The following is a 72,089-nucleotide window of genomic DNA, read 5'->3' as shown; positions in this document are numbered from 1 at the left end:
TGTTGAAAGATCCCAGCACAGGCGCTCACAGTAATTTTAACATTTTTCATTACTGAGGTAATTAAAAAATTCCTTAGGGCTGAATTATAGTAAAATTTTATGTATCTTTCTACTAAGCATAAACTAATTTTCTTTCCCACTGGACAGCCTTAATTTAAGTAGGAAATATTTTTAATCCTATCTCATTTATTCATATTATGAAAAATTACAAACCTTACTAATTTTATTCAACATTATTTCTTTCTAAATATTCTTAGATTCAGTAACTGATATGCATTTAGTATTAAAGTTTAAGCAGAAATGAAAGATGAAATTTTTGTCTCACCAGTGACCTTTCCTAGTTCGTTTCTAATTCTTGGGTATTCTCAGAAAAGTCATAGGCTTTAACACTGTGTTTAAGTCCCTGAAAGTCATGAAAATATTTCCATACATTTTTGTTTTAACTTTGTAATTGAGGAATATATGAAATTCTGTGTGATCTTGGACAAGTCCTTAACTTATCTAAAAAATTTAATGAACTATATTCTCTTCCTTACTTAACTCCTGAAGCAGCAAGTGAAATGCTGGGTCAAGCCCTTTGACTCTTTCAAGCCACAAGGTGCCATTTTGTATCTTATGGTTCTAGTGGTATGAATTTTAGGGTTCACTTTTCTCATACTTACGGAAACAGAGAAGTGAATGTAGCATACAAGAATTGGTGCAGAATCTGATTAAAAGCTGTTATGTCTGGCTCAGGTGGTAGAAAATCTGCCTGCAATGCAAGAGACCCGGGTTCAATCCGTTTTCAGGAAGATCCCCTGGAGAAGGGAATGGCAACATACTCCAGTATTCTAGCCTGGAAAAACCCATGGACAGAGGAGGTTGGCAGGGTACAGTCCATGGGGTCGCAAAGAGTCAGACACGACTGAGTGACTAATACAATAACAATATGTCTAGAAATGACAAGAAGGAACGGAAGATATTCACTCATGGAGCAATAATATTCCATAATGGCTTATCCATTTGAAATTTATGCCCAAGAGGAGTGCAATGACAGAGGTAGGGAAGAGGGAGGTTGAAGAGAAAACTCTATTCTCAGTGCTTGGGCTGAATCTTTGTGGAAACTTGAGACCTGGGAGAAGCTTTGAATTTCTGAGATGGCTTGGGCAGCAGGGAATGTAACATCCATTACCAGCTTAGGAGGAGAAGGAAGAGCTGCCATTTCTTCCAAGCCTCCCCACTGCAAGGTGCTGGCCATTATGGGATGGGGGGGTGGTGGTGTTTCACAAGCATTACCTCCTGTGACCTTTACAACTGCTTGTGCTACAACAGATAAGGAGATAGAGTGTTCTGACTAGGTTGCATGGTTCAGTTCCTATTGCTCATAAGATGTAAAGTGTGGTTATAAATGAAAGACCCTTTCTCTTGCTTTTTCCACTATATATCATTGCTGTCCTTAGAGATTTGCTGTGGGTATGCATGTGGTGTCCATTCCACCCTTCTCACCCCATAACTATACCAGGGGTTTTCAAAACTAGCTCTGCAGGAGAATCTAATAAGCAGATGATGGGGTCTTTGCTTATACCTGTTCAGTTGGAAACTTCTCTGGTGGGAACACATGGGTAATGTCTGGTTTCTACAAGGGGTTATTTGTATTTTATTAAGGGGCCGAAGTCAATCAGTATATATGGAGGATTATTATGGGCTCACTCTGAATCCTTGAGATTAAAAACACATTCTGTCGTTAAGGCTCATGGTCACTGAAACAAGCCTTGGGGATAGGAACAAACACAGATAATGAAGTTTACAATTGCACAACCAGCAAGTGAAAGAGACAATTTAAAGCAGAGATCTTGCTTGAACCTTTCTGATTTCTATTTGGTGAATCTCTCCTTCCTGTCCTCCAGTACCGTAGACTGTGTTCTGCTTAAATCAAATTCGAAAATCCCAGAATCCCAAAAGTTCCACACCAAAGCATATTCCTTTTCCCCATTAGAGGTCTTTCTTTTTGCTTACCTTTATGCATACCTGATGTGCTAATGAGCTGAAAAAGAAAGCATCATAACACTACTTCTGGAGGCACTGGGAAATTTTGTAGAGACTACACAGTCCTTCCAGCCTTAGCTAGCCCAGAGAAATGGGAGGTGTTTCTGCTTCAGTTTTACTGATCTGTGAAGAGCAGGTGCTTCCTAATCTTTAGGAAGTGATTGGCAATTAGCCTTCCTGGAATATATTTTTTAAAACCATACCTAGCTTAAGTGTTTGGCAATAACTATCATTTAGGAATGAGATTCATTAACTAGGAATTCTGCTTGTGTCTCTGGCACTTACTCTGCTCAACACCCTTTGCTGTGTGGGCCCCTGTAACCCTAAGGTTGGTCCCAAGCTTCTTAAGCTGAGGTGAGGCTATAATTACCCTGATATTATGGTGCTATCAGTTTAATCATTACAATCTAGACTGTGTTGTCCAAGAATTTATACTTTCTGTCATTTTTTTTTTCTGGGTTGGGGGGACAGCTTATCTGATTTTAGTTCCCTGACCAGGAATGGAACCTGGACCCTTAGCCATGAGAGTGTGGAGTCCTAAACACTGGACCACCATGGAATTCCCTGTATCTTTTTCAAGTGATAGTCTCTAGGTGCAAGTGACAAGAGTACCCTGGATCCTATTGCCATACTGATCTTCTCAAATAGAACCACTTTAAGAAAGCAGAGCTGACTCTGACTCTCTGCTGTTTATCCACCTGCACTATTTAACTCCAACTGAGTTTTTCTGCTTCTCACCTCAGCTTACTTTTGCAGGCAGTCTGTTCCTCCTTTCTTCAAAAGTGCCATTCAGACAGCTGTGGAAAAGTGTCTTCCAGTTTATCTGTTTGCATGTCTGGGTGCTAGACTATGAAATCCCCAGCAGCAAGGGATTTGCTGAGCAGTGGTCTCACTCACTTTTGTGCCACACCTGGCACAGAGTAGGTCTTTTGTAAATTAATAAAAACAAAAATGTGTGAGTGGGTACAGTAGCTAGTTGTTTCTTTAATCAGACTTTTAATTTCCTTCTCTTGTCTTTTCTAACTCTTAGGTTGAACCTGTATGACTTAGTAATAAGAAAAAAAATATTTAAATTAAAATATGGGTGTTTATGTTTAATTCTATGAAAGTGTCAGGGGAAGCACACTGATGGAAACCACCCACCCTGGCCAGGCACCATAGTAACCATTTGCATGAGGATTTTTACAACAGGAGGTCCTGGTAAGGAACATGGAACTAATAAGCCTCCACCAACTGGAAGAGTTCAGGAAAGGTCAAAATGAGACACCACATGTCTGACCACCTCCCAGAATTCTCCTATCTGGCATCCATCTTGGCTGAACAAGGCGTGCACCACGAGGAAGGACTCTGAGTCAGAATGATTGGCTAACGACAACCCAGAAACTAATCCCATCACCATAAAACCCGAGACTGCAAGCCACATGGCAGAGCTGTTCTCCTGGGTTCCCTCACCCTACTGCTCTCCACCCAGGTTCCCTTTCCCAATAAAATCTCTTGCTTTGTCAGCACATGTGTCTCCTCTGACAATTCATTTCCGATAGACAAGAGCCCAGTTTCGGGCCCTGGAACGGGGTCCTCCTTCCTACAAGAAAAGCATTTCCACTGCTATATTAAACTACCAACTTTTTAAAAAGCAGTCTAGACAAAGCATAAAGCAGCCTTGTGGGCATGTTTTACAGATGTTTATATTATTTGTTGAAATACATTTGACTGTGCACAAGCACATGGGCCTGTTTGAAAGAAGAAATAGTCTCTCTGTGCTCGCCCAAAGATTTCAACCTGTTACCCATTCCTTTTTGATTTTTCTTTCCAACTTTCCTATCCCATCACTTAAAACTGTTTGGTGTAGCCCTAAACCCTTAAACAGAAATTATTGAATGCTAATAATTTCTGGTAAGAAATTTAGAAGACGTTTAAGTCACTAATATATATGTGATTCCCCTTTTTATTGCAATTTCCAGGGCAAGTGCTACAGAGTGATATGTGGCAATAACAAATTCAGAAGGAAGGGAATATGAAATTCAGCGAGCAGCGTGAATGATTTGCTGTTAGCATGGGGCCCAATAACACTACAAAGCTATAAACTCTGTCGATCTAGATTGCCCAGTTAGGTGGCAGAGATGCAATTTGTCTTTTCTGAAGCCGCCTGCTGTTTGCTAGCTCCATCTCCTGTCACAGCCTATTAGCTCCCCAAGAAAATTGGTGGGAAATTGCCTGCAGATTGTAGGAAATTGCATCTCCAGGCCCTGGAAAAAATGTAGGATAGCACAACACTGACCCTCCCAGAGCAGCTATTAATACAGCAAAGAGTGACCTTTGACTCGCCGGGAAACGACTTTGCTATTTGCTGAATAAAGTCTGTATTATGTGTGGCTGAAGGAAGGTGCAAATGATTATCCTGGGGAGGCTTGCAACCAACCTGCTTTTAAAAGTCTAACTATTAGTTAGAAGATTTGTTTTTTGTTTGTTTATTTGTTTGTTTTAGGTGCGGAGGGTTTGAGTGCTGTGGCTCTGCGGGGAGAAAACGGTCTAGTTGGCTTGTTTTTGAAAGCACCTTTTCCCTGAGTTAAAAAGAAGTAAATCATCTCAAGGAAATGCTCATGAAGCTCTCAGGCAAGAATCCAGGAAGTGAATCTTTCAAAGATAAGATTAAAAGATAAAGATGAGCCCATCAGGGCCCTGGTTTGTTTTCCTCTTGGTGCTGCTGCACATACACCTGGGACTTCCCTGCCCCTCTTCCTAATTGCGTTTTACAGTTCCGTCTATTTCCACTCACTTCTGAATTATTTTCTTTATAGACCATCCCCAGAAGTTCAGACATCAAGATAATTCAGTGTTCCACAGGGGTACATATTGTGCATATTTTAAGCATCATTAACTTTATGTTACAAAAAAAAAAAAAATCAAGATCCTGACATGGTATTTACAGGCTTGCAGTTCTACCTAGAAGGATCTGAGCTCCCATTTACAAGCCATAGTTTTGGAGAGGAAGAACAGCAGGTTAGCTGCTCGGAGTGAGTCAGATCCCCTCACTACCTCCGAATCCTAAACATTGTCCCCTATTCCCACCCTCTCCCTCATCGCTGGGTTGGTCACATTTAGTGCCCTTGGGAGCAAAATGAGATGGCAGGACACAGCTCATCATCGTTATAAAGATCTAAGCCATATTGACAAAGAGAAACCCCATACAGGGAGAAAGAACACCAATGATAGCTCCAAACTTTTACATGACATAATGCATTGCCCATTCACTCATGTGCTTTTAATTTAAGATCAAAATTGCTGTTTGACACCTTAGCTTCTCTTTCTTTGTAAACTGCATTGTTACTCCCTTTATGATTTGTGCAGATTAAAAAAAAAAAAAGAGTCTCCTCTCATCTCTTTGCAGGGTTGAAAGGTATTTTTTAGATCTGCTGCCTTTTTACATTTGGTTCTTACTTTTAGAGAGAAAAGTATTGAACACTAGGTCGTATCAGAGTGCACTGAATTTAGACTGAAAATTTCTGAGCATTTGAATGGGCTCTGATGCTCTACCTGTATGGGCTTGGGTGATTTTTTTTTAAGCCTCTTGGGCCTGAGTTTCATGATCTAAAAAACAATGGATGTTCTTTAAGAACCCTTTGAGGGTTCTTTAATTTAAATTTGAGATTTAAATTCTGTGATAAAGGGTAAAGACCTGGAGATTGAAAACTGAGCTGCTGCTCTTCTTTCTGCCTACTTGTGGGCTTTTCTTTGACTGATTGTTCTTGAAGAAGGGGTTCTGCTTGGTCAAAGGATATATTTTGGAGTCTACTACTACTACTACTAAGTCACTTCAGTCATGTCCGACTCTGTGCGACCCCATAGACGGCAGCCCACCAGGCTCTCCCGTCCCGGGGATTCTCCAGGCAAGAACACTGGAGTGGGTTGCCATTTCCTTTTCCAATGCAAGAAAGTGAAACGTGAAAGTGAAGTTGTTCAGTCGTGTCCAACCCTCAGCGACCCCATGGACTGCAGCCTTCCAGGCTCCTCCGTCCATGGGATTTTCCAGGCAAGAGCACTGGAGTGGGGTGCCATTACCTTCTCCGATTTTGGAGTCTACAAGCACCTAATATGCAACTGGCTAGCTTATCAAACATTGCATGTCAAGTGAATACTTGCTACGACTATTAGAAGAGCCTGAAGAAATTCTTAAGACATGATCCCTGGAGGTATACTGACTACCAGGGTGAGTGGATATTACGTGGCAGAAGGCCCATCACAGGACAGCTGCTAGACAGTGCAACTTAGGTATAGAGTCCATATGTATGTAGCCCCACATTATAGGATATGGGAAAGAATATCAACTGAAGTCCTGTTAACTTGAAAATATTACATTAAGTGAAAAAAAGAAAAGTTACATACTATATAATACCATTTGTATGATGTATTTCATACATTCATAAAGACAAAAGCAGATTAGTGGTTGCCAGACACTTGATGATATGCAGGATGGGATAACAGGGAGTGGCTGTGTAATGGTTTTGGGTTTTCACTTTAGGGAGATGAGCATGTTTTAGAACTAGAGGTGATGGTTGAACAACTTTGTGAATGTACTTGGTGACACTGAATTGTGCATTTTTAAATGGTTGATTTTACGTTGTGTGAATTTTACCTCAATCAAAGAAAAAAGTCTATCTAAATTGAGAAATAAAGGAACAAATGCAAGAGTATATAATTATTTAAAATGTAAAAGAGAGATTTTAGCCCAGACAATATCTTGCCACAACACAAATCACCCCATAACCCTTCTTATTGGCCTTTTCCCACTCTAATCTTTGATCATAATGATGATATGAGAAATGACTGGAAGTTCTGATGTACCAGAACTCTAAATAACCCCACAGCTTCAAAAGCCAATGGTAGGACTGATTGTGCAATATTTCCACTCAGATAATTTGTGAACATCATTTTTCCTACATATTCTGTCAAACGAAATCCAATTCAGGTGCCATGTCTTTTTTAAAAGGTTTCCATTTTGAGCTGAAAGAGATCTCTGCCTCCTCTGATGAATGGCATCTGCCAACCTTTTTAGGGCTTTACTCACTTCCTAGCTTGGATTATGGTTGCTTATTTTTCCAACATGCTTTACCTCCCTTACTGGAGGCCAGAATCACAGCTCCCTCACCTTTATGTCCTCCCAGACAGCAGGGCAGTACGTACTCAGCAAACATTTGGACTCTGGCTCTTATTTTCTTCTCTACCTGGAATGTGCTTTGTAGAATTCCACAGCAGTCTCTTCCTTCCTTCTACTTAGCTGCTGGGTTTTTTAAGGGAGGCTCCCATTCCCTATTCTCAGTTGAGATTCAGAGTGGGTGAAATGCCTTCTGGTATGATGCCACCCCTCCAGCCAGCTTCATGGGTGGTCCTATCTGCATATTCCATATCTGAGAATCCTTCTACAGAGATGGCAGATTTGGGCCCATGTAAACCTGAAGCCAAGGGCTTCCCAGGTGGTTCAGTGGTAAAGAATCTGCCTGCCAAGCAGGAGATGTGGGTTTAATCCCTGGGTAGGGAAGATCCCCTGGAGAAGGAAATGGCAACACCCACTCCAGTATTTTTGCCTGAAAAAATCCCATGGACAGAGAGAGGAGCCTGGAAGGGTAAAGCCCATGGGGTTGCAAAGAGTCGGACGTGACTGAGTGACTAAACAACAACAAGACCTGAAGCTGAAGGTGACCATTTGCCATGATGTGGGAAGAGCTTGCCTGGGAATAAAACTAACAAGAAGAAAAGCAGGCCGGGCAGTGGAGAGAGACTGATTCTGGGAATGTTGTTTGGATACCAGGATTCCAGCAATGGGGAGCCAATTTTGCCCCTGGACTTTTCAGTTCAATTAGCCAACTTTCCCCTCTTTTTTTGCTGAGACCATTAGAGTTGGGTTTCTTTCTCTTGTCTTTGAAAGACTCTTGTCTGATACATTCTTGGTATCTCTTCACTGTGTTCAAACCATCTTGCAAGGCTTGGGTAAAATCAGATGTTCTCTGGGAAGCCCTCACATCTCTTCTTCTATTTTTATTTATTAACCCTGCTATTTATCATACTACTTTGAACAGAGATTTATTGAACATTAGAACAAAAGTAGATATGTAAAAGAATAAGATTGTTTTTGCTTTTAGGGAGTGATATTTAAAGAAAATCTTATATTTAGGCAATTTTATATAGTTTATATCTCCCTTAACTCTTATATTAGTCTTTGGAGGTGTATACTGCCACCTGTATTTTATAGATGGTAAAACTGGGAATCAGAGGTTACACAATTACTTAGTTGCATAAGCCCATGGTTTGAACATTTGGACTCCAACTTGAAATTCTGTTTCCTTTGTCCTTCCAATGCAATTTGTCTTAAATTATGTATTTTTTGTCTTCTCCACTAGACTCTGGGTCCTGTAAGGGCAGGGACTGTGGCTTCCTTATTTTTCACCCATAAATTTTAGCAGAGTCTCTTGATGATAGAATTCAGGTTTTTTTTTTTTTTTTTTTTTGGTGTCTTGATGGATAGCTGAGTGAATAATGTGTGTTCTCTGAAACCCAAACCAGAATTCACATCTCCAGTTTCAAAGGAGCTGGAAATGCCATACTGCTGTTTCTAAGCTCAGAATACTGTACAACCATCTATTTCCTCTGAGCGGTCACCCCCACAACACAACCATCTGTGGAGCCACTAGGACTCACAATCAATGAAGATTTACCATTTTAACTTCAGGGCCATTCACTTGCAAAGTCATAGCTATAAAATTTTCAAAATGAAATATTTTAAACATATTGTTTGAGATTATGGTCCATTTCCATGCAAACATTCTTTCCACTGTTCTTTGTCTTGCATAGGGTCACATTGGAAAGGTCATAAGTGTTGTGGATCCAGCTAAGAGGAAGTTGAGTTGGGGGTAGAATTTAGTGAGATATATTTATTTGTTTCACAGTCACTTCCAGAAGTGTATAGTGGGTGTTTATTTAGAAGGAGAATTAGCCTAGGTGTTCAGCTGTGGGAAGCCTTCCAGGAACTCTCCTATTGCCAGTTGGCTACTTAGTGTTGTGCTGTTAAGGTGTGTTGAAGGAGTTACCTTGCAATAAGAATGCATTTCATAGCCCAGCACTGTAAGAATATGAGAAGTGGAGGAAAAACAAAATCAGAAGCATATGGAGTCAGAAATTGGTATGGAAAATGTGTCTCATCATCAGCTCTTAATAGAAAATTTTATTCTCATCAGAGTCTAGTAATTTTTATGCAGGTCAAGAAGCAACAGTTAGAACTGGACATAGAACAATGGACTGGTTCCAAATTGGGAAAGGAATACATCAAGGCTGTATATTGTCACCCTGCTTATTTAACTTCTATGCAGAGTACATCATGTGAAATGCCAAGCTGGATGAAGCACAAGCTGGAATCAAGACTGCTGGGAGGTATATCATTAACCTCAGATATGCAGATGACACCACCCTTATGGCAGAAAGCGAAGAGGAACTAAAGAGCCTCTTGATGAAAGTGAAAGAGAAGAGTGAAAAAGCTGGCTTAAAACTCAACATTCAGAAAACTAAGATCATGGCATCTGGTCCCATCATTTCATGGCACATAGATGGGGAAACAATGGAAACAGTGATAGATTTTATTTTCTTGGGCTCCAAAATCACTGCAGATGGTTACTGCAGTCATGAAATTAAAAGATGCTTGCTCCTTGGAACAAAAGCTATGACCAACCTCAGTTCAGTCCAGTTCAATCGCTCAGTCATGTCTGACTTTTTGTGACCCCATGGACTGCAGCATGCCAGGCCTCCTTATCCATCACCAACTCCCAGAGTTTACCCAAACTCATGTCCAGTGAGTCGGTGATACCATCCAACCACCTCTGTGGTCCCCTTCTCCTCCTGCCATCAATCTTTCCCAGGATCAAGGTCTTTTCAAACGAGCCAGCTCTTCGCATCAGGTGGCCAAAGTATTGGAGTTTCACTTTCAATATCAGTCCTTCCAATGAACACTCAGGACTGATCTCCTTAAGGATAGATTGGTTGGATCTCCTTGCAGTCCAAGGGGCTCTCAAGAGTCTTCTCCAACACCACAGTTCAAAAGCATCAATTCTTCAGTGCTCAGCTGTCTTCATTGTCCAACTTTTGCATCCATACATGACTACTGGAAAAATGACAAACCTAGGCACCATATTAAAAAGCAGAGACATTACTTTGCCAACAAAGGTCTGTAGAGTCAAAGCTATGGTTTTTCCAGTAGTCGTGTATGGATGTGAGAGTTGGACTATAAAGAAAGCTGAGTATTGAAGAATTGATGCTTTTGAACTGTGGTGTTGGGGAAGATTCTCAAGAGTCCCTTGGACTGCATGGAGATCAAACTAGTCAATCCTAAAGGAGATCAGTCCTGAATATTCATTGGAAGGACTGATACTGAAGCTGAACTCCAATACTTTGGCCACCTGATGTGAAGAGCTGACTCATTGGAAAAGACCCTGATGCTGGGAAAAATTGAAGGCAGGAGAAGAAGGGGACAACAGAGGATGAGATGGTTGAATAGCATTACCAACTCAATGGACATGAGTTTGAGCAAGCTCCGGGAGTTGGTGAAGGACAGGGAAGCCTGGCATGCTGCAGTCCATGGGGTCACAAAGAGTCAGACACAACTGAGCGACTGAACTGACTGAAATCCTAGTAAATGGAAGTTCTTTCCTCTCAGGAATAACGGGATAATATAACATGCACAGTTACAAAGACATGGTAATTTTTTTGCTTTGTGAAGGGAACTGAGGAGAACACAAAATTGGTATAGGCCCTTGAAAGGGACCCATGGGAGTGAGGGACCTAAAGCTAAAGCTTCATTCCTTTCATGGTAAATCTGCCTCAGAAAATGCCTCTCAATATTGTTGTTGTGTGAACAGATGGTCAAGGGTGCAGACAAAAAATGTGGGAAAAAATATTATGGAAGTGTGGCATATAGGTTAAAATGTCAGTATTTTACGTGTTTTGTGACTTTGTGATGTTTTCCATTAAAAAATTAGCAATGTGTTGTGACTTTTTTTCATTCTAAAGAAATATGAAGTATGCCTTTTATTAAAGAGCACCTTCTTCTCCCTGACAAAAATATTTTAAAATCTCCTTAGCTCCCCCAAATCCGAATTAGCCACTTCTGAGATTAACTATCCCAGTTTCTTTGGGTCATCACATTTCCCTTGACAGTCATGAAATTCACCTCAGTGTTTCACATCGTTCTGGAGAGGCATTCACGTTTGGTTTTCTTCAGGGACAGGGGATGTGGTCTGTTTGTGATTTCCGTGTTTGTAAATTCTAAAGCAATAAGATCCTCTTGCTTTCCAATTGTGCAGCAGTCATTTTGGGCTCTGTAGTAACCTAAGCTTCTGGATCTGGGAGAACATCGTTTCTTGTCAATAAGTAGTACACAAGGCAAGACGTTTTGGCTTAGCATAGAATAGGGTTGAAATTGCATATGGTGGTAGAGTACTGTTAACTACCATTTATGTGCAAACAGGCCAAAGCCTAGGGGGAAAAAATGTTCTACCCAAGTTCATGGAATAATGAATATCAGAGCTGCAATTATAATTTTCCAACTCCCCAACTGTACATGCAATTTGCAGGTTTACAATCCCGCACAAAAAACTGACAGAGAACACAGATGGGCTTCTAACCCCTGCTAATGAGAGCATCACTCTTCATTGCTGGGATATTTAAGCAAATATTTAGTGGTCAGAAACCCACCCAGACTTTAAGTAAAATCAATCAAACCCCAACCCCTTGGGAGGTGTTGATTTTGGATTTTTTTTTTAACATTGAAATGTAACTCCGTGTGTGTTTGTGTGTGTGTGTATGTGTGGTTCTTATTTTCATAATTTAAAGCAGAGGAGAGTTAATCCAATTGCATTATGCCTATTGAAGAGCCACATTCCCCAGAAAGGCCCTGCTCTGACATTCAAAAGGCACCAGGTCAGAAGAGTGTTTTGTCCTTGGTAATTGCTCTTTTCATCCTCAGAATTTTCCTTCTTTCTTATGGAATTAGGCGCTTTAAGTAAATTGCAAACAGTTTTCCCTGTGTGAGGCAATGTCTAGCCCACCATACTACATAACACAATCATTGACATTTCTTGTGTAAATAACAGCAGTTGGATTCAGCACTTTCAAGGATGGGAGCCGAAAAAAAATAATGGACGGTTTTTTCCAAGATAAAATATACTGTATGTTCCAGAAATTCGAAGGGTCTGAGGAATGGAAGGAACAAATTAATACATAATTCCTGTGTTATTTTTGTTACAACTCATCCACTCCACCTATCTCTCCTAATTCTCTTTACTCAGCTATACTTTTCTTTTTTTTCTGTAGAATTTATCACTCTTGAACAAACTGCAGACTTTTATTTATTTATTTTGACTATAGTTTATTATCTGTCTCTGCCTGCTAGAATGTAAGATCTAAGGGGACAAGAATTTGTATCTGGGTGTATCCCAGGCACCTAAAATAGCACCTGGCATACAATAGGAGCTCAAGAAATAGTTGCTGGATGACCATGGGCTGTGTCAGCACTTGGAGAGTAAAAAGTGAATATGATATTATACTTTCCTTTGAGGCACTTAATTGCTTTCTCTGTGGATTGAATTCTAGAATTTTGGCATTAAATATTTATACCATTCTTTCTTATCCTTCCTAGTAGAACCCTGATTTGTTTGAGGTGGCAACATGTCTAGTAAAAACAGCTTATTATGTAGCCTGTCTTGCAGCTTTTCTTTTAATTCTGGCCAATGTGACACAAATCAAATTCTGTTAGGAATGCCTTGGAAAGTTTTGCTTTCCCGATGTAGACATTTTCTTTTCCTCTTTGACACTTGTTTCTTCTTGTCTGGAATGTGGATGTGATGCCTGGAGGTATAGAGGCCATAATGAGGCCAGGAGGATGAAAGTAAAATGCTGAAGATGGCATAGTGATAAGATAGAAAAGGATATCTGGTTAAGCTTTTTTTTTTTTTATGTGAATCTATATTACATTGAATCAAAGACAATCCTACAAAATATACCCATTTCAAATTGTGACTTAGCTAAATATCTTTCATAGTTTTCATGATCCCAGTCTTTCAGAGAGTTAAGCTTTTTGGATAAATTCTACATTTTGGTGCCTTTACTATCATGGACCCAGAGAGTCTCAGAAATAGAGAGGAAGGAAGATGACAGGAGGGCAGAAGATTCCTACTACAAGGAATACACTTACCAAATAAACTGAGTCATTTAAAATGCTAGAGGGCAAAATATCTCTACTGTAACTGCTCTTCAGAAAGTAACCACTTTTTAGCAGAGGCTTTATGGTTTTTTCCTCCCCTCTTGGGTCACTAGATTACAGTAAATTTATTGCTGTCCATGTACAGGGACTAAGTAGAGATCTTGAAAATAGGATATTGGGTAGGACTGCTGAATCATCTGGAAAACCTTTGTACTAACATAGGTTACTGTGACTCACACACAACTGGATGCGTATAGGTATGTGAACATGCGTAATGTGTAAGGATGTCCTCCTTGCATCCCCAAACCAGTCCATAGTTTAGTTCTCTCTTTAGTTCTTTTAGCCAGAATAGCCATTCTTACCAGTTGTTGCCATTTTGATACTTGCACAACAATAAATTTTATTTCATTTTTGGTAGATTAGCTGGCAGCACCATACAAAAAATAAAATATCTCCCTTATTTCTGGGACCTTTCACATGCCTCTATTATGGATTTTCAGATTTGTTGCTGTGATTTTTATTTAATTTTTATGTAAAGCTAATCCTATAAAGGGAAACTTTCAATTCTCTTCTGCAATGAACATTTAGAAACATTAGCTGTGGCTTTTTTTTAAAAAAGATGCTATCTTATTATAGAAAATATATCTTTTTAAACCTTTTAAAGATGCTGCTGCTGCTAAGTCGCTTCAGTCGTGTCCGACTCTGTGTGACCCCATAGATGGCAGCCCACCAGGCTCCTCCATCCCTGGGATTCTCCAGGCAAGAACACTGGAGTGGGTCGCCATTGCCTTCTCCTTTTAAAGATGAAAAAACCTAAAACAAACAAAAAGCCTTAAGTAAAACATTCTACCAAAAGGAAACCATCTATTCCCCTTTTTCTAGCTCTCCAGGAGGGCTTTGCTTCTATGCTATTTTGAGGAAATTTGCATTATGAGGAGCAAAATGAAAGCAAATAGGTATGAAATAAGTCCACTTCAGTTCTGAGCAGTTTTGTCTATCCTAGGAACTTCAATCTCCCTGAGAAAAAGAACTTTAATTGCAGTTTATATGATTTCATGCTCTTGGATTCTTCTTCCCTTTATTATTTAAGAAATTGATTTCCAATTTCAAATATATTTTTTTACCTAGTTATCTTTTTTTTAATGAAAATTTGAAGACAAGCAAAACCAATTTATTCTACAGTGAGACTGAAAAAACTCCATCTATTACTAACCAGTAAGTCCAAGGATCATGTATTACCTTAATTGTCTCTTGGGAGTTGTCTCAATATTTGAAGATAGAGGCAGGGCTCCCTACCTCCAGTATTTATTCTTTCATTTCTCTCCATCAGTAGAAACTTGAAACCCAGAATAAAGACACCATATACAGCTCGGTGTCATCATATGAGTAAGCTGTGGCCAGAATTGGTGTGTACAGCTTCTGGGAAATGGAGGTGGCTTTGTTTCTCTTTTCTTCTTAGCATGTGGATATGATGTGGCTTGACCATTTAAAGAAATATTTTTTCTGTATGTATTTTTCTGGGAGTCACACAGTCAGAGGGAATTCTTACATCCCACCCACACAAATGGGACTTGGGATTAGAAATTCTCAAGGCTTAATTTTCTTTTGACTTTTTCCAAATCCAAGGCCAAAGCCCAGTGAGGCATATATGCCCAATATCTCCCTCTGTAAATGGTAAGGAATGTTTTTCCCCCTATTCTCTGAGACTATATATATTTGGGTTTAGGAGGGCACTTTATGTCAGAGCTTTTTAATCTGACCCGCTTGCTTGCTGGAGCCCCAAGTTTCACTGGGTGCAGCCAAGTAAAAAATGAACTATGGGCCTCTTGAGGATTTTTAGATAGTCCTAAGATAAGTGCTTTCTCTACTGCTTGCTTAGTTCTGAGATTCACATTCTTCATTTCTGGCCTCCGATCCATCCCTATATTTCCCTGCCAGCCACGCCATGCATTCAAATGACATTTTAAATATTTTATTCAGCATTTTAGCTATGCCTGAAGGGATTAGTCTGCCATGTTTCTGGAAATAGAATTCTAAATTCTGTTTTGTTTCATCTTTGAAAAATAGTGCTTACTTGATCACTTTACATTCATCAGCATTACTTCTTTTATTAGCCTGTCCTTCCTTATGTTAGACTCAGAGTTATGGGTTTTCCTTCATTTTTTCCTTTCTTTTTTTCTTCTGCTCCTTGTTTTTTATCTTTGATTTTATTTTCTTTCCTTCTCTCTCATTCCTTCCTTTTCCTCCTCCTCCCCTCTTCTCTCTCCTCCTTCTTCATCTTCTCTCTCTCATTTTTAAAAGGAATCTAGGATCCTAGAGTCCAAGATATCAGTGGGTTCTAAGGAAGAAGTAACAGAATCACTGTCCACTTCCACATTTATTGAGTACCTACTGTGTGTCAAGCACTGTGCTGGGCACTGGTGCTCTATGTATGCACTAAGATCTATAGATGAATCTATGGATCCTTTCCTCAGATAACCAGCTGTGTGGATGATTGTACAATGTTGAATACTATGACAAGGGGAAGTATAAGATGCTAAGTTGATACAGGAGAGGGCAGATAGAAAGTTTTCTGTGGGAGCCTATCATAAAAAGTGATCTATATATGGGAATTCCCTCTTAAGAGATCCACATGAGTAAATCAGGAGTGAGTGACTAATGTAGTACAGCCCCTGGAATTAGAATTTTATCCAGGAAACAAATACTATATTATTATTGCTTATATGACACAGGTATGAGTGTTTTTAGCCTCAGAAAAATCACAAACAATTTTTTCCATGGCAATGTAGTTAAACTTTCACACCCAGGAAGCACAGGAGGAGTCCTTTGCTCTTGAAAGGGTAGATAAAACAATCCAAGCTCCAAGTTCAAGAAACAGACCCTCATTAGTCAGACTGCAGATGTCAATCTCATAGGCTAACAGAACTGCCCATGGTTTCTCTCCAACCACAGCATGGTGGCCTGAGATAATCCTTTGCAAAGAGTTGGCACAAACCATTACAAAAAGCATTATATTGCATGTCAATATTTGAAACTCCTAACTGAGATGGGTGAAATAATGACCTGCAGATAGGATTGTTTCCACAGGCTCATTTTCCAATTTCCATAATGTAAAGTGGAAATAATCACTTTGTTAAAATCCAGTTTATTAAGGTCATGTTTTACACCAGAATCCCCAGACATGTGGTTTTTATTAGTACAAAAGTGCAAAGTGAGAAAACAGACAATTCAAGGAACTGTAGGCTGCTGGGCATTTCTTTGTATGTAGTACCACCTGTTTTCTTGGTTACACCCGTTGGCTAGAGTGGGGCCCAGTGGATGACAGACTGCATGTACTCTTGGTTGTAGATCACAGCTGAACAAATTGCTCTGGAGTGTGAAAGGTCAGCGCAGTGTAAACAGAAATCAGCAGTGACCTATAGAGTCGTCGCGAGACATAATAAATACCGTCTTCGTGCCCCCTCCCGCCTTCTGCTGATTCAGGTCTTCTCCAGCGTCATGGGGCTTGACTCCAGAACAGTATTTCAAAGCCAGCAGATCATTGTATTTGGAGCAGATTTTCTAACTGTGCTTTAAACTTGGGGAAAATAGCTTTTAGCTCCTTCTGAAAATGTCATCATACACGTGGAACTTCATTGAGAAAGAGTAAAATACTTTTTAGAACACTCCATTAGCTTTAGCTACCATTAATTTTGCTATTCTGAAAGAATTTCTCCTAGGTTTAAGGGCTAAAAATAGGGTTCTTTTTTCAACCCAGAATATAATATTGTGGCAGAATCATTAAATTTTGGATCCTTAAAATCCTCCAGTGACCATTTAGTCCTTCTGTATGTCTTTATGAGGGCTATCCAGGCCAGTGCAACCTCTTGCCAAAGTAGGGATGGGCCTATACTCATCCTGTTCCTTTCCCTGGGACAACTGCGAATTAGTCAGGAGGGCCTATTCTAGTCTCGCTGCCCATGTTGGGCAAAAAGACCCTCTCAGATTCTGCTTTGCTATCAGCTGGCTCATACTCTCCTATGGAGGTGTTTTAAGACAATATTACTCACCTGTGATTGGATCTGGTGAGAGTGGATCTTACAGTGTGTTCCCTGTGCACTCCAGGGAGGAAGAGAAATAACTTCAGGAGGCTGTATGAACATCCAGGAGAATGCTTTCCAATTTCCATCCTGTGCAAGATTCACATAGACTTGTTTGTCCAATGGGGTAGCCTTGCAGAAAACCTAAAGCCACTCATAGAATAATATCTGACTCTGTGTTGCTCGGCAAAAGTGTAAAAGAGTGATAGGAGGGAAACTTTCCCACACTAAGCCAAACCAAACAGAAAGCTCAGTCTATAACTTAACCCAGATGGTCCTGTTTTCTTTAGACTGCAAACTACTTCCAGTGAATTCACTAGTTTAGTGTTTCTTGTTTTCTATTCTTACAGTTAACGTTTGACTTGCCAAGTTCTAGCCATCCAAGTAGAGGAGAGATGAGATGCTTAAGATTAAGCAGTTCAAAGTTAATGATATTTGGTTAAAATAAACAAATGGAATGAAACAGACTGCAGACTCACTGGTTCAAAAGTTAAAACTTGTTGATTCAGACTATGCTATGAGATGGTGGGTTTTATCTGAAAAGGAGGTGCTCATGAAAGATACATTTAATAACTGTGTCACCAAAGAGAAAAGAGGAGTATTATGTTGAAGAAATGGTCCAGGCCCACCTGCTGTGTGGCCCCATTTTAAGTCCCAGCAAAATTTCCCAGTGAAATAAAACGACAAAAACAACAAGAAACTGAAATAGTGGGCTAGAATATTTTGGTCATTATCCTCTTCAACTTGGAGGCCTAGGATGACTCAGGGTGGGAAATCTGATGAGAAGAAACACAATTAAAAGTTCAAAAGAACAAGAACCCAGAGAAATTTGACTTAGAGAATTATGTGCATGCATTTTTATTTTAGCATTTCTTCATCTTGTGTTGGATGCACTTAAAAATTAAAAGCAAGGGCTTATGACTGGCTAAAAATAACTTCAAGGCCTTTCATCAGTCATTTTTACCCATCATCTCTTGGTTTCCAAACATACAGCTTTGCTTGGCAAATAAATATGTTCTTAGTCTATTTTGAGTACTATTTCTTTTGTGGCCTTTGTGTCCACAATGTATATGTGAAATTTTCCATGCTCAATCTCCTCTTTCTTCTTCATAGCACTGCTGAAGTCTGGCACCTGCCTAAAATTTTGCAAGGGCAAGATCCAGGTCTTTTGAAAGTTTGCATGGTTCCTACTCGTGTGTCATGACCCATATGGGCATTCAATAAATGTTGAATTGAAGTGAATAGCTTCCCAGTGCATTTATTGGCACATGTACTTTGGTAGGTCAAGATCCATCTCTTTTTGCAGTGCTCAGTGGTTTTCTTTTTGAATGCATTCCCAACCAGGCCAGAGTTGTTGGATGTCTCTGAACACTGTTCACAGCTTCCTATACAAGGAAGCAGCATGACTGCATTGTTGTATTGTAGCTATGGCCCAGGTTTACAAATCAATTATATTGTACAAATGGTTGTGCTTTTCTCTCTTGTTCTTTACTTTTCTCCCTGCCTCCCTTCTTTCCTTCCCTTCTTCCTTCATCCCTCCCTCTTTCCTCCCCTCTCTTTTACTTTCCATCTATCAAAGCTCTCTTGTGAAGCTCAAACACTGATAACAGGATCAACAGCCTTGAAGGGCTGTCTTTTTCAGCCTAGCCAAGCTAGACAAATGCAATTCCAGAAGCCTGGCCTCATACCTCCATTGAGGAAGGTGTCAGCAAGAACGAGCTGAATCAAGTCTGGCCCTGCTCTCTGCCTGGGGATGGCACTGGCCTCACCAGCGGGAACACTGAGTTTCTAGCTTCAAGCATTGAGTTCTCTCTATAGCTTAATGGCTCACAACCCTTTTATGAGACAGCTGGATAACAATGTGCCTTTATGACCGGCTGACTCTTTTTTCCCCTTTCAAATCTTAAACTGTACTGTATAAAACATTCTGTCTCCTATCGTTCCATCAATGAGACCTGAATAGCCCAGCCAACAGCACTCATTTATTCCCTTGGATTTTTTTTTTTTTTTTAACAATAAAAGACTGAAGGGAAAAGAAGGCCCAAGATGTAAGAAGTGGCTGGTAAAGGCCTCTGTGTGAGGTCCTTGGTGAGATAATCTCATTCTAAAGATCTGGGTGACTGGAATTTCCCTTCCTCCCATCCCCCACAGAAATCCCCTCCCCAACATCTTTCTAATACAAATCCTTAAGCATTAAGTCAGGCGGAAAATGAGTCTACTCTACATTTATCTTCCTGAATGACAGTCAACTCCCGCTTAATCTTTCAACATATATTTGTTCAATGGATCAACAGATTGTGTAAGCAGCATGACGGTTGGGTTTAGAAATGTGTCTGCTCATGTTTGGTTTGTTCTGAACCATTGACCATTTTGTTTGTGAATCCATCATAAATTATATCTGTGAGTTACCCGGCACTAGGGATTGGGGACAGAGGAGAGAGCACATATAGGCTGAAAGACTTTTTTAGGCATTGTCATTTTCCGGCCTCAAGAATGCTGACTTGTTTTGGAGTGCTTTTTAATCTTTCAAACTAGGAAACTTCAAAGTTAATTCCTTCCTCATTTCCCCAAGATGTCTCCTACATATTCTTCTGCAATCCTTTCCCCATGAAAACAAAGTGGGCTCTGAAGATACCGAGGAAGTAATAAAATAGTACAATGTATCAATAATAAAGAATATAAAATCTTTTAACTCTCCAATGTCTTATATGAACATATTGGTTCAAATCACCACTCCTTAAAAAAGAGGAAAGTTCGTTTGGGTATTAGAATATTAGGATCAGTCAACTCATGACAAAACTGATTTGATTTAAAAAAAAATTAAATTGTCAGTTTGTTTCACTCAATTTTCAAGTTATCATTCAACCAGTCAACCAACATTTATTGAGCATCTACCTCATTGAAGGCAATGGAGAGAATACAAAAAGGGAAAGACAAATTTCCTGAATTCAATAACAAATCAAGTTGGAAGAGTGAAAGTGTTTTGAGAATTTCTGAGTATAAGTGAAGGGAAGAGAGAATTTGGATTATCATAGTATAGTTTGTGCATAAGAAGGGATAGGTTTTGAAGAAATTTTATTCATTTATTTGAAAACTGTTCAACAGTGTTTAGTGAACACCTAGTATGTTTTGAGCACTAAGCATATAATGCAAAGTGAGATGGATTTATTTGATATCTTTATGATGCTTAAGTTAGAAATAGGGAGAGTGGAAGTAGGGTGCAGATGAGGACGGAAAGTTGATGTCAGCTATGATGTCCAGGGCATGCCCAACTCATGTCCAAGTCAGGCCAAGGTCAGGAACTGCAGGAAGACTTCATGAGCTGGTTCTCCTAAGTAGATTTTGGACATCATAGTGGAGATTTGTTAGATAAAAGGACATTTACTTGTTAGATATTTTGAATATCATATTCTTCCATTTCAAAATAGAAATATAATGATTACTTTGAAATTATCAAGGCAAAATTTTACAACATACTATTTAATAATATATTGATAGATAATATTTTTAATAGTATGTATTGTTTTTTAAAACCTACTGTTGATGTAGCATTCTAGCTATTCCATCACCTCTGTGCGTATGTTGCCTTATTGACTCCCAGTAACAACTCTGTCAGCTTGCGAAAGTGTTGTTGTCATCTTTAAAACGATAAGAAAACTTCAAGTTCTCATGGATAAATACTGTATGATATCACTTTATATGTGGAATCTAAAAATAACAACACACTAGTGAATATAATAAAAAGGAAGCAGCCCAAATATAGGGAATAAACTAGTGGTTACCAGTGGAGGAGAAAGAAGAGAGGAGAGGCAATATAGAGATGAGGGAGTAAGAGGTATAAACTATTGGGTATGAAATAAGCCACAGGGATACATTGTACAACAGGGAATATAGCTAATATTTTATAATAACTCTCAATGGAGTATAACTTTTAAAAATTATAAATCACTATATTGTACACCTGCAATTTACATAATATTATACAGCAGCTATACTTCAATAATGGAGAAGGCGATGGCACCCCACTCCAATACTCTTGCCTGGAAAATCCCATGGATGGAGGAGCCTGGTAGGCTGCAGTCCATGGGGTCGCTAAGAGTCGGACAAGACTGAGCAACTTCACTTTCACTTTTCACTTTCATGCATTGGAGAAGGAAATGGCAAGCCACTCCAGTGTTCTTGCCTGGAGAATCCCAGGGATGGGGGAGCCTGGTGGGCTGCCGTCTCTGGGGTCACACAGAGTTGGACATGACTGAAGTGACTTAGCAGCATACTTCAATAAAAACTAAAACAAATGAAACAAAAAAGTTATGGTGGACAAGTGCCCAAGGTTATAGAACTAGTTATTGGGAGATTTTGACATCAGTGTCTAGGGCTCTTGAGTCCTAGCTCTGGGAATTTAAAACTCATCTATTGATTTTTTTTTCCTGCTGAGAAACATTAACCAATGTTTTGTTGCTTTTGTTTTGCCTTTTTTTTTTTTTTTTTTGCTCAAGATATGTTTTAATATTTATAGATGAATTTGTCTTTAGTTCCCAAGACAAATTCTTTGTAAATGGTGATATCCTAGTATGGTGATTCAATACCAACTGACTCATATCTCCACACACGTTGAATATGGAGTAACAGTAATAGAATAAGGACACATAACATCTAATAAGCAAAATACCAACAAAAAGTCCTTTAGGAGCTGTTAGATGAAGAGACATTCAGGCTTTGGAGGGTTTTCTAGATTTAGGGGCATTGAAAGGCATAGAAAAGCTGGAATCTTAGATCCAAAATCAGTAGTGATGGTTCCCTTGATTGCAGAAGAGAAGCTCACCCAAGACAGCCCATGAAAGGAGAACGGTTTCTTATAAGGTTTCAGGAGGTTTATTAGGAAATAGAGCTAAAAGATGGGCTTTAAGGGCCCTGTTGCTGGGAAGGCATGGAAACCATGGCCTTTCCTTAACTAATACAGGTTTAGGCAATGTTGGGTTCAGTGTCCACCCTGGGTCCAGTGACCTGATCCCAGGGTGTTGCACACCACTGTGTCCATTCCAGAGACGCTATGGGCAGAGCTAGCAATGGTCTGTGTCTTTCATTAGGAATATTCTATTTATTCTGTTTATCTTACACCACAGCTAATGGATTCAGTAGACTCTAAATGTTCCTCCAATTTGATTAGGGTTGATCTGGTTATTTATAATTGCTGAGAAGCATAACATAGTTTTGTTTGGACTGTAGTTTATTATGCAATATTTGATTTCCTCTAAAAATAGAGGGAAATTTTAATATTTAAAATGACCATATCAGTCAATGGCAGGGACAGAAATTAGAATTCTGCATATTCTGGTCATATGGACAATGGTTATTCCAATGTTTCCTAATACAAGAGAAGAATAAAATTATACATTATTTGATTATCTCTTATAAATATAGAATCTTTGCAAATAAGGGCCTGAGAAAATATAAAAGCTCAGTTTTCTTTTTCACAGAGATATTCCTGAAATAATGCTGCCTTGATTTGCCTTCTTTTTCTCCTGTCACCTTCTTTGTACATTTCAGTGCAGGAACTTCCATCATGGAGTATGAAAACTCTGCAAAGCCTTGAAATTTTTCAAGGGAGGGGTTCCAGGGGACTGGATTTGTTGATGTGTTGAATCGCTAAACCTCAATGTGACCTTGTAGAGACAGGGCCTTTAAGAAGGTAATTAAGGTTAAGTGAGGTCCTAAGGGTAGAGCTTATAATGATGAGGCTCGTGTCCTTATAAGAAGAGAAGACACAGGAGAACTCTCTAAAGTTCACACAGAGGAAAGGCCACATGAAGACAATATCAATAAAGCAACCATCTCCAAGTCAGGAAGTGAGGGCTCAACAAAATCAAACCTGCCAGCATCTTGATTGTGGACTTCTGGCCAACAGAACTGTGAGAAAATAATTTTTTTTTGTTTATCCTACCCAGTCTGTATTCTGTTACAGCAGCCTGAGGTGACTAATGAGATACTTTCATATATGAGGAAGCTGAAATGCTCTAGAGGTGAAGTAACATAAGGCATGAAATAGGAGAAACCAGAATTTGAAAACTGGGTGTTCTAAATTCCATGATGATGGTCTGTCTCCTACCTGGTCTGCCTGCTTATTTCTCCCAAAGTCTTAGTGTTGAAAAGCCTTACTGTTGTCAAATTTACAGGTGGGTCCAAAAGTTTGCTAAGTTGTGAAATTCTGAACAATCCCCTCTACTAATTAAATAGCAGGTTGGCTGTGATGGGGAGCAAAGCAAAAGCCCTGGAGATGTGCTCCAGGTCGATACAAGATGCTGAGTCACACTAAGGAAGTCCGTTCTTCCAAGGGAAGCAGAGCAACGGGTCTATTGTAATTATCAGCTGGAAAGGGAATTGGGGAAGATGGGAGGACACTGGCCAATCTGTAGGCTACCTCTTTGGATTAAGGCTGGGTGGAACTGAGACCACTTGAACAGTCCAGGAAAGCAGATCTCACATAGAGGGGGTTTGATCTGTATAGAACTGGCAGCAACATTCATTGCTAAGGGATTTCGAAATGCTGCCAGTTAATTTAACAACAGTCTGCCTCAAAAAAAAAAAAAAAAAAATCACATGGATTTACATAGCCTTCATTTGTATTTGCCATGCAAAGCTTATCATCATACTTTCCTCTTAATTTTTTATCTTCCTCATACAATGTTCAATGTTGAATATCATCAGTATTTTCTTTTTATCTTTGGATGACGGAAACCCCTGATTTTTTCCCCTTTCCTCTTTACTTTAGAGAGAAGAGGCACACTTAAAATTTGCCCTGGAGATACAATGTCTTCCAAATATTAGCTCAGGGAATAGAAAGGCTCTGAGTTGCTGTGTGCTGTTGTTTGCTGGAATAAATAATCATACAAAGGCCTTGCTCTTTCTGCTCCTATCTCTTTCAGCAGAGTTCAAACCTGGGTTATTTGCAGGTATCCTTTTGAATCCAATTGAAACACTCTGAATATCTTGGCTTTTCAATTTTGCTTTTGCTTTTCCATCCCTCATTCCTTTTTATTTCTTTATAGGTTCTTGACATTATTTCTTTGTCTCAAACAATAGAAGCTCTTCTGTGTATGAGTGTACATGTGTGTGTTTTGTGTGTATGCCTTTGTGTCTGTGTGTAGATGTTTATGTATGTGCATGTAGATGTGTGCTATCTATGTGACTGTGGGTGTCTGTGTGTGGGGGGATGGATATATGGTGTTTCTTTCCTCTAAGAGGAACGCTGATTGAACCATTGTTGAATTCCCAAGGCTCTGCCATCCATAATTATAATTGCTAAGTATTGATAGACTAAAAGTCACATAAATGGATGAACTATCACATGTGTATCTAATACAAATAAAGATCTTAAATGTCCACTTGCCACATCTATTGCTATTTAGAAAGTTAAACATACAAAATGACTTGAGGAATAAGGGTTATGATGACACTCTGGGCTCAGTTTTCGCCAATGTTCTCTGGTGCACCTGCTTTTAAAAACAGGTGTTTCCTTTCTGTTTTGAAAGAGTAAACACAAGCTGAAAGTATTCAAAATTCTACCTTTCCCTATTCATCATACATTACACTTGCCAAGTACAGATAAAGGCAGATTATTAACCTACTCAATTACAGTGGAACTCCTATGGAAATGTCTATTACAACTGCATTAATATCTCATTAGTTCATCATGTTAATGTTATTACAATGGTTACCAAAGGAATTGGCACTGACTGTTACCTAATTTTGAAGGGTTTTTGCCCCGAGCATCACTAGAGAGGGAGGCTCAATAGTAAAGAGTAAAATCTGCTTTCTGTCTTCTCTGAAACAGAAAAGAAGAAAAAGAAGAACAAATGAATACTCCTGGCAAAAACATGCTATAGAGGCTGTCTGAGGCTCAAGATAAAAATCTATTTTGACAGGCGTAGTCATGATTCTTCTCATCTAGGATAGCATTATTTTTTTGTTTTAATGACAAGATAACAGGAAGACAAAATTTGCCTTCATGTGAATGCATAAAAATGTAATAACAATTAGCTAATATAATTAAATTATTACTAATAATACCATGTCTGTGTCTTCACAATGAACGTGTAGCTCTGCTTATTTACATCTTTCCCCAAAGGAGTTCAGATAGATTTACAGGAAAGTTCAACCACTCCCACTTCCCCATTCATTTGCATGCATTAAAGGAAATTTAGCATAGAAGCTGATAGTGCCATTTTATAAGGAAAATGAGCTCTCTGCAGTTTCATGTCTTTAACTGAGTTGGCAATCCTTCCTGTTTGTGCAGGAAGTTTTGTGCAGCTGTAAAGTGGGTGGAACCAAGACTGGAGCGGGGTTTCCAAGACTGGACTGGATTCCATGACTTCGGGGGAGTCTTCATCTCCATATGCCCAGGGTCCTCCGGCTGGTGGGTCCCACACAAAATCCAGAGCTAGCTTTTCAAGCAAATATAAAGAAGATAAAGTCTGTTGCTGATGTTGTCTTATTTACTAGACTTTTCCTAATCTTCTGTCAGAATCCACGGCTCTCATGGTCTTTTCAGTGCAATTCTGGGGTAGGTTGTCACAGCAGTTAACCTCTTAGTTTGTTTCTGTTTTCTTAGCAAAAAAGGAAAAAAGCCAGCTGAACATGACTAGGGAGGATCTGTTGGAGATGTGCAGAGAAAAGAGAAATTGTGCAATGGGCCTCCTAAGGAGGAGTGGGAAAGCAAATTATGTCCGAAATGTTGACTAAGACTTTCTGGCAGTGCTGAGGCCCCACTTGAAGTTTGCACAGACATTGAATGATGAGCCATCCGAGTGACTGTGAGCTTTCTCCTGCAGTGTTCAGTGGCTTGGAGGCAGGCGTTTGATCGAATTGGGATCCTGCTGGGTGTGTAGCAGGCATATGCAAGGAAAACATTATAATAATGGATTGTGAAATCTAACCAGGCTGAAGAGGCAAATAAGAATGTACAACAATGAAATGTGGTAGGGGGAGTCAATGGAAGTCCCAAAGTGGTTGAAGAATTAGTGGATCAAAACTGTTGGAGGGATGCAAGAAGAATAGGTGATGATGACCTAAATGGAAAATTTGGAGGCAGTATATTTGTTGGTAATGACAAGGTCTAGAACATTAATATGGGAGCCAGTAGAAGGTAGATTATTGCAGCAAGGGCAGGTGGCTCAGTGGTAAAGAATCTACCTGCCAATGTAGGAGACATGGCTTCCATCCCTGGGTCAGGAAGATCCCCTTGAGAAGGAAATGGCAACCCACTCCAGTATTCTTGCCTGAGAAATCCCATGGACAGAGAAGCCTGGCAGGCTACAGTCCATGGTGTTACAAAGAGTTGGACATGACCAAGTGACTAAACAACAAACAACAACAATGTGATAACCCATGTTTCCTTGTAACTGAAGGATTTCAGACATTGGGGGAAACAATAGTTTAGAAATAAAAATAAGGAGCAAGGGGGAATCCCTGCCCATTTCAAACTTTGTTGAATATTGGGTATGAGAATAAAAACAACCTCTACCTAAAAGCGCTACTCTTGAAGTGGTCTCTGAGAGCTCCAGCTGGAGCATGAAGGTGAAGGCAGCTTTCCAGAGGCAAGGTCACAGCTCAGGGGATTTCAAGTTGCAGAGGGGACAGAGCAAGATGTTAGGGAGTCAGGAGGGGTGGGAAATTGAGTCAGATTAGAGAAGGCACACACCCACATAGAGGTCAGTTTTAAGTGGTGAGAGATGATCAATATGTGGAGTGGAGGGAGAGAGAAAAGTAAATGTTGTAAGCATCTCAGAATTTGGAGTTTGTTGTCACAGCATAATCTAGCATAACTTCATCAATGCAGTTCTTTAAAAGAAATGGCACATTCTTCTGTCCACCACTTTCTTCTCTGTGCTGTTTGGAATGTGGACAAGGAGATCGATGCTTTTAACTAGCATGGACCATAAGTACATGCTGAAGGTTCCCGAAATGTAAGAGAAAAGACACTTGAGTTCTTGGTGACAGTGAAGCCACTGTATCTACTATGGGCTAGCTATCTCTGGACTTCTTTTTTTGGATAAAGAAACTTCTATTAAATTTAACACAGTGAATAAAACAATAATAGTCCTTCCTTAGACTTGTAGTCAAAGGGGAAGAGAGAGCCACCATGAGCAAAAAGATTGTTAAAAGAAGCACCCTCTTGCTGTAAATGCATGCTTTTCTTTAAATTATATTTCACCATATTAAAAAAGAACTTGTAAATGAGATTGTTGAGTAATCTTGGCAAATGAGGTACATTGGAAGATCAGATATGGGCAAATATCTTTTTGCCATTCCAGTTTTCAAAAAGAGGAAGAGAGATTCTGCAAACTATTGAATTATGAGCTTTATTTTATTTCCTGGAGTTCCAAGAAGAGGAAGTGTTTGGCTCATCATTACAGTAACCTCATTTCCTTCTTTGACAGATATATTGGACTATAGTACCAGGGAAAATGTGGCAGAGTGTACTTTTGAACTAAAGCAAGGCATCTGAAGGGGTTTCAAAATGTCTTCATAGATCAATTAGAGGAATATTGGTTGAATCAGAGATGGAAAGCGTGTATTAAGGGTAGTTCCTTTGAAACAACCTACACAGTTCCTACTTTGGCTCCACTATTATGTCAGCGACATCGTAAGGGTTGGCTCCCCCTTGTGGTTAAAGGTGGCTTCACTGATGCTTGCTATGAAAAGGGAGAGGGTTCCTTCATCTTCCTTCTGAGGAGTCAGGAAGCTTCTTTCCTGGGTTGTGACAATGAACCCATTCTTATATTTTATTGACTCCAACTGGATCAGGAGTCCATCTCTGAACTAATTACTCTGCCCAGAGAAAGGGGCACTCTGCTTGGTTTAGGGTTGACTGGGTAGGGGTGGGGTTGCCTTCCTTCAAAAGCACATTGGCTTCATGAGGCAGAAGGGTGTGATTATGTACGGATATAGGTATCTAAAGAGAACTGAATAGTTAACAAAAGAAGAGGGAGTGGATTATTTTTTAGGCAAACACAATATTTGCTATTCTTGGAAGATTTTGAGGGCACAGTTCTTCAGTTCCAAAATGTGGAAGTTTAAATTTTGATAAGAGAGGCATTCTGATAGATCTGTCAGGATTACATTAGCCACAGAATACACTCCGATTAATCAAATGAGTAAACCCAAGCAGCAGAATTGTTCATCATGATTCATCTTGTGGCAGAGACATATTGGCCAAAAATTATGAAAATGAAAGTTGTTCAGTCATGTCTAGCTCTTTGCAACCCCATGGACTATAGCCCACCAGATTCTTCTGTCCATGGACTTATCCAGGCAAGAATACTGGAGTGGGTTACCATTCCCTTCTCCAGGAGATCTTTCCAACCCAGGGATTGAACCCAGGTCTCTTGAATTGCAGGTGGATTCTTTACCAGCTGAGCCACCAGGGAAGCCCAAGAATACTGGAGTGGGTAGCCTATCCTGTCTCCAGCAGATCTTCTTGACCCAGGAATCGAATCAGGATCTCCTGCATTGCAGGCAGATCCTTTACCAACTGAGCTACTAGGGAAGCCCCCAAATTATGATTTTGGTTTAATTATAATCAAGATTAATGCTTCTACCTGATTATAATTAACTGATATTTTTACCTTCTTTAGAACATTACAGTAGAATTACTTTGGCCACCTCATGCGAAGAGTTGACTCATTGGAAACAACTCTGATGCTGGGAGGGATTGGGGGCAGGAGGAGAAGGGGATGACAGAGGATGAGATGGCTGGATGGCATCACTGACTCGATGGATGTGAGTCTCAGTGAACTCTGGGAGTTGGTGATGGACAGGGAGGCCTGGCGTGCTGCGATTCATGGGGTCGCAAAGAGTCGGACACGACTGAGAGACTGATCTGATCTGATCTGATGTTCTCTGAATGGATAAGAATAACAACCCATTCTTTGTTTTTTTTAATTGCAGGGAGCATGTATCTAAAGACTTGCATAAAATTGTTCAGGTATAAATTAAAAAGGAAGTGGCTGGAACATAGTCTTTTTTTCCCCATGCTATTTGAAATAGTGGTTTGAAATACTTAAACTTTGTTGTAATTTTAAAGGTGATATTGTAAAAAAAAAAAAAGTCACAAGATCCTTAAGTGTCTTGGGTCACTTTATTGAGAGACAGATTTTTATTTTAAAAATGTTTAGAATGTCTAATACTTGCTGCTGTTTTTAATCAGTTCCTCTGTTAAGTGAAGCAACATAAATCAAAGCTCCATGGTAAAAAGTTCATCCTGAAGCTAGTTTACTGGTTATGCTGCATAGTTAAATGAGAAATCAATGTGTGCAATGTATTGAGGGAAAAATGGACCCCAGATTTTGGGTATACATTTGGTGACATGATAGGTCTGTAATTTGGGGAGTTTAGAGGAATTCTTTTTAGTAGGAAATCATTCCATAGGGTATGTTCTGCAGGATATAAATCCAAGGTCTTTAAGAAAATTAAATAATTTTTAAAATGAGATCTTGTCATTCAAAACAATTTGATTGCCACCAGCAGACGATTGTCCCTGAAGACCATCTTCACTTGAAAAGAGTTAAATATTCTACAACTCCTTGTTACTTAAACTGTGGTCCATGGACCAGCAAGATCATTATTGTGGGGAACTTGTTAGATCTGCAGTCTCACCTCCACCTTAAACCAGCTGAATCTGAATCTGCCTTTTAATAAGATCCCCAGAGATTCATGTGCTCATTAAAATGTGATTATGGATTACTAAATCTCAATTAGGGAGATTTCCACAGTCCACAGTGTATTTGTAGGGGTTCATAGGTCAAAGAATTGATGCTTTTTTTACAAGCTCTCTCATAAAAGGCTTTCATATATATCACAGAATTTCCATTTCCATTTACTGTGATGGCTACATATGATGCGTCCTAGTATAGTCTATATTACTTTTTAAAACTGTATTTCAAATGAGCTGTCTAGTACTAAAACTTTGAAGTTGAGCAACCTAGGTTTGAAATCTGGATCTCCCACTTTCCAACCATCTGAGATTGTTACTTTAAGAGTCAAAGCCTAGTTTTCTCACCTCTAGAATCCTTTCAGTTCAGTTCAGTCACTCAGTTATGTCCGACTCTTTGCGACCCCATGAATCACAGCACGCCAGGCCTCCCTGTCCATCACCAACTCCTGGAGTTCACTCAAACTCACGTCCATCGAGTCGGTGATACCATCCAGCCATCTCATCTTCTGTCGTCCCCTTCTCCTCCTACCCCCAATCCCTCCCAGCATCAGAGTCTTTTCCAATGAGTCAACTCTTCGCATGAGGTGGCCAAAGTACTGGAGTTTCAGCTTTAGCATCATTCCCTCCAAAGAACACCCAGGGTTGATCTCCTTTAGAACGGACTGGTTGGATCTCCTTGCAGTCCAAGGGACTCTCAGGAGTCTTCTCCAACACCACAGTTCAAAAGCATCAATTCTTTGGCGCTCAGCTTTCTTCACAGTCCAACTCCCACATCCATACATGACCACTGGAAAAACCATAGCCTTGACTAGACGGACCTTTGTTGGCAAAGTAATGTCTCTGCTTTTCAATATGCTATCTAGGTTGGTCATAAATTTTCTTCCAAGGAGTAAGTGTCTTTTAATTTCATGGCTGCAGTCACCATCTGCAGTGATTTTGGAGCCCAAAAAATAAAGTCTGACACTGTTTCCACTGTTTCCCCATCTATTTCCCATGAAGTGATGGGACCAGACACCATGATCTTCGTTTTCTGAATGTTGAGCTCTCTAGAATAATCTCTACATGATACTGATGTTCTACTGTAATATACTTAAAGATACCGGCCTGGGCCATGGTACATACAAAGAACTCTGAATGTCAGTTCCTGTACTTCTTGCTGGAGCATACAGCCCATTAAAGTCGTAGAATTGTTTACTACAAATGATGCAAAGACTACAGATAAGTCTTCTTCTATGAAGCAAAACTGTAATGTGGTTCCTATACAACATTAGATTTTAAACAGTTCTACTTGCCAAGTTAAGTGATTCTCAAAATGATATTTAAATAATTAAATAGAATTGCATTGTTTAGTATGATCCATCTGGATGCCAAATTGCACTCACTAAAAGATAATTTGGATTTTAACATAATTGATACTTTGCCATTCTTCCTGAATCTGATTTATCAACAGGCTTTGCTACTTCTACGCTACTTAGTTTCTATTAATGACTGCTTCTGCCTTCCATGAAAGTTTTTCACTCCTCAAGTTTTCTTGACTTCCCTGCATTCTTTGTCTAGTGATGCTCAGAGTAGTCCATTCCCTGATACTTGGAAGTGTGGCTGGATGGTTTCTAATGGGTTATTGAATGATTGTTGCAGAAGCTGCTCCTGAAAGACAAACTGGGCTGAGAGCTGTAAGCTTTGTGGGCCACCAATAGTTCTTTACAGTGAAACTATTGCTCTGCATAAACTCCCTGATCACACCATCCCAGGATGAGTGAAACTGTGAAATGATAGCTAGATTGTAGGGCAGTGGTTGAGACGTGGAGAGAGCTAAGGACAATCTACAGGAAAATCCATGTGATTGATGGTATGGTAGCCATCATGGATTTTCTCTCCATTGTGGGCTGCAGGTCTCCACATGTCCAACCCAGAGAACTTCATGATAGGTTATCATTTATTTAAAAATGTTTTTTATTTAAAAAAATAAGCATAAAAGAGAACATAACAAACACTCCTATTCCCATCACCCAGAATTAACTGTTAATATCCCATTTAACTATCATTTTATGTCCCATTTTCTTCCCAACATTTTCAAAGGCAGCCACCATTAATAGTTTGGTGCATGTCATTATAAACCTGTGTAAAAACTCTACTTTGTATCTATATATTCATCTATCTCTCCATATCCAGTAGGCTTCCCTGCTGGCTCAGACAGTAAAGAATCCGCCTGCAATGTGGGAGACCTGGGTTTGATCCCTGGGTTGGGAAGATCTCCTGGAGAAGGGAATGGTAACCCACTCCAGTCTTCTTGCCTGGAGAATTCCATGGAGAGAGGAGCCTGGTGGGCTACAGTCCATGGTGTTGCAAAGAGTTAGACATGACTGAGCAACTAACACTTCTACTTCTCCATATCCATACCCAATGTATAGTGTTATTTTGTGAGTTACTTTTAAAATGTACATAAGGATTATTACTTTTGAACATTGCCCATCTACCTTCAACATATCTATTTTTTTAAATTTTATTTTATTTTTAAACTTTACATAATTGTATTAGTTTTGCCAAATATCAAAATGAATCCGCCTGCCATGCTGATAGACTGGTTTATTCCTTTTGTGTTTTTTTGCTTTTCTTTTTTATTTTTTAAATTATAAAAATATGATAACACATTTATAGACTTGGAAAATACAGAACAAAATTATGTATAGTTCCACTGTATATTACAATTGTTCATTTTAAGTAGATAAATAAAGATTTTTGGTTGGAGTTTCAGTGTAAAACTCTCAGAAATTAATTGAATAAATATACAGAGAAGTAGAAGAATATAGTAGACCTGAAAAGCATTATGAACCAATTTGACATAATTAAGATTTAAGCAATTTCACACAGCAGAAGGATACAAATTCTATTCAAGTTCCAGGAGACTCCTGCATTGGCAGACAGATTCTCTACCACTGAGCCACCAGGGAAGCTGGTGGCTTCCTTTTAATATAGATGTAATCAATTTATTTAACAGCAATAGAGCTTTCAGTCTTAGACCACATTTTACTATACTGTTTTCAGGATTTGTAAGTTGTAGATGATATCTAGCAACCATCAGTAGATCTGTGATTGGACTGACATTTCTGCTCCTATCCTAATGGTTTGCTTATTTAACTAATGACTGCTGTCTTCATTAGAGATTAGTACATTAATTGAAACAGTACTTATCCCTTCTGGTAAAGTGATGAGTTTGCTTTATTCCTTTGTCCTCAAGGCTGAAAGGTGATGTGTATACACTTTGGTAAGCTCAGAAACCCTGAATAAAGGACAGTGCATTAAATAATTCACTTGGTAATAATAGGAGTCTGCTCAAGTGTCCTCCTCTAATTTCTTCACTATTGTTAGACACAGACCAAAGAATAGATTCCTTCTGTGTTTAGGCAGGTCCAGGCTTACCTCAGCATGCACAACTTGCCTCTCTAATTAGTGGCCAGAGAAGGGACTTTCAGTGGCTTCTGCCTGTCAAAGAAAATGTGTTTGCCCTTATTAGCCATGTCAACAGAGTAATGACACTAAGGTCTTTGAGGTCATCCTCCTGCCACACTGAATGGAGCAGTTATTTAAGTGGGAACATTATCTTCCATAGCAACTGTATTTTCTAGTAAGCTCAAGACTCTTATTTCTGATACCCTTTATTAAGAACTTAGTCCAAATTGTGAAAAAAAAATGTAGCTCTATAAAGTTGTACACTGATATGAAATATAGTACAAAGAAGTTAAAAACCCTAGAAGCTGAGTTATGGTTTAACTCAGAGGAAATGAACCTGAAAGCAAGACTATGAGAGACACGGCGGGTGGGGGGGATTGAGTGTGCCTGCAATTGTGTGCATGCGTGCGTTATACTTTTTGGTTGGTGGTGTAAAGAAACATAAAGGATTGTATTTGGACCATCCTCACTGATCCATTCCAATCAGGTTTTCTGCCAACCACTCGACTGTAATCTGTCAGTAAACTATGCACTGTCGAATTCTGTAGTTAATTCTCAGTCTTCATCTCACACTGCTCCTAGGAGTAGGTGATTCATTTCATCACTCCCTCCTTGAATCACTTTCTTCACTTGACTGTCAGGGATCAACATTCTTCTCCCTTGATTATCCACTCTTTTTCAGTCTCTTTTGTCACATATCCTCATCTTCCAGGCGTCTACATGCCAGTGTATCCAATGGTTCTCTTTTTCCATATCTTTGTTTTTTCCTATATACTGTTAGATGTCATCACAGCACGTCACATCAGACTTTTAAGTACCATCTAGGGGCTTCCCTCATAGCTCAGTTGGTAAAGAAGCTGCCTGCAATGCAGGAGACCCCTGTTCGATTCCCGGGTTGGGAAGATCCCCTGGAGAAGGGATGGTCTACCCACTCTGGCATTCTTGGGCTTCCCTTGTAGCTCAGCTGGTAAAGAATCCACCTGCAATGCAGGAGACCTGGGTTCGATCCCTGGGTTGGGAAGATCCCCTGGAGAAGGGAAAGGCTGCCCCCTAGAGTATTCTGGCATGGAGAATTTCATGGACTGTATAGTTCATGGGATCACAAAGATGACTGAGCGACTTTCACTTTCAGAATGTAATTATTCACAAATTTATATCTCCAGTCCAGATCTCTTCCTTAATCTTTCAACTCTCCTGTCCAGTCTGCCTCCTTGGCAACTCCTCTTGGAGAATAAATTCTTAGTACTCCTTAAAATATGTAAAACAAAATCTTAATTTCATACCCCAAAACTTTGTGACCCCAATATTCCCCACTTCAATAAATGGCTCTTCTAATTATTCACTTTCCAGGCACAAACCAGGGAGCTATTCCTGACTCTTTCTCACCTTTGTACTCCACATCCATTCTTCAGCAAATCTGTTGTTTTACCTAAAAAAAAAATGTACGGATAGTGACCATTTATCACCGCTGTAGTCCAAGTTTCTATAGACTCTGGGTTGTACTATGGCAATAGCCTCAACCAGCCTCTCTTTTCCAGTCATGTCACTTTACAGACTGGTCACTTCATAGCAGCTAGAATGATTTTCTTGAAACATAAATTTGATTGTGTTATTATTTTACTTGAAACCTTCAGATGATGTCCCAATTTCACTTGGAATGAAATAGGAAGTTCTTACAGTTCCAAGCAAGCCCTTTAAGATCTGGCCTCTCTTGAAGCCTTTGCACTTGCTATTTTCTCAGCCTGGGGTATTCTTTGAAGGTGTCTTCATGGTTTATGTCCTCACTTCACTCACCTTTCTGCACAGATGCTAATTCATCAGCTGATGACTTTCCTGACCTCCATATCTAAAGAGCACGTTTCTTCTGCTATTCTCTTTCCCCTTAGTTTGCTTCATTTTCTTCCCTTTTATTTATGCAGTGCCTGTCTTCTTCCACTAGAACATAGGGTTCAAGTGCACAGGGACTCTTTAAGTGATGTATCACCAGACCTGAGAATAATGACTGGCCCATAAAGGAAATCATTCCTGAATATTCATTGGAAGGATTAATGATGAAGTTGAAGCTCCAATACTTTGGCCATCTGATGCAAAGAGCCTACTTATTGAAAAAGTTCCTGATGCTGGGAAAGATTGAGGGCAAAAGGAGAAGGAGTAAGCAGAGGATGAGATGGTTAGATAGCATTGCTGGCTCAATGGACATGAATTTGAGCCAACTCTGGGAGACAGTGAATAACAGGGGAGCCTGGCATCCTACAGTCCATGGGGTTGCAGGGTTGGATATGACTACAACTGAACAACAACAACAACATGCTTTTATAACTTTTCATTTTAAGCCCAACAATCGTCATTTTAGCAAATTACCTTAAAAATCATTGAAAAGAGGCCTCAGAGGCCTCTCTCTTATCCAGACCCATCCACTTAGAAATTTATTTCTCTCTGGTTATCTCCAATGTTATTACTGTTGTTCTTGCTTTCTCTTCTTCCTGGTTCTATTGTTAGGGTCATGGAGGGTGTAGGGGGATGGAAAACACCTTTATGGGATCTGGCTTGGCCATGAATACTGATCACAAAAGCAATCAGACATGCTGCACTCTGAAGCTTTATGTACCACTAAGATATCTAGGTTTTGTTATATTAATAGAGTGTCTGTCTCCTTCCTAGACATGGGGTTCTTGAGAACCCCATGAACAGTATGAAAAAGCAGAAAGATATGACACTGAAAGATGAACTCCCCAGGTTGGTAGGTACCCAATATACTACTGGAGAAGAGCAGAGAAATAGCTCCAGGAGGAACTGAAGAGGCTGAGCCAAAACGGAAACAACTCCCAGTTGTGGGTGTGTCTGGTGGTAAAAGTAAAGTCTGATGCTGTAAAGAACAATATTGAATAGGAATGTTAGGTCCATAAAACAAGGTAAATTGGAAGTGGTCAAACTAGGAGATGGCAAGCATGAACATAGACATTTTAGGAATCAATGAACTAAAATGGACTGGAATGGGTAAATTTAATTCAGATGAATATTTTATCTACTACTTTGGGGAGGAATCCCTTAGATGAACTGGAGTAGCCTTCATAGTCAACCAAAAAGTCTGAAATTCAGTACTTGGGTGCAATCTCAAAAATGAAAGAATGATCTCTGTTCATCTCCAATGCAAACCATTCAATATCACAGTAATCCCAAGTCTATGTCCCAACCACTAATGCTGAAGAAGCTGAAGTTGAATGGTTCTGTGAAGACCTTTAAGACCATCTAGAACTAACACCCAAAACAGATGTCCTTTCATTGTAAGGGACTGTAATGCAAAAGTAGGAAGTCAAGAGATACCTGGAGTAACAGGCAAGTTTGACCTTGGAGTACAAAATAAAGCAGGGCAAAGGCTAACAGAGTTTTCCCAAAAGAATGCATTGGTCATAACAAAAACCCTCTTTCAACATCATGAGAGATGACTCTACATGTGCACATCACGAGATGATCAATACCGAAATCAGATTGATCATATTCTTTGCAGCCGAAGATGGAGAAGCTCTATACAGTCAGCAAAAACAAGACTGGGAGCTGACTGTGGATCAGATCATGAACTACATTGCCAAATTCAGGCTTAAATTGAAGAAAGTAGGGAAAACCACTAGACCATTCAGGTATGACCTAAATTAACTCCCTTAAGATTATACAGTGGAAGTGACAAATATATTCAAGGGGTTAGATCTGATAGAGTGCCTGAAGAGCTATGGACCGAGGTTCATAACATTGTACAGGAGGCAATGATCAAAACCATGCACAAGAAAAAGAAATGCAAAAAGCCAAAATGGTTGTCTGAGGAGGACAACAAATAGCTGAGAAAAGAAGAGAAGCTAAAGGCAAAGGAGAAAAGGAAAGATATATCCATCTGAATGCAGAGTTCCAAAGAATAGCAAAGAGAGATATGAAAGACTTCCTAAGCGGTCAATGCAAAGAAATAGAGGAAAACAATAGAATAGGAAAGATGAGAGCTCTTCAAGAAAATTAGAGATACCAAGGGAACATTTCATGCAAAAATAGGCATAACAAAGGACAGAAATGGTATGGACCTAAAAGAAGCAGACGATATTAAGAAGAGGTGACAAGAATACACAGAAGAACTGTACAAAAAAGATCTTAATGACCCAGATAACCACGATGGTGTGATCACTCACCTAGAGCCAGACTTCTTGGAGTGTGTAGTCAAGTGGGCCTCAGGAAGCATCACTACAAACAAAGCTAGTGAAAGTAATGGAATTTCAGCTGAGCTATTTCATATCCTAAAAGATGGTGCTGTTAAAGTGCTGCACTCATTATGCCAGCAAATTTAGAAAACTCAGCAGTGGTCACAGGACTGGAAAAGGTCAGTTTTCATTCCAATCCCAAATAAAGACAATGCCAAAGAATGCTCACATTACCACACAATTGCACTCATCTCACACGCTAGCAAAGTAATGCTCAAAATTCTCCAAGCCAGGGTTCAACAGTACGTGAACCAAGAACTTGCAGACGTTCAAGCTGGATTTAGAAAAGCAAGAGAATTTCAGAAGAACATCTACTTCTGCTTCATTGACTACATTAAAGCCTTTGACTGTGGAACATCACAACAAATTGTAGAATATTTTTAAAAAGATGGGAATATCAGATCACTTTACCTGCCTCCTGCAAAACCTGTATGCAGGTCAAGAAGCAACAGTTAGAACTGGATATGGAACAATGGACTGTTTCCAAATTGGGAAAGGAGTACGTCAAGGCTGTATATTGTCACCCTGCTTATTTAAGTTATATGCAGAGTACATCATGAAAAATGCTGGGCTGGAATAAGCACAAGCTGGAATCAAGATTGCTGGGAGAAGTATCAATAACCTCAGATATGCAGCTGACACCACCCTTATGATAGAAAGTAAAGAGGAACTTAGGAACCTCTTGATGAAGGTGAGAAAGGAAAGTGAAAAAGCTGGTTTGAAACTCAACATTCAAAAAACAAAGATCATGCATTAAGTCCCATCACTTCATGCATGGTAAATAGATGGGGAAACAATAGAAACAGTGACTGACTTAATTTTCTTGGGCTCCAAAATTACTGCAGATGGTGACTGCAGCCATGATATTAAAAGATGCTTGCTCCTTGGAAGAAAAGCTGTGACCAACCTAGAAAGCGTATTAAAAAGCAGAGACATTCCTTTGCCAACAAAGTTCCGACTAATCAAAGCTATCGTTTTTCCAGCAGTCATGTATGGGTGTGAGAGTTGAACCATAAAGAAGGCTGAGTGCTGAAGAACTGATGCTTTTTAAACTGTATTGTTGAAGAAGACACTTGAGAGTCCCTTGGACTTCAAGGAGATCAAATTAGTCAATTCTAAAGGAAATCAATTCTGAATATTCATTGGAAGGACTGATGATGAAGCTCCAATACTTTGGCCACCTTGTATGAAGAGCTGACTCATTAGAAAAGACCCTGATGGTTGGAAAGATAGAAGGCAGGAGGAGAAGGGAATGACAGAGGATGAGAGGATGAGATTTTTGGGTGGCATCACCAACTCAATGGACGTGAGTTTGAACAAGCTCTGGGAGAGGATGAAGGACAGAGAAACCTGGGGGTGCTGCAGTCCATGGGGTCGCAAAGAACTGGACATGACTGGGCAACTGAACAACAACAGCAAACTCCTTCCTAGGAAAGAAGTTACATTCCCAGAAGGCCTCTTCTCTTATCATACACTTAGGAAATGCCTGAAACCAACAAAACGGTTAGTGGTCATAGGGTGAGGAGTACATTCAGTCCCTGAAGAGTAAAGATGGTTATTGACATTAGATCCTGTACTGCTTTAACCAAAGGGCAAAGAAGTACATGCTCAGGAGCATGAATATATAGCTAAATGCACTCAGCTGCTGAGAACAGACGTGTCCTACTTCATCAGTTGCATGATATGTCGTGGGATTCCTTTCTCATTTTGTGCACAGATTTTACCATGCTATACAGACTCTTCTGACTCTTGCTTTTAAATTCATCATATTTCGGAATTTGTTTCATAGTATTATATAAAGAACTTCTTACGTCTTTTCAATGGTGCTATAATATTTTATTGTTTTGACATACTATAATGTTTTAAAATATAATCCTCCATTATTGAGTATTTAAATTACTTCCAGTATGCAAGTGTTACTTTTTTAGGGTAATGCTCTAAATAAATCCTTGTGCGTATATCTTTGTGTGCATTTGTAAGCTTATTTGTAGCATAATTTCCAGGAAGTGGAATTGGTGAATCTAGAGTATGTGAATAATCATTAATTCGGGAGATTTTGCTCTTCTAGGTTACAGAAGGAACAAGTTCTACCTCAGATAAGTGGTGAAGGCAAAGTTACTTATAATTGACTATGGAACGTGATCTAATAGTAGGTGTGGAGGGGCCACTCCAGGTGTCTGTCACTGGAGACAGAGGTTCCCAGGCTGTGCAGCCTCATGATTCCAGAACTTCTACTGGACATAGAAGAGGCAGCTCCCCTGGTGGCTAGCCTGGTTCCTACAGCTGCATGGGCACGCTGCCTGAAACAGATGGGAACTCTGACACCCCTTGCACAAAAGAGACCTGGGAAGATGAACAGCTACCCGAGGTCTAGAGGTTGTAAGGGTGTCCCCTTGTGTCTGAACCCAGGTTCAAGGACATGGAGAATGGATTCTGAAGCAGAATATTCAAACCCACCAGCACCAACCAGGAGCTGATGTAATAGGTCACAACACCTGAGGGCAGGTGGACTTGACTCTTCCCCTGATGCAGAAACTGAGGAGTTTTGTCACCCTCTGATGACCCCAGGACAGATACCTCAGCTGCATCTGCAACAGGACCCAAATGACCCTGAGTGTGAGAAGAAGACAACCCTGGTTACGGTGCCCCTGTGATTGGTGAAGGCAATCACCTGTGATACTTTATTGAGTTGATTGAGCCACTGTGAGATTTTCAAGACTATGGTGATCATAGTGTTAATGTTGATGAAACTGATATTGTGATGCAGGTTTGAAAAAACAAAGTAATAGCTTTTAACAAAACACAGTTTCTTCTCATCAGAAAACTGGTACCTAAAGGCAGGGTTTATTGAATTGGTTCCAATGACCACATACACCTGATCTACTCAACTTATATGCTAAACATTCTAACTCCTGGGCATAAGCCAGACTAACTGAGTAGGAATTTCTAGTGATGGAGGTGATTTTAATTAACCCCAAAATCTGGAAGTCACTGGTCATAGGCATTTCTGTCATCAAAGTCTGATGACCAGGTTTTTTTTTAACTTTTTGTATTGGAGTATAGATGATTAACAGTGCTGCATTAGGTATACAGCAAAGTGATTTAGTTATACATATACAAATATCTAGTCTTTTTCAAGTTATTTTCCCATTTAGGTTATTACATAATATTGAGGAGAGTTCCCTATGCTATACAATAGGTCCCTGTTGGTTATTTATTTTATTATTTGGTCATGCAGTGCGGCTTTTAGAATCTTAGTCCTCTGACCAGCGATCCAACCTGAACCCTTGGCAGTGAAAACTCTAATTCCTAACCACACCAGGGAATTCCCTGATGACCAGATATTTTAATACCTATCTTAAGATGTTTTCCAAGGGGTCTGAGGAATGATGGAATGGGCCCAGGTAGTCTTGAATGACTGCTCCAGGGTCTCATATGAGTCAGCTGTCTGGGACAGGAAGCATTTGGGTTCTTACAGCTGCACATCTGCCCATGAGCAACAGTACATCTTATGCTTAGAGGAAGTATATATGCATATATTTATACTCCACTTTATTCCAGTGGAATTTAAGATGGTGGGTTTATCACAATAGATTGTATAAACTTCACTTAAAAACTAAAATAATTAATTTGGAAGAATATTACCAAGTTATTTTTCATTAAGAACATACAAGTTTACACTTCTGTCTACATACACAGGAATACCTGTTTCCTCATTCTTTTTGCCAACATACCAACTGGATATTACCAAATATTTTGATCTCTGCCAATAGTGGTAACTAAATCATGGAGTCTTGCATAGTTTTTTATTTTTATTTCTTATTATTAATAATATTTAACATATTTTTAAGCACTTAAAAGATTTTAATTTTCTTTTCCTTGAACTGTCTTTTCATATCTCTTGTCAGTTTGTGCTTTTTCTCTTCAAAAAAATTAGATCAGTTAGTGGTTTATCTATTTTTATTTTTTCAAAGAGCCAGATCTTGAATTTAATTATTAGTAATTTAATATTACTAACATGGTTAATTTTTTTTCTAATTTCCAAGTCACTGATTGCTGCTTTTATCTGCATTACTTCTTCCTTCTGTGTTGACTTTTTAAAAATATTAAATGAAAGAAGACTGACAAAAATGAAAATAGCAGATGCTCAGAGATAAGTACATGGGAGTTTATTATAACATCTTTCATACTTCTGTGTTTGTTAGAAACACTGTACAATAAATGAATATCCTAAACAAGTTCTGTACAAATTAATCTGAGAAGTTTGCAAACTAAATGATTTTCTTGAAAAAATTATTGCTGTTGTTTAGTTGCTAAGTTGTGTCTGACTCTTTTGTGACCCCAGGGACTGTAGCCCACCAGGCTCCTCTGTCCATGGGGTTTCCCAGGTAAGAATACTGGAGTGGGTTGTCATTTCCTTTTCCAGGGGATCTTCCTAACCCAGGGATGGAACCCGAGTCTCCTGCTTGGCAGGTGGGTTCTTTATACTACTGAGCCCCCTGGGAAGCCTCTTGAAAAACTAATTTGTGTTTTCTCCATCCAGTTTTGCCCTCTTTTTAAAAAAAGAATGTATTTACCATAAAAAAATACTTTTAATTGGAAAAAGGTACATTTAGAGAGACGTGGCAAAGATAGTACAGAGAGTTCCTATATCCCCCTTACTCAGTAGCTCCCACTGTTAACATTGTACACTACCATGGTACATTCGTCAGAACTAGGAAACCCACAGTGGCACATTACTATCCATTTAAATAGCCAAATTTATATGAATTTCATCAGTTTTTCCATGAATACCTCTTTCTGTTCCAGGACAAGTTGGGAGTACCACATGTGTATGGTTGTCAATCTCCTGATTCTCCTCTGGTCTATGACAACTTCTCAGCCTTTCCTTATTTTTCATGATCTTGACAGTCCTGTGGAGTATTGGCCAGATACCTTATAGAATATTCCCAAGCTGGGTGTATCTTATGTTTTCCCCATGATTAGACTGGAGTTATGCGATTTTGAAAAAAACAGCACAGTGATGAAATGCCCTTTTCATTGCATTTTATCAGTTCAGTTCAGGTCAGTTCAGTCGCTCAGTCATCTCCGACTCTCTGTGACTCCAAGTACTGCAGCATGAGCATACGCATCAGGGCATCCCTGATAGTTCCAAGACACTACTGGGAATGTGAGCCTTCATTAGTTAAGGTAGTGTCTACCAGGTCTCATTACTGCACTTTTGCCCTTTTGCTATTCTGTCTTCTGGAGGTAAGTCACAGTCTAGCCCCCTCTGAAGGGGGAGGGTAGGTGGGGATTAAGCCCTACTTGCTAGCACCTTGAGGCCTGACGTGCGTGGCCCTTGTGCTCCCCCATCATGCGCTTGGGAAGAACTCCTCCCAGGTTTAACTGCTCCTCCCAGATTGGTGGTGGCTGTTGTTCAGCCACTAAGTCATGTCGGACTGCATCCCCGTGGACTGCTGCACGCAAGGCTTCTCTGCACATCACTGTCTCCTGGACTTGGCTCAGATTCATGTCCATTGAGTTGGTGATGCTATCCAACCATCTCATCCTCTGCTGCCCCCTTCTCCTTCTGCCTTTAATCTTTCCCAGCATCAGCATCTTTTCCAATGAGTCAGCTCTTCACATCAGGTGGCCAAAGGATTGGAGCATCAGCTTCAGTCCTTCCAATGAGTATTCAGAATTGATTTCTTTTAGGATTGACTTGCAGTCCAAGGGATTGATCTCCTTGCAGTCCAAGGGATTCTCAAGAGTCTTCTCCAGCACCACAGTTTGAAAGCATCAATTCTTCAGCACTTTCAACTTTCTTTAAGGTCCGATTCCCACATCTGTACATGACTACTGGAAAAACCATAGCTTTGGCTGTATGGACCTTTGTTGGCAAAGTGATGTCTCTGCTTTTTAAAATGCAGTCTAGGTTTGTCATAGCTTTTCTTCCAAGGAGCAAGTGTCTTTTAATTTCATGGCATCTGCAGTGATTTTGGAGCCCAAGAAAATAAAATCTGTCACTCTTTCTACTTTTCCACCTTCTAATTGCCATGGAGTGATGGGACCAGATGCCATGATCCTAGTTTTTTGAATGTTGAGTTTTAAGTCAGCTTTTTCACTCTCCTCTTTCACCCTTATCAAGAGGCTCTTTAGTTCCTCTTCACTTTCTGCCATTAGAGTGGCATCATCTGCATATCTGAGGTTGTTGATATTTCTCCCAGCAATCTTGATTTCAGCTTGTGATTCATCCAGCCTGGCATTTCACATGATGTATTCTACATATGTTAAATAAGCAGGTGACAATATACAACCTCGACAAACTCCTTTGTCTATTTTGAACCAGTCTGTTGTTCCATGTCTGTTGCTTTTTGACCTGCATACAGGTTTCTCAGGAGACAGATAAGGTGGTCTGGTATTCCCACCTCTAAGAATTTTCCACAGTTTGTTGTGGTACACACAGTAAAAGGCTTTAGCATAGTCAATGAAGCAGAAGTAGATGTTTTTCTGTAATTCCCTTGCTCTCTCTATGAGCCAACGAATGTTGGCAATTTGATCTCTGTTTCCTCTGCCTTTTCTAAATCCAGCTTGATATCTGGAAGTTCTGGGTTCACATACTGCTGAAGCCTAACTTGAAAGATTTTGAACATGACCTTGCTAGCATGTGAAATGAGCACAATTGTACAGTAGTGTGAACATTCTTTGGCATTGCCCTTCTTTGGGATTGGAGACAGGAACAGCTTGCTTTTCAGTGAATACCTGTTGGTTCTTTGGGGATTCTTGAGTTCTTGGGTCTTTAGACACTTTTCTGTTTTGGCAGATTTCATGGCTGCTGGTGGTTTTTCCCTACCCATTTATATTTTGGCATTTGTGGTTCGTTGTAATTGTTGCCTGTGAATATTTGAGTTTATCATCTACTTCCTCTGTTTTTATGTGGAGATTGTGAGAGGTCCAAAAACTTATGGCTCCCTCTTGCTTCAGTGTTGTCTTTATGAGTTTTCTTGATGCTGTATTACTACGCATAGATACTCTGCCTGCTAAATCTTTATGGAGTGTAACCTTTGCAGCAAGAAACTTTTTAACACTATGAATACATTAAAAATATTGGGATCGCAACCTTTTGTTCTTCTTCCTCCCCTTCCTCCCTCTCTATTTTTTCTCTTTCTTTTCCTTCTTTCTCTCCGCCACCATTCTTTTTCATTTTCCAGGTTTTCTTTTATCACTTTGAAATTGCTCTATTTTTTAAATTAAGAGGTTTAATATTTTACTATTAAACTATTTCTTATTTTCTTTCATGACTCTTGCTTCACTGTATAAAAATAGCACCAGCAAACACAGTGTAGAGCAAATTTTTTAAAAAATAATTTATTTATTTATTTATTTTTCACTGTGTTGGGTGTTGCTTGCTGCATGGGCATTTCTCTAGTTGCAGAGAAGGGAGGTTACGCTCTAGTTACAGTGAGTGGGCTTCTCATTGCAGTGGCTTCTGTTGTTGCAGAGCACAGGCTCTAAGGTCTGCAGTCTTTAGTAGTTGCTGCACACGGGCTCAGTAATTAGGGTTCCCGGACTCTAGAGCACAGCTCAGTAGTTGTGGTGCAGGGTTTTACTTGCTCTGAGGCATTCAGGATCTTCCCGGATGGGGGATAGAACCCATGTCTCCTGCACTGGCAGCCATTCTTTACCACTGAGCCACCAGGGAAGCTCCTGGCAAAATTCTGATAGTATTGTTCTCTATCTAACAGCGTGTAACTAGCAAAAACTTTCCTCCACTGCCAGTTATTTCCAATGGGAAGATCATGGAGTATTTTGACTCTAATCCAGGAATGTATATAAGCACGTTACAATATTATATAAGGCTTAAGATAACAGTGTTATCCTTGAATTGAATAATTTTTATAACTGGTTTTTACCACAACTAATTTCAGGAATTCTGAGTATTACAATGGGAGCCTAGCCTAAAAATCATAAAGTACTGTGAAAAAGACTCATACTGTTTATCTGAAGTCATTAGGAATTTAAGGAGTATTTTTTTTTTTTTTTCTGGTACCATTTTGTTGCAAGTAGTTTCTTTTCACAAAAGTTGCTTTTAAAGAGACCTCTTTCCCCCACTAATTTAAGTATGCTAGATTAAGTTCTTTCAAATTAGTTTATTTCCTTTGTGTAAATAAACAGTCCTAAATAGATTTTGTGCATTTCTCACATGCTTCTTCACTTATTAGTTCTGAAGGGTTACTGAGTGCCATCTTGATCAGTCAGCCGTTTTCCTGGCAATATCTGTTGACAAATCCTGAGTTTTCTGCTAGAGCTTCATTGATTTCAGTTACATCTGATAGAGGAGAATAAAGTTCACCAGCAGCTTTCACACTTTGCAAAGCACTGAACTCCTCTTGTTCAATTTTGTCCCAAATTCAGGCAGCCTACGTTAAATGACATTTCCCAAAGCTTCCTGTGCCAAATTGCTGATTTCTATGATTTAACACCTTTTTTTGTTGATATCATTCAGGTGTGTGATTTACCCATGGAGAGCAGAGCAGGCTGGTGCTCAGCATCCAGATGTCGCCAGTCCTCAGCCCCACAGCCTGCAGGGTATGGCAGAGGCCCACATGTGCAGGCTGACACCACGACCACAGCTTGTGGGCCCTGTTGGCAGGAGTGCCTGGAATGACTGTTTCAGAGGTAGGTCTTATATCCCACTTATGGCTGGATTTTGCCTTGCTTTGAGTATCTGAGTGTATTTTGAGTATATAAGATTATAACATGTACACTTATTAATGACATTTTTGGACTTATTGCTGGTATAGCTTTGTGCTGTGTGTGTGCAAAGTCACTTCAGTCGTGTCCGACTCTTTGCGACCCCAAGGACTGTGGCCCACCAGGCTCCTCTGTCCCTGGAATTCTCCAGGCAAGAATACTGGAGTGAGTCATTCCCTTCTCCAGGGGATCTCCCTGACCCAGGGATCCAACCAGAGTCTTATGCATTGCAGGTAGCTTCTTTACTATCTGAGCCACCAGGGAAGCCCATATTATATGGTAGAAAACTTTAAAGTTTTCTTTGTTTTGTTTCTCATTTATTTTCTGTTCTGTTTGGTCTTTGCTGGTTATATATTCAATTCATATGATAATTTGATGTTTTATGTTATTTTCAATTTGTCATGATTATCCTTATAGTTATAGTCTAAAGTGATATAATTAATTTTCACTTTTATGAACAAAGAAATAAGTATTCCTGCAATTTTTATTGACCTTATCTTCTTCCTGATTACCCTGATTTTAGCTGATTGTGATATCTTTTTCTGTTTTCTTAGTGTTTACTTTGAACCTTTCCGTAGGCATATTTCTATTACTAGATTAATCAGAATTAGATGATATATTTTAATTTCTAGCAATATATTTGCACTCCATTCTCCATTTCAGCCTTTATCTCCAAGCTTTTGTTATTAAATAAAACCAGAAGAAATTGTTTCAATTTTTACAGGCTAAAATGACAGAATATTGGCAGTTTCATGATTGCTATTTTTGGATCACTACCCAAATAACTATTTCTTTAACTTTAATTACATTACTGAAGTATGTCTTGATATTTATCTCTCTGATTCATTATTTCTTGGTATATGGTATAACCTCTCAATCTGTAGTTCTAACTCTAATTTGATTTAAGATAATTATCTTAAATTATATCCTTGATTTTTTTTCTCTTCAATTGATACTCTTTGTTTCAAGAACAAAAAAATTTAAATTTAGGATCTCCTTGGTTTTATATTTTCTGTTTCCTCTCTGTTAAGCTGCTAAGTCGCTTCAGTCGTGTCCAACTCTGTGCAACCCCATAGACGGAAGCCCACGAGGCTCCCCCGTCCCTGGGATTCTCCAGGCAAGAATACTGGAGTGGGCTGCCATTTCCTTCTCCAGTGCATGTAAGTGAAAAGTGAAAGTGAAGTCACTCAGTTGTGTCCGACTCTTAGCGACCCCATGGACTGCAGCCTACCAGGCTCCTCCGTCCATGGGATTTTCCAGGCAAGAGTACTGGAGTGGGGTGCCATTGCCTTTCCTCTCTAGTCCTATAAAAATCTTTGGTATATTCATTTTATTTTGTTCTCCTTTTTCAATTCTATTTTTTCTGCAATGTGAGTTGTACTTTTTGATATTTCCATAACAGTCTTGATTTCTCTGATGTTTTTTTTTTCCTCTTTGACTTCTTTCCTGAGTCCCGGATATTTCATATGTATTTTCCTTCTGGTGTCTGATCATTTTTTTCCCTTTTGAATATTTGTATCTTTTCTTTGTGCTCTTGTTCTAAAATGACATTTTTTTCTATTTAATTCTCTGAGAGCCTAGATATGTATTTGATATTTCTGTCTGCTTCTTTGTAATATTTTTTATGATGTGATTTTTTGTTTCTCTCCTTTTGTGTTTTTAAAAAACTTTTAATTTTATATTGGAGTATTGCCAATTAACAATGTTGTGTTAGTTTCAGGTGTACAGAAAAGTGACTCAGCCACACCTGTACATGTATCCATTCTCCCCCAAATTCCCCTCCCATCAAGGCTGCCACATAATATTGAGCAGAGTTTCCTGTGCCATACAGTAGGTCCATGTTGGTTATCCAGTTTAAATTTAGCAGTGTATATTGCTGTATCTGATAACAATATATACTGCTATATATAGTGTATATATATATACACTGATCTCAAACTCCCTAACTATCCCTTACCTCAACCCTCCCCCCAGGTAATCATAAGTTCATTCAATAAGTTTGTGAGTCAGTTTCTGTTTTGTAAATCCATTCATTTATATTATTTCTTTTTAGATTCTGAATATAAGGGATACCATATGATATTTCTCTTTCTCTAACTTCATTCAGTATGGTAATCTCTAGGTCCATCTATGTTGCTGCAAACGGCGTTATTTCATGGTGGAGTATTTTTCATGGCTGAGTAATATTCCACTGCATATATGTACCACATGTTCTTTATCCATTCCTCTGCTGATGGATCAGAGAAGGCAATGGCACCCCACTCCAGTACTCTTGCCTGGAAAATCCCATGGACGGAGGAGCCTGGTAGGCTGCAGTCCATGGGGTCACCAAGAGTTGGACACGACTGAGCGACTTCATTTTCACTTTTCACTTTCCTGCATTGGAGAAGGAAATGGCAACCCACTCCAGTATTCTTGCCTGGAGAATCCCAGGGACGGGGGAGCCTCATGGGCTTCCGTCTATGGGGTCGCACAGAGTTGGACACGACTGAAGCGACTTAGCAGCAGCAGCAGCAGCTGCTGATGGATGTTTAGGTTGTCTCCATGTCTTAGCTATTGTAAACAGTGCTGCAGTGAACACTGTGATGTGTGTATCCTCTTGGACCATGTTCTTCTCTGGATATATGTCTAGGAGTGGGATTGCAGCGTTATCTGGTAGCTTTATTTTTAGTTTTTTAAGGAACCTCTATACTGCTGTCCATAGTGGATATTTTACTACAATATTTTTGACTAGATCTTTTGCAAATTCCTTTTTATTATCACTCATTTTTGAATGATGAGCCAGATATTTGGAGGTGTTTCGTGTTAGCAGTGTTCTGGGGTAGCAGGAAGCCTCACTGGTGCACAGTAAAACTTATGATTTAGGGTTTTGAGTGTCAACTAGTTGATACTTTCATCTCTGAGGCTGACCAGAGTTTAACATCTACTCAAACTTTAGAACCTCTTGTCTCTCCTATGTTAATAGCTTCAAGGAATGATGGCAAGTCCATGTGTTCCCTTTTTATCCCAGTCTTTCTTGTTATTCTTGGCTGCTAAAAAGGGTCCAGGGAAGGTCCCATCATCACTGCACATCTTGTTCTGTTGCTTCTCCCTTAGAGGGCACCACCTGGTTTGGATTCTGTGACCTCCAGGTGCAATTGTTCCCTAGCATTGTTCTGTGCTCTGGCCTACTATTCGCTAAATTTGGAAGCTCTTTTTCATACAGTTTGGTTCTCAATTACAGACTTCATTCCAGTTGAGTTCTCTCAAGACCTCTCAAATGTCTTGATTTTAGGTAATTTCAAGGAGGAATGGAAGGTGGAGATACCTTAATTTTTTTTTTAATTTTATGATTGCTTACTATTTATTCATTGCATATGTCATAATTTATACATAACTATACATTTGGGCTTCCCTGATCTGTCAGTTAATCTTGCCATTTAAAAACCGGGAATCTTTGTATCATTGACTTGAAATTTGTTATGTGAGTGTAAAATTAGATTGAGAAGGGATTCAGAATCATTTTCCTAAACTACTTTGAACAGACAGATGACTATTCAAGATTAGAGATACTCAATAAATAGGTCAAACAGCTTTTAACTGAAAAATGGCCTATTGGCTAATTATGGGATGGGCTAGCATACTTGACTCAGTGAAAGGTGTAAGGAAATCTAATGTGGATACATTTTAAAATTTATTTATGAACAGTTTTTAAAAGTGAAGCTTTACTCGAGTTTTAAGAGATATTTGGAAATTAATTTAACTCTCCTATTTTTAAATGGGAAAACTAAAGATTGGAGAGCTTTGTTGTTTCACATCTAGTTAATATCAGAGTGAGTTCTAGACTATCTGTGTTCCTAAATTCAGTTGTAGGTAATAGTTTTATTGTTTCTGACATATCCGCATATTATTTAAAACTTTTTTATATAATATTTTTCTCTAATTTGACTCATCCATTTCATTAAAATACATTTATATAAAGAAGAAACTGTGTTTAAATATGGGTACAGAGTCCCAGTGTTTGGTAAACATTAACTTCCAACATCATGCTCTTTCCTCCACATCCAACTATCTGAGAATCTACTCTCTGATTTAGAGTCTGTCTATTCTGGCCATTGGTCACCATGACATTTTGGTTCCTGTGTCCAGAGATGAGGTTTTCTTGGACAGAAATGCTTTATATCCTTTCCATGAAGAATAGCTTTAATCTTTTCTTTTAAATTTATTTATTTGGCTGCATTGGGTCTTAGCTGTGGCATGTGGGATCGTCATTGTGTCATGCAGGACTCTCTTGTTGCGATGCACGGACTCTCCAGTTGTGCTCAGGCTCAGTAGTGACCGTGCAGCCTTAGTTGATCTGTGGCTTGTGGGATTTTAGTTCCCTGACCAGGAATGGAAACTGTGTCCCCAGCATTGCAAGGTGGATTCTTAATCAGTGGGCCACCAGGGAAGTCCTGAGCGTCTTTAATCTTTATCTAATGAAATCATCCCGCCTCTACTTACTTTCCTCCTGACACTCAATTTATATGTCTTCAAAGGCATCCAGTCCTTTCACTATGGAGCTAGAAGCCATCTTGGAATTCAACTTCCTTCATTTTACAGGTGAACAAACTTATCAGAAGATTAAATTGGCAATAAAGGATCGTGCAGCTTAAGGCTAAGACCTAGGTGCAAATCTCATCCTCTTACTTGTTGTGACCTTACAGAATTTACTTAACCTCTCTATAATTCTTAGTTTCTCTACCTGTAAAGTGAGGATACTAATACCTATTTTAGAGGGCTTATTGAGGATTAAAAAATATAATGAATATGAAAACTAAGCATGATGCTTGGTAAATAATAATTGATCAACAGAGTGCCATTTGACTCTCGCTGCTATTGTTATTATTATTAGTAGTAGTATTTGTATTTCTGCTACTATTGCTGCCTCTACTACCTGGTTTCAAAGTTAGTGTGACTCATTCAACCACAGGCAAATAACACCTCAGTTTGACATAACATTTAAGAGACTTATGTCTTCTTCTTGACAATGGATTCTGTGATTAAAGGTACCAAACTGACGCCAGAGAATTATCTATAGATGTAATATGAAGCACTCCAAGGTCAGTATTATATAGGGTAATAAGATGTATCTACCAAGTGGTGTGGTTTGAAGTATCTAGAAATATATCTTCCACGTTATGTGCATCAACTTGGACATTGTCCTAGACTTTAGAGAGATAGTCAGGTATAATAATTAAAACATAGGCTCTGGAGCTAGACTGCATTACTTCGAAACCTGACTCATACACTTAGTTGTGTTACTGTAGGCAAAATACTTGAATACCTCTGTGTCTCAGTTTCCCCATCTCTACACTGGGGATGATAATAACTCACTTCATTAGATCTGAGAGATCAAGTGAGCTACTATATGTAAGATGCATGGACTAGATCCTGACACTGTATTCACATATCTGTTTCTCCAGCTTTTTGGGCAGTGCTTTGACTGTGTCCTCCTCTCTCTTACGGATCCAGATCCAAGAAGAGTTGCTGATTTTTCAGTCTGTTCAGCTTGTATTTATTGTTCAGACAGTGTCATGCCTTTCAAGCTCCTTACACACAAAACTGGAAACCAGAGGTATTATTAAAGTATTATTATTATGTTTAAACAACAGAATATTATATCCTCATGCATATATAAGTATGCACACAGAGGCATACGCACACACCTCTGATCTGAATGTCATTTCTGCCTTGGTGTTCAAAAATCCCTTAGTAAGTGGTCATTAAGCATACTGCTCTGCCTCTCCCACCCTCTTCTTTTCCAATACATTCTCTTGGCAGCAGATGACAGAAATATCCCCAAACTTTTGCACATTTCAAAAATATGCTGTACCCTGAATAAGTCTCAGAAAGAAAATGTTGACAGACTTTGCATCAGGCCCATAAAATTCAAACCTAAAAAAAATTATGGGCCTGGGTCAAAGGAGCTATTTCCAAGAAAACAGTTGGACTCCATGCAAAGGATTTTTGACATAGAACATACTCTTCTTTTAGACAATCAGTGGGAGACTAGCTGGTCCCCAGCCATGCATAAATCTGTCCATGTACAATTGGTAGCAGTTCCTAATTAGGGAAAAGGAGGGAGGGGTATGGACTGAGCAGAGCAGGCTGAGACTGGCAGGCAGAGAAGCAGGAGGAAGTATCCCAGTGCTTGCTGCCACCTTTCCTGAAACCTCTACCACAGGCCTATACCAAGGATAAATCACCACCTTTTCTAGAGTTCAGGAAAATAAGACTATAAATAAATAATGTGTGGATGTGCCCGAGTACATTATGGATGCGCTAGATGTGAGAGAAGAAGGAAGAGCAGGTCCAGGCCAGGAGAAGTGCAAATGGAGCAGCATTTGCTAAATATGGTGAAAAGCTGAGTGGCCCAATTAATTTTTATGAAAACTCTTCCCCGTACCCTGGCTATTCAGCCTGTGCTCTCTGATAGGGAGGAGAAAATCAATGCCTGTGGTGCCTGATGGGTAATAAATTGTAAATAGCCAGGACGGGGGCACTCATGGCTCTCTGGAAGGCTTCTTTTCAGGGACTGGGTTCACTCCCTCGACTTCTCCCCCTGACCTCTCTTTCTCTGGGTTAGAACACAGTACCACCATTGGAAAGCCTTTTTTGTAAAATTTTACTCCATTATATTGCAATTTTAGCATCTCACGCATTTGGCACTTAGAACATTTTTATAATGGTCTTTGGTTTATTTTTGGCCCAGTTTTACGGCTCTCTGCCAGGCCCAAACTTCTGCTATGTAGCTGACCCAAAATAGTTTCAAAGGCTCAGATGTAACTTGATACCGAAATTTTCTCCTCACATGTTTAAGTTAGCCTTGTAAAATTTGATGACCCCACAAAAGTTTCTCTAGTTAGTAATTAGACTCATAGGACATGTCATCTCATTGCTATGCAAGGTGAGACAGTCAAGTGTCCATGTCACTCGCAGGTAAGTCCAAACAAAAGATGCCTCTGCAGTGATGCCTCTGACTTTTTCTACAAGTCAGAAAAAGTTCCAGATGCATAGAAATAGAAATTGGACTGACATTTAAAGGGATCTAAATATGCTCCATAGCTAGCTAGGCTGGGAGAGTCCTCATGAGTCTTCATCGTACCATGGCTCATGACTTCCGCCACCACCAGCTAACAAGGCTGAATATTATTCTCAGATCATGTATAATATGCCAACCCTTTACTGTCTATGATCTTGTTAAAATGTTTCATTAGCTGTTTATAATTGGGACAATTTTCACCACTGTTTTATAGAAGAGGGAATTTGTATTAATAGTTTAGAGGAATGATTTCCAAACCCAATTATAGAATTCCCTGGCGAGTTTCAGAAATCTTGGTGCCTAGGCAGCAACCCATACCAGTACATCAGAATGCCTGGGGGTAGAAGCTGGGCATTAGTATTTGGGGAAAAAAACAACACACTAATAAAAATGATTCAAATGTGCAGCCATGTTTTGGAACCACTGGTTTAGAGAGATTTAAGAGATTAGTTCAGTGCCACCAGCTAATCTATGGTAAAATGAAGGGGCCATTTGAGTCCAAGGCTTGCACTTTTTCTAGTACACCAGGCTGCCTTGCGTCCTCCTGCTGGAAAAAAATGTGAAACGTGTACAAAATAGAGTCCATGGACCCTGCTTCAAGGAACTTATGGTCTGAGGCAGAAAAATGATGTAGGTAAAGATAAAATCAATGTTAACCTGTGTGGTGTTGCTTGTGAATTTAGCAAAAGCTTGGGAGCTACTGAGCTAGCGAGTCAAATGAGTCTACTTGGATATGCCTTCACCTCTGGAGATTCAATTTCTCAAGTTACCTCCAGGATGTGTGTTAAGTTGGTAAGTCGTGTCCGACTATTTTGTGACCCCATGGGCTGTAGCCTGCCAGGTTCCTCTGTCTATGGGATTGCCCAGGATACTGGAGTGGGTTGCCAGTTTCTTCTCCAAGTGATCTTCCTGACCCAGGGATCAAACCACATCTCCTACATCGCCTACATTTGCAGGCAGATTCTTTACCACTGAGCACCTGTACCACCTGAGAATTAAGTGAGTTAACTCTCCAAAACAAAAGCCATCTGTGCTGTCCATATGAAAGTACTTAGGGGGACAGGAAGTTTAAAGTAGCGAACACATAACAAAATCTGGGACACTCAGTGGTTGTGTCCACTGACATGACTAGTTCCTGAAAGAAGGGACTTTGATGCGCTTTGGGTGTGCCATACCTCATACTACATACCTCTGTGTTGAAGATATGGAGGTACAGAGAGGTAAGGAACTTGTCTTCTGTGGTGAGTATCAGAGCTGGAATTTCAACTTGAGTTCTCTTCTCTGACTCCCGTTCTCTGCTCTACAGTGCCTTCTCCACAACCCAGGGGAGACTCTATCTCCATAGGAGGTCAGTTCTTCTCTTCATCCATTGTATGACTGTAGAAGAAGGCTTGCATACACAATCAGGTTCCAACAACAAGACTTCGTTCTAAGCATCTGCTCTCACCACCAGGATATTCCTTACCCACCTCACCCCCCTCAGATTATAATACAGTTCCACCATAATGGTTTTCTGTTCTACCATAAGAAATTGCTATTAGATTCATCTGAATCATGAAAACAATAGAAGGCTAGTAACAACAAGAGCAAATCAGAAGGAAACAATAGAATGGGTATATTTATTATGAATTATAATTTATCTTAGCTATACGTTTACATCTCTGAAAAGTTTTATTCTCCCTTTCCTTCACATCAGTAAGACCAACATCTGATCTTGGGAGTTTTAGATGTTCCTTGTTCAAATAAACTCTCTTGGTAGTAAAGGCTACCATTTGAAATGCTACCTAAAAGTTGACTATTTCACAAACATTCAAAGCAGTCATATATTCATTTTACAAAACTTCTTCCTATGATTGTTGCCTTTGTTTCACAAATGAGAAAATTGAGTCTGGGATAGGTTAAAAATGTCTACAATTCTTTGCTACCCTTCTATCGAGAGGTTGGATATTGTTCTCTCTTCCCTTGAATCTGAATTGCCCTTGAGACTGGTTGGTTTGACCAATTATGTGTGGTATAAGTGACATTCCCTTCTCTGGGTCTAATCTTTAAGAGATCTGGTAGTTTTTGCTTCTGTTCTAGATGTCACGTAAGAAGTTCAAGTACTCTGAGACTGTCATGCTTTGAGTAAGCTCAAATCAACCATATGGAGAGGCTACCTAGCTGGGGGAGGGGCAATGGGAAGGAGAGAGGGGCAGAGGGAATGAAAGAGGAAGAGAGGGAGAGTGAGAAGAAGAGAAAGAGGAGGAAGGGGCAGTGGAGGAGAGACAGGGCGAGAGACAGACAGGCATACTTGGCCAGCACCAATCTTCTGGTCATCTTCGCCCAGAAGTTATCTTGGACATTCCAGCCCCATTAGATATTATTTGGAGAAGAATAAAAAAGACTAGCCAAAGCCAGAATCCGGGACCCCACCTGTGTCCAGAGTGGGGTCATCCTAGTCATTCCCAGCCCTCTGTGCTGTCGTATCTGAGGTCAGAGACATTGTGGAGCAGAGACAGTCTGTTTACACTGTGCCCTGCTCTCATCCTAGACCCACAAAACTGTGACTGTGGTCAGATGGTCGTCATTTTAAACCACCGAGTTTTGACCACTTTCTTCTCTGCGTGGTCTCTTCTAGGGCTTTAAGACTGGTGTTGCACTTTCTATCCGGTCTCCTGCTGAATCTCTCTCAGCTTAAATTCTGAGCACTTAGGAAAGGGACAGACATGGTTGTTCTCCTTCATCATTACAAGAAAAAATTAAATGACAGGCAAGTTCTGAGGTTAATTCCGGGTCGCCTGTTCATTGTTCTTTCTTCTACACCCTAAGATGTAATTTGGTAGCAAAAGCAGACAAAGTTCCCACCCTAGCCAGATCTTCATTCCTGCCACTCCAACTTCTCAGTTGTTCGAGTGAGACCATATTTTCCCTCTCTCTCTCTTTTTTTTAAGTTTTAAAGTAAAACACAATGATGGTAATTTTGCCAGAGGAAGGAGGCCAAAGAAGAGCTGTACAGAATGAATGATTACCCCCTGTTCCAAATTACCGTGCGATATATACAGTCATTTTGTGGGATCTTTAGGAAACGGCAGGGATTCAGCTTGCAGGATGAATAGGGGATGTTCCTACAGAAGAAGTTCTGTGTTTCTGTGGTAGCAAATGTACCATGTGGTGATGGCTCTGTGAATAGCTGTGTTTATCAAATTCCAAAGTAAATACTCAAGTGAAACTCCACATGAAAGGCCAGACCAAAAGCTAGAGGTTCCCCGTGGCACTGGTGAGTTTACAAAAATGTCTGTGGTTTGTGAGTGTGTGTATGTGTGTTTAAACTGCACAGCATTTATACATGCCTTTATTTCTAGTGATTGCTACACACACTAGCAGAACGTCTTAGTCCAGGTCTCTTACCTAGTGCTAAGTAGGCGACAGTGGTTAGACCTCATACAGGTTTTGTTGTGATGGACAATTTTCTGATTTGTAGAAGTATTGTGTTATTTAACTTGTAACTCTGGGCAAGGAAGACATTAATATTGAGATGCAGGGAAACACTGAACATACAAGGAATAAAGAAAGGGTTGGCATGTGCACAGGTGTTGTGAAGTAGACCATGCTTGGGTGTATGTGCAGTAGTGTCCAACTCTTTCCCATGGACTGTAGCCCACCAGGCTCCTCTGTCTATGGGATTTTCTTGGCAAGAATACTGGAGTGGATTGCCATTTCCTCCTCCAGGAGATCGAACCCAGTGTCTCCTGTGTCACAGGTGGATTCTTTACTGCTGAGCCATAGGTGAAACCCTGTGGAGTAGACCACTGTTGAGCAAATATTCCTTCTCTTGCTCACCACTGCCTCCACTGGAGAAATATACTTCCCACACTACCAATGTGGACTTGGCGTTGTGATTTGCTTTGGCTAATGAAATATAGTAGGAAATGACAGTGTGTGAGTTCCAGTCCTGGGCCTTTAGATGCCTTGTGCATCCACATGAACCTCTGGGGGCTCTGACCTCTTCCCATGATAATGGCTGCTGCCTCCTCAGCCAGGGACCCAGGATGAGTGCTCATGGAGTTGTCCCACCTGCCTTCGGTCTAGAGAAGAGCCTTATGGTGTAGTCACTAAGTTCTCTTTGGTTTGTGACTTAGCATTATTGTGACAGTTGCTGATGGATACAATCATCAATGTGTCTCAACTTTTGTGCAGTTTTTTTCTCCTGAACTTGTGCTTATAAATTGAAGCTGTTTGGGGAGTTGTAAGTTAGATGAAACTCTAGAAAAACTGTTAGAATTAGGCCTTTAGTTTATTCAAAACAGTGAATTTATGATTAGGAAGGAAGACTGTCATCTGAGAGCAGGACAAGATTATGTATAAGGTTGTATGCTTAGTCGCTCAGGTGTGTCTGACTCTTTGTGACCCAATGAACTGTAGCCTGCCAGGCTCCTCTGTCCATGGACTTCTCCATGCCAGAATACTGGAGTGGGTTGCCATGCCCACCTCCAGAGGATCTTCCCAAGCCAGGAATTGAACCCGGGTCTCCTGCATGGCAGGTGGATTCTCTACCATCTGAGTCACCAGAGAAGCCCAAGGATACTGGAGTGGCTAGCTTATCCCTTCTCCAGGGGATCTTCCTGACCCAGGAATTGAACCAGGGTCTCCTGCATTGCAGGTGGATTCTTTACTAGCTGAGCTACCAGGGAATCCATGTATAAGGTTACAGAATGACTGCATATGAGACAAGTGGGCTCCTGGACCTGCATTACAGGGAGATGGGGCAGATCCTCCACTATGGGGAGTTTATAGCCACTGTTTAAATTAGGTCAGTGAACTGACTGTGTGCATTTGAGGAAGAATGCTGTCACAGGGCCTGGTGGAAGAGGAGGATGAGAGCATGCAATTGCTGCTGCCGTAGAAGGTTGTGGGGGGGCACTGATCTAAAATGTCTTATGTGAAGGGAGGGAGCTGAGTTTCCTTCAGAGTTGGTTGAATTCACCTGCTTGAGGAGGATCTGTGTGGCTGACTCCCTCTACAAATTTGAACCAACCGAATAAAATATTTTCTAAGATGCCAACATTTTCCCTAAATCCCAAGAGACCACCAGGGGAAGAGTGGCCTGGGCAGATAGTCAACTGTGACCACATAAAAACTCTGCCATTTTTTTCAGATCATATTTTCTGGAGGGCAATAACTTTGGTTTTTACTGTGGACACAGCAGTGTCCTAGGAAAAACATCCTGAATTTAGTCATAAACAAGAAATTCATCTTCAAGACCTTTCTGGCTGCTGCTGATTCTCTTGCCTTGGCTGTGTAGCAAGGATAGAATGCCAAGAGAGTACTGTAGTGCTACTTTGTGAGGTTGAACATGAAAAAAATGTGAAAAAATAATCCAACCAATATTTACTGAATGACTAACATGTCCTGGGGTAGATGTTTTAAGTGGCTTACTTCATTTTATCTTTATGCAATAGCCCTATGAAGTAAGTATTATTTGAATCATTTTACAGATGAAGAGTTAATTAGTTTACTTCCAGCCACTCAGCTAATTAGTAGAACTGTCTTGTTGACCTGGAAATTTTCTTTCTCAGTCCTGTCCTCCTTCCACTATGCTTGAGACTTTCCTGAAATTTCACTTTTGGCTTTTGAGATAGAATTTGGTAGAGAGATGGCAGTTGATTCTGTTAGAAACAGATTAGGGTCAAGTCATGCTGTACATCTTAAACTTACACATTGTTATGCATCAATTATATCTCAAAAAGCTGGAAGGAAAAAAAAATAGGGCAATACAAGAGAAGGCAGCTCAGACTGTCTCATGGAATGGGAACAAAACAGGTGGACAGATGAAGTTGGGACTTTTCTCTCAGCCATAGGCTTTCTGCAGGCCCTTGAAACAGGATTAGGTGGATATTTGCAGCAGGAAGAGAGAGGGAAAAGGTATCCTCTAGCCTGCAGACCTTTCTTCATCATGTGGTTTATGCTGTGGAGAAGACTCCTGTTGTCTGGCCTCCAGGGACTTCTATGTGATGCTGAGAATCTATAAAACTGCAGAGGCCAACCCAGTTCTGAGCGTACATACATTTTCCATTGGCACCTTTGTTCACTTCTCAGTCAAGAGGAGGATGGAATGGACTGGGGATCAGAAGAACTGGATTCTAACATCTGCTCTGCTATGTGATGATGGGCAAGTCCCCTAGCATTTTTTCAATCCTCTGCCTTTCTATAACATGAAGCAGTTAGATAATATCAATGTCCTTTTCTTCTTTTTAGCAGCAAAAATCTTAAAAAAATAAGGTCCCCAATGGAATCCTTATAGGTAATGTAGAGTAACTCTTCCACATTAATCAAGAATTAGGGGCCCTAATCCATGCTCCTTCTGGAAGTCTCTGGGCCACCTCTGAGAAAGCAGGGGCCTTGTGGGTGGAGTTCAGAAATGCTGTTCTGGGTGATAAGGGTCTTTTCCAGAAGTAACATCACAGGATTACAGACCTTGGTGGTCTAAACGGTCTTCTAAGTGTTCTCCCAGAGTTAGCATCATAGGCATAGCATCATAGACACCCCCAAATCTTCTAGTCTTTGTGGAGTCATCCTTTATTATTTATTTTTTCTTGTAAGAGTCAAATGAGCTGGCTCAAGCCTTTACCCCTAGGTTTCCCACCCGCCTGCCCCATATCTGAGAATTCTTGAGGCTTGTCCTTACCCGCAATGAATGCGTTACTCTGATTCCACTGAACACACATCTCTTCTTTGGACTCCTACTTCTGCCCACATTAACTCAGCATAAAGAGCAGCTGTCTTGCCTTTGGTTCTCTTCCAGGAACCACCCACATATGGCTGTGTGGGCAGTTGCTTTTACTTATGGTTTGGCACTAATGAGGGGTTGGGGGATCATATCACCTAACAACACCACAGATACTTCAAAATTGAAATTTAGCCATCGCTGTTCTAAATAGCTCCACAGTCATGGCTAGTACTGCTGAGTTCTTTATGGACACTCTTTCTTCCTTAAAAACTTTCCACCAGAATGCTGGGTTCCTTCCCTGTCCATGTACCGCTCTTCTTTCTTTTAAGGCCACTCACCTCTTTAGAGGCTCCCTGTGCACCATCCAGATTCTATTCATTTTAACAGAAATATAAAAAGGCATTTATTTTTTTCTTTTACTCTCTTTTTCTAGATGACCACCATTGTTCTACCTAAATGGCTCATTAATGTATTTTGCTTAACAAAAGACAATTCTGTTCCTATGAGAAATTCTACCAAGATCCTTTGAAATAATATTCCCCTATTTTCCAACTCTTGGTTATAAAATTTCATGAAGTATTTGTGTTAAGAAGTAGCAGAATGAAACAGAAGCTTTGCATTACTGCCCCTAGGTTGATCAGAAAATTAGTGTTGAACTTACTCTGAAAAATCATCCTTTTAAAGACATGGACTGAAATATAAGTTCTGCTGGCCTGTTCGACATGGCTAAGCTCAACCTGGCTACCTCTCCTCCAGCCTTGTGATGTCTCTTTCTTTAGCTATAAAATAGTCAAGTGTTTCTAAGTTTTGATATTCACCTGAGAAAGAAGATATGTTTATATCTTAGGTGCAAAGTTTGGGGATATTTGTAGATGTTCTAGAATTTTGAACTTTTTATTATTCTTACACAAATGGAAGGAGTATTAGTACAGAGAGGACCCACGTTCCTATCACCTGTCCTGATCAATTTTCAATTCATGGCAAATCCTGCTGCCAACTGCAGATGGATCATTTTGAAGCAACTCCAAGATGTCAAATCATTCTATTTATAGTATTTTAGTATGTATCTCTAAATGCTAAGAACTCTTTTAAGACAGCATAATCACATTATCATACCTAAAACATTAATAATAATTTATTAATATCAACAAATAACTACTCAGTGGTCACATCTCCCAGATTGCATGACATTTTTTTTAAACAACTGCTCAAATCAGAATTCAAGTAGGGTTTGTGCATTGCAATTTGTTGATATGATTCTTAATTTTCTTTTAATTTACAGGCTCTCCCCTTCTCCCTTTGTTTTTTAATTTTGTAACTTATTCATTGAAGAAGCTAAGTCGTTTATTATGTCTAGGCGTCCACATTTTTTATTTTGCTCATTGTACCTCAAGCTATCATTCAACGAAATCCTCTTTCCTTTATATCTATTAGAAACTGAAAGTTAGATCTAGAAACTTTTATTTTTAGATGATTGTGTCTACTTATGGTAGGGGGCACATACCTGGTTATATCTGTTTTGGTGACGTTAGAAGCCATTAATGATATAATATTTTCATGCATTTGCTAGTTTATCAGGCTTGGAAAATAATGATAATTTAACTCTAAAACTACTTCCTAATTTATAAGCTGGAATGACTGTATAAATAAATACTTGCCCTCATCAACTGTTTGGTTATCCCCTAGTAATTTTAGTATAGGAAAGGCAAGGTAGGAATTCCCTGGCTGTCCAATGGTTAGGACTCTGTGCTTTACTCCCACAGGCATGGTTTAGTTCCTGGTCGGGGAACTAAGATCTTGGAAGCTGCATTGTTGTTATTCATTCCTAAGTTGTGTCTGACTATTTGGGACCTCATGGACTGCAGTGCATCAGGCTTCCCTGTCCTTCACTTGCTCAACTCATGTCCATTGAATTGGTGATGCCATCCAACCATCTCATCCTCTGTTGCCTCCTTCTCCTCCTGCCCTCAGTCTTTCCCAGCATCAGGTTTTTTTCCAATGAGTTGGCTCTTCGCATCCAGTAGGCAAAGTATTGGAGCTTCAGCTTCAGCATCAATCCTGTGAATATTCAGGGTTGATTTCCTTTAGGACTGACTGGTTTGATCTCCTTGCTGACCAAGCTGCATAGCCAAAAAAAAAAAAAAAAAAAAAAAGAAAGAAAGAAAAAAAGGCAAGATAAATGCTTGATTCTGTTTTGCTGTTGTTTACCAGTTTTCAGAGTATTGAATTCATTCCCTAGCATAACAATCTAATGCGTTTAAATGTATATGATATGTTTTAATGCCTTGAAGTTATAATTACTATTAATGTTCATAATTGTCCCATCTTTTGCTGTGGAATCCTTTTCAAGTTGGCTCCTGGGCCATTTTGACAATTGTGATACTCTTTAATAGTTTCCTTGCCTTCTAGCTTAACAAAACGTTCCAAGTTTATTTGGCATATTTCCTGTCATAGGCATAGAATGAACTTTGGTGGGAAAAGGTATTTAGAAACTGCAATCTAAGTGTTATAATACCTGTTGATGATGGAATAGTGGTTATTTCTAAGCCTTTTCAAAGTATGATAATTTATAAAATTATAATGTTATAAAAGTACCATATTATTTTTGGCCTGGTATTTAAAAAAGTGAATGTATGTGGAAACTTAAACAAATTGCTGTTGTTTTAGTTCTATTCTTTTGTTCAAATTGTTCTATTTTCTCCTATCTTTATCTGTTTCCAGTTGGCTTACAAACAGAGAGGACCCTTGGTCCCACATGACTTTTGCATTAGATGTGTTTGTGGATTTGTAAATAGTAATGAAGAAGCTGAAAAGCTGAGCAGACATTTCAGCATGCTTACGAGGCTGGGATGAAACAGCTGGAATTAAGGCCTACCAAGAGAAAAGGCTTCTCTGGTGGCTCAGACAGTAAAGAATCTGCCTGCAATGTGGGAGACCCAGGTTTGATCCCTGGGTCAAGAAGTTCCCATGGAGAAGGTAATGGCAACCCACTCCAGTACTCTTGCCTGGAGAATTCCATGGACAGAAGAGCCTTACGGGCTACAGTTCATGGGGTCACAAAAGAGTCGGACATGACCGAGCAACTTTCACTCACTCAAGGGAAAGAGTCTTAGTGGCCACCTCAGGCTTTCATTTTAGATCTTGAAGGACTATATCTTAAAGTAAATGACCTAAAAATAAACCATCCACCACAGGGACTGTATTCTAGTTCTGATCACCTCTATCCATGATACATTAAAATGTATCTGCTCCCTGCCCTGACGGTTGGACATTATAAAACAACAAAAATGAAACTACTGCTACACACAACACAGATGTAACAAAGATTGGGTTACATGAAAAGTAGTCAGACACCCAAGCATTTAGTATATGATTCATTTATGTAATATTTTGAAATAGACAAAGCAGGTCTGTGTTGCTGGAGATGAGGATGGCAGTTAGCCTCAGAGAGGAGGATGGAGTTGGGATTTGGAGGAGGCATGTGGGGGCCCTCCACGGGCTGTTAATAACTTGTTTCATTACTTGGGTGATGTTATGTTCATTTTGTAATTGAGCTTGACACTTTTGATTTATGCATTCTTCTTTATGTATTATCATACTTCAGTAAAAAGCCTATAAAAGAAAATTTTGTTGATTTTTCTCATTGGACTCTGTTCCATTTGCATATTATTATCTTTTAGACCTATATACTAGTTTATTGACCTCAACTCTAAAAAAAGCTCTGATGCTATCAAAGATAACAATAATGTCAAAAGTTTAGAAGTTACTATTGAGAAAATAATAACCAGAAAGATGAAAACCAGTTAGAGGCAGGTAAAGTTAGCAGACAGAACAGCAATGATAGCAATTTGCTTGAGCTTCGACATAAACATACTTTTACTTAACATTAGGCCAAAAATAAAATGATGCTTTTTCTTTTATTTCATTAAAAATAATAAATATGTACCTACTACAGAAAATTCAGAAACACAGGAATACATTAAAAAAAGAAAAGAAAAACAGCCATATATTACCAATAGTCACCCTGAAGCAATCTGTGTAAACATGTTATTGAATCACCTTCCATCCAACACTCTCTTAAAATGTATTTACAAAATTTGAGTGCTACCTACAGATTTTTCTCTTTTGCTTATGTCTGCTAAAATGATACGTAGGGAGTGCATTCTCCTTTCTAAGTTATCTAAACCGAGAACAAAGATAATCAACTGTGATGAGCTATGTATTGAAGACCTGGTGACTGTAAACCCAGAGAGACCAACCACAGAGAATGACATTAGGGACTACCAGTGTCTATAATCAGAAGACAAATTCCCCTGAGAGAAACATACTTTCCTCCACTGTTCAAGTCTCAGAGTTGAATACTTTGGAGGCCACTAATTAGGTAGTTAGGGAATTCTCCAAATTCCCCAGAAAATAGCTTCATTTTTTTTCACATTCCTACATTGTCAGTTCAGTTCAGTCACTCAGTCATGTCTGACTCTTTCTGACCCCGTGGACTGCAGCACAACAGGCTTTCCTGTCCATCACCAACTCCAGGAGCTTGCTCAAATTCATGTCCATTGAGTCAGTGATTCCATCCAACCATCTCATCCTCTATCTTCTCCTTCTCCTCCTGCCTTCAATCTTTCCCAGCATCAGGGTCATTTCCAATGAGTCAGTTCTTTGCATCAGGTGGCCAAAGTATTGGAGTTTCAGCTTCAGTATCAGTCCTTCCAATGAATATTCAGGACTGATTTCCTTTAGGATTGATTGGCTTGATCTCCTTCCAGTCCAAGGGACGCTCAAGAGTCTTCTCCAACACCACAGTTCAAAAGTATCAATCCTTCGTCGCTCAGTGTTCTTTATAGTCCAACTCTCACATCCATACATGACTACTGGAAAAACAATAGCTTTGACTAGATGGACCTTTGTTGGCAAAGTAATGCCTCTGCTTTTTAATACACTGTCTAGTTTGGTCATAGCTTTTCTTCCAAGGAGCAAGCGACTTTTAATTTCATGGCTGCAGTCATCATCCACAATGATTTTGGAGCCCAAGAAAATGAAGTCCCACACTCTATCCACTTTTCCCCCATCTATTTGCCATGAAGTGATGGGACCAGTTGAAATCACAGGGCAACTATTGTGGTCATCACCTGCCAATCTATGAAATTTTCCGGAGAGTGTGTGAGGTTTAGTGACCTAAAACCCAGTGACATTTAGGAACCCACACTGTTCTAATGTCCTTGCCCCTTTCCTCTATTCATCTCCTCATCTAAGGCGCAGAGTAACTTGAGATGCTGTACTTGACCAGTTTTTCCTGTTGACACACACTTGGCTCTATCTGTAACTTCAATGTAAAAGGGAGGCAGAAGGCTGCAAAAGCACCACCAGGTCCATGTGTAGCTTACTGGCAAGTGCATTTCTTCAGAGTTCTTGTAGGATGTGGCAGAGTTTGAATAAAAAACAACATACTTCTAAAGCACTTAATAAAACCGTGTTAAAATCCACGTCATAAAATTTACCAATTTAACCATTTTAAAGTGTACAATTCAGTGGCATTAAGTACATTCACAATGCTGTACAACCATTGCCACCATCTAGTTCTGGAACTTTTTCATCACCCCAAAGAAAACCCTGTACCCATTAGCATCACTTCCCATTTCTGTGGATCCCTGCCTCCTCCCCAGCCCTGACAGCTATTAACCTGCTTCTGTCTTGATGGATTGTAAGGGACATTTCATGTGAATGGAATCATACACAAGTATGTGGCCTTTTGTGTCTGGCTTCTTTCACCCAGCATAATATTTGTAGGATGCATCGTACTTCATGGCTTTCTATGGCTGAATAATATTCTATTGAATAAGATATACTGTATATATTTATGCATTCATTGATTGATGGGCATTTTGGTTGTTTCCACCTTTTGGCTCCTGTGGATGGTAGTGCTCTGAGCATTCATGTACAAGTATTTGTTTGAACACCTGTTCTCAATTCTTGTGGGTGTATATCTAGGAATAGAATTGCTGTGCCATTTGGTAATTTTATGTTTAACTTTTTAAGGAACCACCAACTGTTTATCACAGTTATAGAGAACTTAAGGCTGGAAATTTCAATACTGGAGTCTGTCTCTGGTTAAATTAGGAAGTAGTTTCAAAACTTTTCTTCCGTTTACCTCTCCCAATCCCCCACACTCCTTCCGGGACCCAGTTTCTTCATGTTGTCCCCTTGATTCTCAGATTTTTTTTCCTGAAGCAAAACATTCTGTCCTACTTTTTCTTTCCTAACTGCCATCTCACCATCAAACTTCCTTATTCCTTCTATTTTGTATTTTTCCATGACACTTAAAAAAAAAAAAAGATGAACCTATTGCATTATGTTCGGATGCTTAATGAGGAATTATTGCAGTGCATTGGAAGCTGGGACATCAGCGTGGCTCAGTGGGCTTTCTCCACATGCCTTTCCTCTTAGCCCTGCCTTCTGAGCAATATCTTCTGGAGGGCAAAGCTCAGTATATATATTTTGAAAACTCCACTGGATGGTTCTGTTGCATATCTCTGCTTAATAATCAATGGATTAACATGTTGCTTTCACTAGTTACAATTTAATAGGGTTTTTCATGGTGTAATGCTCCATACCTCCAAATTAGGACTAATGATGATGTTTCTGGCAATTAGGCAGGTAGAAGGGAAAGACATGTCATTTTGGAGCATAGGCAGGGCTTGAGATACCTTAATTCACATTGAAGAGAGAGTTTGTGGATTTTAGGACTATTCATCATGATTCTAGGGGCGTGTTGCTGTGTTTGAAAATAAGCTGCCCCTGTTAGGAAAGCATATTCCTGAATCTTGCAGAGTTGGTAGAGAGGGACAGTTGATTGGAAACTTGCTGTGATTGTTCTAAATAAAACAAATTAGGGATCTGGAAAGAACAGTTACTTGTGTTTGCTTCCCAAAGAAGGAATAGACCTGAGTGGAAATTTGCTTCTTAGAGAAACACGAAGAAATGGCTTGAATATGTGATGCCCCTTTCAGGTGTAGACCAGTTAACTGGCATATGAGCATGGCAATGGTTAAGAGACTGAGAGGGTATCATTAGCAGTCAAAAGATGAGATAGAAACCTATAATGTTCTTAAATTAAAACATTATAGAGATTTGTGATTATTTGGCATTATTTGGAAAGGGACAGAGACCATTCTGTCAGTTTTGAGATTGCACACAAGTACTGCATTTCGGACTCTTTTTTTGACTATGAGGGCTACTCCATTTCTTCTAAGGGATTCTTGCCTGCAGCAGTAGGTATAAGGATCATCTGAATTGAATTCGCCCATTCCAGTCCATTTGAGTTCACTGATTCCTAGAATGTCGGTGTTCACTCTGGGCCTTAGGAAGCATTGCTATGAAAAAAGCTAGTGGAGGTGATGGAATTCCATTTGAGCTATTTCAAATCCTAAAAGATGATGATGTGAAAGTGCTGTCAGTATGCCAGCAAAATTGGAAAACTCAGCAGTGGCCACAGGACTGGAAAAGGCCAGTTTTCATTTTAATCCCAAAGAAAGGCAATGCCAAAGAATGTTCAGACTACTGCACAATTGTACTCATTTCACACGCTAGCAAAGTCATGCTCAAAATTCAACAAGCTAGGCTTCAAAAGTATGTGAACCAAGAGCTTCCAGATGTTTAAGCAGGATTTAGAAAAGGCAGAGGAACCAGAGATCAAATTGCCAACATCCTTTGGAACATAGAAAAAGCAAGAGAATTCCAGAAAACATGTACTTGTGCTTTATTGATTACACTAAAGCATTTGTGTGGATCACAACAAACTATGGAAAATTCTTAAAAGAGATGAGAATACCAGACCACCTGACCTGCCTCTTGAGAAATCTGTATACAGGTCAGGGAGCAACAGTTAGAACTGTACATGAAACAACAGACTGGTTCCAAATAGGAAAAGGAGTACGTCAAGGCTGTATATTGTCACCCTGCTTATCTAACTTCTATGCAGAGTGAGAGAGTGAAAGCTCAATTGTGTCCAACTTTTTGCGACCCTATGGACTGTAACCTACCAGGCTTCTCCATCCATGGGATTTTCCGGGCAAGAATACTGGAGTGGGTTGCCATTTCCTTCTCCAGGAGATCTTCCCCACCCAGGGATCAAACCCAGGTCTCCCGCATTGTAGACAGATGCTTTACCGTCTGAGCCACCAGGGAGGTCTTATGCAGAGTACATCATGCGAAATGCTGGACTGGAGGAAGCACAAGTTGGAATCAAGATTGCTGGGAGGAATATCAATAACCTCAGATACACAGATGACAGCACCCTTATGGCAGAAAGTGAAGAGGGAGTGAAGAGCCTCTTGATGAAAGTGAAAGAGGAGAGTTAAAAAGCTGGCTTAAAACTCAACATTCAAAAAACAATGATCATGGCATCTGGTCCCATCACTCCATGGCAAATAGATGGGGAACCAATGGAAACAGTGAGAGATTTTATTTTCTTGGGCTCCAAAATCACTGTGGACGGTAACTGCAGCGATGAAATTAAAAGACGCTTGCTCCTTGGAAGAAAATCTATGACCAGCCTAGAGAGCATATTAGAAAGCAGACACATTACTTTGCCGACAAACATCTGCCTAGTCAAGGCTATGGTTTTTCTGGTAGTCATGTATGGATGTGAGAGTTGGACTATAAAGAACACTGAGCAATGAAGGATTGATGCTTTTGAACTGTGGTGCTGGAGAAGACTCTTGAGAGTCCCTTGGATTGCAAGGAGATCCAACCAGTCAGTCCTAAAGGAAATCAGTCCTGAATATTCATTGGAAGGACTGATACTGAAGCTGAAACTCCAATACTTTGGCCACCTGATGAGAAGAGCTGACTCTTTGGAAAAGACCCGGATGCTGGGAAAGATTGAAGGCAGGAAGAGAAGGGGGCAACACAGGATGAGATGGTTGGATGGCATCATTGACTCAATGGACATGACACTGACTCAATGGACATGAGTTTCAGCAAGCTCCTGGAGTTGGTGATGGACAGGGAAGCCTGTTGTGCTGCAGTCCATGGGATTGCAAAGAGCTGGACACGATGGTGCAGCTGAACTGAACTGAACTTGCATTACTTGGATTCTGTATTTATGCTGTGTTTAATAACTTGTTTTATTTTAAACCTTTATCTTCATATAAATACTAATCTAATATCCTCCATGGATTTCTCCTACCCTAGAACTGGTCATTCTTAAATTGTCCACCACTTTCTGGGAGCATTTACTATGAGTCTATTCACAAGGAAGACACTTTAAAAACGTGCTTAGTTGAAGAGTCTTAAAGCTTTGGACATTTTGACCTTTGTTCCCAAACCTATACAATGGAGATAATGGGAAGAATATCTTATGAAAGTATATTAAAGATGACTTAGTTAACAGTTTGTAAATCTCATGAAAAATTACATATTTCTTGATATAATATTACCCATGAGGAAAAACATTTCAATACTGTCTTCTTTGAACACATATCAGAAATACTACTAAGTATATTTAATGTAATTCAAGGTGTCAGTTAGTTGTTGCTCAGTTGATATCCCAGGTAGGAAAACAGCTGTGTTATTCTGACAGTGCTGCCAGATTCACACATGAGCTGAGATATGAATAGAAGCGCTAATTACACCTAACAGAACTGGTAGCCAATTAATGTAATAGAGAATCCCACTAAACTTAACTTCACATCAGCCATGCTAAAAATAATACAATCCCAGTGGTGACTGATATGCTGATTTTATTTGCCTGCTTAGCTGTCATAAGAATATATTAGATTATCTTACATTCTCTGACTGTACCTGTTAATAAAATCAGGATAGAACAAATACAAAATTGAAAAATTATAGATACTTTCTTCTGTAATACACATTCTTTTTAATTTTTTTTTGTTGGAGTAGAGTTGCTTTATGTTATTATAATACACATTCTTAAAAATCACTCTTAAAATCTGTTTTATTTTATAGCCTGGAAAGGAGGAATTATCTGGTTAAATCACATAGTAAATGAGTTAGTTCATTGCCACATGTGAATAGGTGGTAAATAAAACTTTTGTATTCTGTATATTAATTTGGAAGTTTATGGCTTGAAAAATGGACAAGCTTAGCTCTTAAAATATAAGTATATGAATATTCTCTCTGCCTTGACCATTTTGCACACCTCTACTGTACCTCTACCATAAAAGCAAGCCAGGAGCCAAATGTTTTCCAAACATTAGTAATGCAGGGGCCCAATTCAATGAAAAAATATTTCACTCATTCTTCTGTCATCAAATTAACTGATCTCATTTTAAGATGGTAATACTTACATTTGTGCAAATGAAACCAGGTTGCACACATCATACTTACAGATGGCAAACAGTTATAAAATCAAAATATTTACAAATTAAATATCAAGAAAATTATCAAACTAATGAAATACAAATCTAAATGGAGTTAGGAAAACTTAGTTGCTTCTTACAGTGGTCTCTGGGTCTTTAGTGCTGCTTAGCTTTGGATCATGGACTCAATTCCCCATTTCTTTAGTAGAGCCATTAAGAACTCGTTGTTCGTTTAGAGCAGCAGAATTTCATTTGGCTTCTAACTGGGAGACATACGTCATTTCTATACTATTTACTTCTCTGCATTTGCCCATGATAATTAAAATGGTACTATTTGGTGTTAATACAATAGGAAAACGAAAGCAACTAAAATAGAGCACTCCTCATTTATAAGGAGACCCAAAGTATACTTTCACAATTTTTTAAGATTATCATCAAAAAGAAAACACAGAGTTAAAAAATTCCATTCTAGGCAGTTTGGAAGACTCTCTTCCCACCCTCGAGTTTCTCCAAAATGACTTGATTTGTGCCTGTCCTTATTTTTTTTTAATCTAGACGTCTAGCTCTGTAACTTGATTTCAGTGTCCATCTCTGACCCCTTAAAATTCTGTAGCTCCCTAGAATTCACATTTAGCATTGAGCTTGATGAAGTTTGGATTTTCTGACTCCTACATTCAGAAAGGGGAAGAAAAAATAGGTTAAGTAAAAAATGACACACAGAGACATTCTTGCTGCTCTTCAGACTTCTGTGTTCATTGCAGTCTTCTGGGAAGCCCACTAACCATCTCAAGTGTGGAATAGACAACCGTAACTCCTCCATGGTCCTCTCTTCACCTCTATTCCACGTTTCACAGTCTGATGAACTGCTGTTAAACACATTCTGATAAAGACAGTCACTTTTCCCTCAGTTGCCCACCAAGGAGATTTTACTCTGTAAACCTGCATTGGAAACCTTCACAATTTAACCTCAGCTTACCTTTACGTCCCAAGCACACCCCCTGCCCAACCAATCCAGTACACACGGTCCAGCCAAATTGAATCACTGTTTGTTCCCTGCACTTTTTCCTTCTGTCCTCGCTCATGCCATTCCATCTGCTGTGATGCCTCATTCCCCCATCTGTGCCTTCTGAAATCTGACTCGTGGCTCCATGCCCGACTCACATGCCTTCTCCTCTGTGGTGACAGTGTTCCCTGACCAGCCCCACTGGAAGCAAGGCTCCCTTTGAATTCCTCGGTTACTTGGTCCTTCTTTCCATGACCCGCATTTCATGCTGCCTTACATTATAGCCAGTTATGTGCATGTCTCACCTATCCCTGTGCAGAGTGTCAGATTCCTGGAGGCAGGAACCAGGTCTAATTCACTTTAACCTTTTTCCCACTGTCTAGCCCAGTGCTTTTGGCATAAAAGAAAAAAATACTATTTTCTGTGTAAATAGGAAACTGAATATCACAATTCTTTGAAGAGGTGTGAATAAATAGTTTAGTACAGCTCTAAGTAATAGATGGTATTTTA

The 72,089-nt window shown here is 39.6% G+C and overlaps 1 long non-coding RNA gene across 2 annotated transcripts; it reads left to right on the top strand.

Annotated features, from left to right (window-relative positions):
• The first annotated feature begins 23,107 nt into the window (after nt 1-23,107).
• LOC129651589 (uncharacterized) lies at nt 23,108-52,087 on the top strand. 2 transcript variants are annotated; one of them, XR_008714222.1, is made up of 4 exons: nt 23,108-23,255; nt 25,640-25,759; nt 46,238-46,410; nt 51,930-52,087. It is a non-coding gene; the product is annotated as an uncharacterized LOC129651589 (long non-coding RNA). The 2 variants fall into 2 exon arrangements; XR_008714223.1 differs by lacking the exon at nt 25,640-25,759.
• The last annotated feature ends 20,002 nt before the right edge of the window (nt 52,088-72,089 follow it).

This window comes from Bubalus kerabau, chromosome 4 (genome assembly GCF_029407905.1).
Source record: "Bubalus kerabau isolate K-KA32 ecotype Philippines breed swamp buffalo chromosome 4, PCC_UOA_SB_1v2, whole genome shotgun sequence".
In the NCBI taxonomy this organism is placed as follows: domain Eukaryota; kingdom Metazoa; phylum Chordata; class Mammalia; order Artiodactyla; family Bovidae; genus Bubalus; species Bubalus kerabau.
The sequence above is the reverse complement of the archived record's forward strand: the minus strand, read 5'-3'. Positions and strand labels throughout refer to the sequence as shown.